Source organism: Eumetopias jubatus, unplaced genomic scaffold, assembly GCF_037043125.1.
Source record: "Eumetopias jubatus isolate StellerSeaLion01/CBP00866 unplaced genomic scaffold, mEumJub1_p1.0 scaffold_14, whole genome shotgun sequence".
Taxonomy (NCBI): domain Eukaryota; kingdom Metazoa; phylum Chordata; class Mammalia; order Carnivora; family Otariidae; genus Eumetopias; species Eumetopias jubatus.
Genome location: NW_028274820.1, coordinates 59,972,769 through 60,040,222, shown reverse-complemented (window position 1 = coordinate 60,040,222; position 67,454 = coordinate 59,972,769). Strand labels below are relative to the sequence as shown.

Genomic DNA, 67,454 nt, shown 5'->3' with positions numbered 1-67,454 from the left:
GTCCCAGTGCCCAAGCTGGCACCAAGGAGAAAAGAGGGCAGCCCAGCAGCGGTGCCACATGGGGTTTGGAACCCAGAGTCTGGAGTTACTCCCTGCCCACTGCTCTGTTTCTGCCTTGGAGTGAGCAGGTGTTAAGCTGCCTATCAAGTGACAGTCCTTTCAGCTCATGCCCCTCAAATGACTGCGCTGGAAACGCCCCCAGCGTGACAACCCCCGGTGGAAAAGCCTCACGTTGCCCTGGCGTGCACTGACTGCACCAAGGCTACCCCGCCTGGGCACCGCCAGCAGGCACCCTTCGGCTACCGAAAGAAGTAGAGGCGGCAGTACTGGGCAGAGGCACCTGGACGCAATTTATTCCAGTATCTTGCCCGGGAAGGTGGGTGGAGCGCAGCACACAGGAATCATCCCCACCAGGGCCCACTCAGCCCCAGCAAGGAGGATCCAGGAGGTACTGCCGAGCCCCTCAAACTCCCTCCTCCCCCATTTAGGGCCAAATCAAACAGAGCCTTGCAAAGGCTTGGTCTGCTTTGCTGAGCAAATCGCCTCGTTAGCCGTTTCCGCTTGACAGGGCGGGCTTGGGAGCCATCCTTCTCTCCGGGTGGCCATCTCCAAACACTGCTTGGGGAGTGAAAGGGCCTGGCCCTGCAAGGGCTGCCTAGACCTTGAAGTTTGGAAAAACAACAAGAAGAGATTGAAAAGGCTCCCTCCCTTCTCCACAGACACACACGCACCGTCAGGCCGCCGCCACTTCCTGCCTTTGTTTTTCTTCCTCCAGAACATTTTTGGCCTTTTGCATTAGCTGCCGTGGGGTTCTGGGTTGAGGATAAAAGGAAAGACATGCTGGAGACTGTTTTCTGGAGATGGCCCCGCACCGTGGAGCTCCTGAGAAAGGACAGTTCACAGGCAACCAGCCGCCAAGGCCAATGTCCTAGCCTTGCCCACACAATCTCTTCAAGAAATACAACTCGGACGTGGCTTTCCAGGGTGGCCTTAGCACCCGTCAGGTCTTCCCCTGAGCCGGGCGGGCTCCCTTCAGCTGCTGGGCCTCCTGCAAAGCGGAAGAGTCAGTTAGGCTCAGAGCAAAGTCAAAACCCAGGAGCTGCAGTTCTGCCTCCCCAGCTTCCCCAGATTTGATCTGATCCTCAGATCTGTGACCACCCCCAACTACACACCCCCCATGCAAACCTTCACTCTGCCAGTGTATTCCGGGCAAGAGGGCCAGGAGCAGATAAAGCTGGGAACAGTGCAAAGCCTTGGGGATGGGAGCACCCCCTCCTGTCTCTGCTGGGGGAAGGAAAGCATTAGCCACTCCAGGCGTTTTCTCTTCTCCTGCCATCAAAAGCCTTTCCCTTCATCCATCTTCACCGCAGCACCCCCACACACCCTCTTCCAGGCTGCGTGCCCCTCCTGGCACCCCGCATTGGTACAGCCTTCTGAACTACCCTGCTGATCGCTTTGGGACAGACTTCCTCCACCCTAGCCTTTCCTCAGAAATTTGTCTTTGTCTCCTGCAGACACCCATGGGATTCAGTCTTGCTGGCACCCCCTCGGCTTGGCTTTCAAGGACATGGGAGGCATTGATCATGCAGAACAGCATATACCCCCATACTGACCTTTCTGCCGGGACCCCCTCTCCCTGGCACCTAGGGGGAAACCGATCTAATTAGGAGAGGGGCTGCGTGCAGCTGGGGGAGGCAGCCTGGCGTCCCCCGCGGGCGGGCCACCGCAGCCGGTCTGCTCAGGCACAAGCTGAAGTTGACTGCCAAAACTGCTATAAAACCCCAGGTCTGTCTAGAACTGTTTTCGGTTCTCCTAGACGCCCCCGGGTTCAATTATAGTCTTAAAAGCCCTAATACAAGTGCAAGAATTTGTTTGCCTTCACCCAGGGGAGGGGCAAGCCCCGAAATGGTGGCGCCTTTGTTATGGCAAAGTCACTGAAACCCCTCAAGCATTCCTTTTGTTCGAGGGTCGGGGTGGCGGGGACTGGGTGGGCTGCCCGGAGATAGTTTGGGAGAGCCAAAATCAAGCCAGGAAACAGCTCAGATACTACTGTTCGCAAACCTCTCCTTCTCCCTTTTATATTCTGTCTGCAAGAAAGAGATGCTGTGGAGAAATAAATATTTTGCCTTGTTGGTCACTGCTGGAAATCGAAGTTTTTTCGCTGCAGGGCAATCCCGTAACTGTGATTCCCACCTTTAGGAGGTCTCAGGCTGCCCTTCCCCAGCAGCCTTCCTTCCCACCAGACCTTCTCACCCACACCGCTGATGCCCTCTGCACAAGCCACGGTGGACAAATAGGTCAAGCTGAAGATGCACAAATAATTTCAAGTTCAACTCTCAGGGATTCGAGGGGTATGAAAATTCTTGAAGCAAATCCTGAATAAAAAGTTCATTAAACCAATGTGCTCAAGTAGTTTGATTTGTGATAAGCAACCCTTGTAAAGGAAGGGGGTAGGAGACACATAAACATTAATGCTAATAAATTAGTTTACTCCACTGCAGAGTAATTACTTGATATTATTGATATTTACAGCAGGTATTCAAACACAATGGTGGGCCATCATTTGGAGAAAATACATAATGAGAATAGTTCTTTTCCAGTGCAATACATGATTAGATTTGTTATTGAGTCAGTTACAGTCAGCTCAGCAATAAATAAATAAATCGATGTTGACACTTAAATACCAAAGATCTTAGAGTTTATACTCTAAATCTCCCCAAGATATATAAATACCTTCAGCTATTTCCTGGATGGGGAAAGGGAAAAGGTTATCCTTTTTCATTTTCCGACTTTCCTTCAGCGACATCCAGCTCCTTCCAAGAAGATAGGTGTGGGGAGGCCTCTGGGCCGCCCCCCGCCCCCAGTCCCCGGTCCTGCCTAGCTGCTCTATGCACTCTTCTTTCACTTCTCCCCAACGTTGATCATTCAGTCCTGCAGGATGGCAAGCACTTTTCACCCTCGTAATTTTTTTCTTTCCTTTTCCCAAGAAAGCTAGACTCCTACTAGCAGCTATGACCCCTGCTTCTGTCTTTGGCTCAAACCTAGCCTTTTCAGGGCGTTCTCGTCACCCACGGTGCCAGGAGTTTGGGAAGCATGGCTCTTTTCTTTAGCATTGTGTTCCTTCTGTGGGATGCGTAGCAGAAAAGGCGCCGAGCCTTCTGAGTTTCTTTCTGCTTGCACATCACTGGCTCTCACGCTTTGCAAGGAAGGAGAGGAGGCGTGTTACCCCTTTCTCAGCCACAGCTCCCTGGCCCTCGTCTCCTTCCTCCTGACTGCCCTCACTCTCCTTCAGCTCTGCAGCTCTGCGGGCAGCCTGGTGGGCCCCCGGAAGGTGCAGCATACCCAGGAAGGGCTCCTCGGATGTCAGCGCCTCTAAGCAGCCCAAGGCTCGCCTCAACTGCGTGGTTTCCCGAGTCCTCAGCTCCAGAAGACCAGGCGGGCGTGCACAGTGGCGCAGCCCCCACGCGTCTGGCTCCGCCGAGTGACTCCGACCCCCGGCAGGCAGCGAGGAGGAAGGGGTTTCTTCAAGGGCAAGGGGTGGAGTGAGGAGGCCGGCGGGGAGGATGAAGTGGAGGTGGATCCCGGGTAAGACGAAGGCCCTTCCGGGACCTGCAGATGCCTGACAAACCGCGGGGGAAGCCGCCCTGGTTGTTGGCGGTTTAGGGACGGAAGGCACTAAAGCGCTTCGGAAGTGACCATGAATGCGAGCGTGTAATCAAGTCACCGTGCAAATCGGGCAAGCCACGAGGCAGGCACATCCACGGCTGCGAACCCTGGCCCCGAAGGGGTCCGGCCAGAGTCGGAGACAGAGGTGGTTCCCAGAGCAAGCCTGTGGGAGGGGGATAGCGAAGGAGGTGCGAACGCGAGCCTCCAGGAGAATAGATTCCAGGACCGCGCACCGGCCACGCAGCGACGAGCTCCCACCCGGCCACCCCCAGTCTGGGGCATCCCTCACCCGGGGAGTGATGGGTGGCAGGAGTTGAGCTCTCTCACCGCCCTCGGCGCACTTGAGGGCCAGGACCGTGCCGCTGAGCACAAGCGAGTGGCATGGGGCGCACCTCAGCCTCGCCGCGCGCCGGGAGGCCCCCCAGCCAACATGAGTTACACCGGCGATTACGTGCTTTCGGTGAGAACACCGAGTGACGATCTGTTGCTTCCCCTGAGGTGGCTACAAAGAAAGGAAGCCGGGGGGGGGGGGGGGGAGGAAAGGGAAAAAAAAAAAGGCCCAGAACAGCTTGCAGCTTGTCAATTTCAACATCGGGTCACATGACCAGCACCTCCCTGCTAAGGATGGGGATAGATTTCCACGTCAGCTTACGTCTCCAAATTTCTACTTCACGGATCCGCTTCAAAGAGGCAGCTGCAGTGGAGAATCATGTTAAGCTCGGCTACTGCGGAGAGCCCAACGTAGCCCAATGATGGATTTTGATGAGCGTGGTCCCTGCTCCTCTAACATGTATTTGCCAAGTTGTACTTACTACGTCTCGGGTCCAGATTTCTCCAGCCTCCCTTCTTTTCTGCCCCAGACCCCGTCTTCGCGCCCAATGACATACTCCTACTCTTCCAACCTGCCCCAGGTCCAACCCGTACGCGAAGTGACCTTCAGAGAGTACGCCATTGAGCCCGCCACTAAATGGCACCCCCGCGGCAATCTGGCTCACTGCTACTCCGCGGAGGAGCTCGTGCACAGAGACTGCCTGCAGGCGCCCAGCGCGGCCGGCGTGCCTGGCGACGTGCTGGCCAAGAGCTCGGCCAACGTCTACCACCACCCCACCCCCGCCGTCTCGTCCAATTTCTATAGCACCGTGGGCAGGAACGGCGTCCTGCCACAGGCTTTCGACCAGTTTTTCGAGACGGCCTACGGCACCCCGGAAAACCTCGCCTCCTCCGACTACCCCGGGGACAAGAGCGCCGAGAAGGGGCCCCCAGCGGCCGCAGCGACCTCCGCGGCGGCGGCGGCGGCGGCGGCGGCGGCAGCGGCCACGGGCACGGGCACGCCCGCAACTTCAAGTTCGGACGGTGGCGGCGGCGGCTGCCGGGAGGCGGCGGCGGCGGAGGAGAAGGAGCGGCGACGGCGCCCTGAGAGCAGCAGCAGCCCTGAGTCGTCTTCCGGCCACACTGAGGACAAGGCCGGCGGCTCCAGTACGTATAAAGGCAGCGCCCTGCGCTTTATGAAAGGGGAGTTGGAAATCTAGCGCAGCACCGCTGTTAAATTTTTATATGCTGTTTTATAAGCATATAAGGTTTATGAAGGGCCTTTAGGTTTCCCCCAACAAAACTTTGTTATAAAAGGCGGGATCACGTGGCGAGTGCTGAAATTGGCCGTGAAATACCCACCGGCCAAGGCATGCCTGCAAAAAAAAAAAAAAAAAAAAAAAAAAAAATCAAAAAAAAAAAACCACACACACAACTCCCTTTTTCCCTTTTTTCCCTTCTCAGTCCCAAGCCCAGCAGCTCGACCCCGCTCGGGGCCAGCTCGGGCTGGGGAGCCGGAGGTGGGCGCCTGTAAATTCCCCCTGCAAGGGCTCCGGGAGCCTTTGATAGCGAGGTAATCCGGAGATTTTTATAAAAGCCATGTGTTGCGCCGGGACTCCAGTCCCGGCCGGGATTCAAAGGCGTCGCTGTTTAACGATGGCGCTAGGAGCGTGTTTAACAGATAAAATAGCCCGCTTAGCTCGAGCAATATATTAAAAGAAACAAATTAAGCCAAAGTTGGCCTTTTTATCCAAAGGAAGCCATTTTCCTCTGGCGCGGTCGCAATTATGTGCCGCCTTCTGTCCCACTGCATGTTACTCACAATTGTTATTCATTCTGTCAAAAGCGGGTTTTTTTTTTCCTCTCCGTCCTGTGAAGTTTTATTGAAAAGGGGGGCAAGTCGAGCCTGCCCGTAGCTTTAGGAAACCCCTCTTCCCTCCACGCTATCTAAAACAGCACCCCTGGCCAGCGGGGGGAGGAGGGGGCAGGATGGCTGTGTGGCCTTGGTGCTCAGGGAAGGCCCGTGGTAGGGGGCTTCCGCTGCCACCTCCTCAGCTCGCGGAAGCCAGGAGGCTGGTCAAGGAGGCAGGAGCTGGTGGCCAGGAATCAGGCTGACAAAGACCCGGCAGCGGCCGCAGATGCTAACGAGGGCCGAGTCACGGTCGCAGCCGGGAAAGGCTGGGACTGGGGTCGACTTTACTGCCTCGGGAACCGGGAACCGGCCGCCCAGGTGCTGGAAGGTGAAATGTCCGCGGGCGGCTGTTTGTTTAGTCTGGCCGGGCTGGAGGCAGCTGCGACCCCCTCTCGGCGGCTTTAAAAGCCGCTTCTGCGGCCCCAGCCCGCCCGCCTGTTGCTGAAGGAGCCCTCCTTTCTGCTCTGGGGGGCAGCGTGAGCAGCTTCCCTGGGGGCCTATCTAGGGAGCTGGCTTTTATCTGGGGCTGAGTCTCCGCCTGCAGCCTGTCCCCAGCGGGCAGTAGGAGCCTGAAGGCAGGGGACTGAGGAGACCTTGATGGGGCTAGGACAGGGCCTCCAGTCCCATGGGCCAGCCCTTTTCCTCCACTGGGGTTCTGGGATGGATTACAGCCCCCACACCTGGCTCACTCCCTGCTTCTTTCTCCCTCCACAGGTGGCCAACGCACCAGAAAAAAGCGTTGCCCCTACACCAAGTACCAGATCCGGGAGTTGGAGCGGGAGTTCTTCTTCAGTGTGTACATCAACAAAGAGAAGCGCCTGCAGTTGTCTCGAATGCTCAACCTCACTGACCGTCAAGTCAAAATCTGGTTTCAGAACAGGAGAATGAAGGAAAAAAAAATTAACAGAGACCGTTTACAGTACTACTCGGCCAACCCGCTCCTCTAAGGCTCCAGCCAGCTGGAATTGGGTGGGGGGCTTCATACACGTGAGATTATATGCAGATTTTGCCCTTGACAAGGTCAAGGCACGTGGTGACTTTTGAAGAAAAGAGATGTGCAAAAGAGGGGAGGCTACACGGAGACAGCCTCTAAGAAGGCGGCCCGGGACTCTCTTGGGCATCTGTGGTTAAGATTCCTAACAAAAATTGGATTTGAAGAGTTGTGCATCAACTAGAATGAATGGTTTGGGACCCCTGGTGGTTCATTCTTGGAGACTGTGGAGCTTTGGGCTGGGTGTGGTCTCCATCAAGACTGGGCCTCCTGCCAAGCGCCCTGGAGACCGACCTGGGCCCAGGACCCTCCACATGGAGCCTGCCCATCCCCAGGACCCCTGCGCCAAGAAGCTATTCAATCTTTAAACCCAGTTCAGCTTGGGGACAGGAGCAGGAGGAAGGGGGGAGGATTCCTAGATGTCTGGAGTGGGGCTGCTTTCCAAAGCCAGTGTGAAAGACGGCTGGACTAAGAGGTGGCTATGAGGTGGGAGAGGGCTGCTGATCCTTGAGGGGGAAAAAATCAATTCCAGGTGGCATTAGGGGCTCTCCACCCCTCCTAGCCACTCACCACACTGTCCGAGGCCGGAGCTTCTAGCAATCGCCTCCTGCAGTCCACCTGATTTTTCCTACTGATGAGGGCCTTCTTCCTGGACTGCCACTCAGGCCTAAAGCCTGGTCGCGAAGCAGACCTTTCCCGCTAGCCCCAAGATCTTTGCAGGAAATGCCTATGGAGTGCGGCAGCCTAGCTAAGTCTCCACCACACTTAACTGAAGCTTGGGTTTGCTCAGCAGAACAGTGGGCCTGGCCAGCGGTCCCCAGCTATGAGGGGCTTGAGTCCCCAAAACACCCAGTCTGGCACCGCACTCTGCCCTTTGCGCCCCAGAACTGAGCTTGGAAGCTTCCGGCAACCTTCCAAGAACTCAAGAGTGTTTGGAATTATTTTAAAAAAATAAATATTATATTATATTATATATATTTCCCTGCAGGAACCAAAGCGAATTTTAAAAAGATGCAACGTAAAGAGGGAAAAAGATGATGAAGAGAATATTTAAAGTCTCTATCTGTTTACAGTGTTCCACGGTTAAACTCACTCACTGCTAAAGAATATTTGAATGTACGCTTCATACAGGGATGGTGTTCGAAAGACTTGTAAATAAAAGAACCACAACCTATTTTGTTTGAATACTTTCTAAATTTTGCCATTAGTTGATTTCCTTGGGGTGTTGGAGGGGCGGGAAGGGTGTTAGGAATGATCTTTTTAATTTCTTGCAATGTCTGGAAAACATTAGGGGGATGTTCTGAAGTAGTTTGGCCCTCCAGGGTCTGGAGACCTCAGCTGAGAAAGCCAGGCACCCTCCCATTGAATCTCCTCTGCCTCCCTGTTTTAAGAAGTGTCTGGTGACTCTGTTTGTAACGGGAGTGTTGGCCTGTCCTCCGTTCTCACCCACCACGTATGTCGCAGCATGTACACAGGCGACAGGGCACAAGGAAAATAAAGACTGGAAACTTGAGTACTGGGTTCTGGTGTGACTTTCCTCTTCCTGTTTGCCTTTTACTGCCAAATGTCTGCCCCCCCCCATCACTCTCCCCAGGGGGCAAGTTACCAGGCCCCAGAGGGGGTGGCGAGGTGTCTTAGTCAGGATTTTAATTCCACTAGAAACCAAGCTTGGGAAGCCAAGGTGACTGGCCAGGTCCTTTGCAGAAGTGGGGGTCCCATGAATGGGGTATTTCAGGACCTGGAATTGGGGGTTTCATCCTTTCAGACTGGAGAGAGGCCTGGGAGAAAGCCCTGGGGCTTGAGGTGGTCAATGAGTTTGATCCCAGGCTGGGCTTGCTCACCTCAGGATTAGGAGGCCTGAAGTGGAACCACTCTAGGGTGCTCTAGGGATCCCCTTAGGAAGACAGAGACCAGTCTGGGTACAAAGAGCAGACTCTCAGGAGCCTCTATGGACACTTTATCCCAAGCTCCCAGCTGAGGTTGCCTTTTCCCTTTGGGGAAAGAAAGATGCCTGTTTACTCTTTGTTTCCTGCCTTTGAACTTCTGCCTTAAATTGGACATCACCCATAACCTTGAGGGGCAGGGTGGAAAGGCCAGAGCCTTTTGTTGCCCACCCCCCACCTCTACCCCCACCCTCTCCCCAGCCACCCAGGCAGGGCCAGAGTTGCAGGGAAGATCGAATTTGGAGAGAGGCCCCAGACCTCAGACCCTGCTTTGTTTATTTGTTTGTGTGTTTGTCTAACTGGCACGACTGGGGAAATCGAGCTCAAAGGGGAATGGGACAGACCCCCCTAGATGAATGTCTAGGTTGATGAACAGACACACGGAGGTGAACAACGACTCTCCTGGGGGGCAGGGAGGGGTGGGCAGGGAAGCCGAGGGTTTAAGGAAAGACTTCCTTTGGGACGGTTAAAGATTAACCAAAGTCTTGCAAGTTGCTCGAGAGAGTCTAGCCAGGAGGACTGTTCGCCGGCGGGCGGCGAGCGGGAGCGGGTTTGATTTCTGAGCCCTATAAAAGCCCATCCTCCGATGGCTGTGACAATGTGGTCGTAAACCCGTCCGGGGCCGGCCAATTTGCATATTTGGAATGCGCCACTATAAACCCGGCTGGGGTTTTGCAGCAATTTCTTAGATGTAAAAATGAGATCTGTTTAGCAGTGAGCTGGGCACATTCTTTCCCTCTGTCTATGCCTAGAGCCTGCTTCCCTCTCCCGGCTCGGGGCTGAAGTTCGGGCCGGGCCTAGTCACTCAGCCGCCACGAGATGGCGCACGTCCGATCAATGTCAAAGCCACCGGGGAGCCGGGAACCCCAGCGCGATTCTTGGCCTTTGTTCGCTTCTGATACTAAGAGCAGCACGTTACATTATTTCACTTGTCCCGATCCCCTTAGTATCAAAATAAGGGGGGGGCTCACCTTCAAGAAGTAATCGGTGTTGTAATTTAAAGCAACGCGCCTTCTCTAGGCCTCGCAGGCGTCGCGCCGCGGAGAAGTCGGCTTGCTGTCCCTTGGCAGTGATTTCGGAAATGTGTCAAGGTAAGAGGCCACAAGTTTAGCAATTTCAGTCTGGCTGAGTCGGGAGTGGGGAGGTGGCCCATGTCAGAGCAGGACTGGGATAAGTGGCTGGGTTTGTGAGCTCAGGGTGACGCTATAGGCGCTCAGCCCACCCCCTCCTTTCTCCTATCGCTCCCTAAGGTTGGAAAGCAGAGGGAGGCCTAAGTGGAAAAGTTGACGATTTTAGCTCCTTGCGCCAGCAATGCACCCAAGGCGATCTTTCAATTTTGTAGAAATATTCAGAATGGGATGAGTCAGGGAGGGGGGGGGCATCCAAGTGAAGGGGTTCTGGCAGTGCCGGGGTGGGGGTTGTGGTGGCAACAAAAAGAGAAAGAGAGAGAGAGAGAAGGGAAAAGAGAGTGAGAGAGATGGCGGTACTGGGGAAAACAAAGTTTCTACTCTAAACAATGAGGTGGTGAGGAACCGTGGCCGCTGAGGCCGGCTTACTCCGCTGAGGCCGGCTTACTCTCTGGGGCAGACATCCGGGAGGGCTCTGGTTTTCTACTAGGTGCAGTCTCTAGGTCTGCCCAGCAACCTGGGGAAACCTTTGTTCTGAAAAAGGCCAATTCCAGAAAGTCGCATATGATTTCTGAGGCTTCCAGAGAAGTTGTATTTGCTTATTTGGGATGCACTGCTATAAACCTAGCTGGGGTTTTGCAGTGATTTCTTAGATGTAAATATGAGATATTTTGCAAATATGTGAAAATTGTATTGGTATATACCTATACATTTTCAAAAGCTAGCACCGAGGATAAACTCTGGTCACAATCTCTCCATCAGGGTTGTCACAAAACAAGTTTTAAATACTCATTTCACTTAACGTTTCAGAGGCTAGATTCAAATTTCCTCTTTTGTTATATTTAAGTTTTTATTCCAATATGTTTTCATTAGTTTCTTGAAATTGCTATTTTCCCAAATATATAGTGCATGGGTGAATGGGGGGAGGGAATCTCAGAGAAAATAGGAGTTCCGTGTGTGTGTGTGTGTGTGTGTGTGTGTAAATCTTGCCTATCAAAAGTCACTAGTCTTTGTTGAGCGTGGGCTCCCAAACTCTGCCAAAATAAGGCAACCACAGGAACTACACCGAGTGGGCACCCACACCATGCTTTCTGCAGCCTGAGCCTTCCCTAAAATCCCAGAGCCACCTCTGGTTTCAAAGCCAGAGGCAGTTTATTATGGACAAAATTAAGCATATTGTAATTTGGGGAGTGTGTGAAAAGACCCCAACACTCCCCCATGAGGAGAGAAGGGACAGTTTAGTGGTTGGATTTAGAGAAAAATTTAAAGCGGGTTGTTTAGGGATAGATTGCACCTGATTAATTCAAAACAGACACAACAAATTTCCTTGGAAATGTTGACATTCTTAAAGATGAACGAGAAAGAACGTCATGGCTTACAAAAAATTTTCTAACCACACAGTAAGTGTGAGAATCAGAGAAGTCCAGAATTTTTGTTAAAGTGGATATATGAAAGGAGCATTTATTTTCCTTCTGTGGGGCCACAGCCCAACTCCACAACCGGTCAGATGATTCTGAGCCTGGAAAACACTGAGAACGACTTCCAGATACAAACTGTTTACTGGCTATCCCCATCTCTGTACCTAGTATTTTTAAAAGGAAGTGGGGGTTTGGGGTAGTAACAGTTTGTTATTTCTCATCGTTTGCAAGGGCCTACTCAGAAGGAGGAATCCGCTATCCCGTGAAATGCACCGTGACCCTCGCCAAAGGGCTTATTCCACTTGCCTGGCCCTTACTTGGGCTCCATAGCCATGGGGAGGGTGAGCGTTGTTACCCTGGTAGAAATGGATGATATTTACTCCGAAATAAAACGTGGGCCTTGGGGGCTGCACATAACCTCTACACAGGCCTGGTTGAAGGAAGCATGCACCGAGAGTTTTAGGTCAAAGGCATCCTGAGGGGGACAGAGAAATTCAGCCACTGGGAGGGAGGGTGAAAGGGAGAGAAGGAAAGACCGAAAGGGGCTAGAGGGAAGACCGTATCCAGGAGCCAACCCATGCTGCAACTGAATCACTTTTCTTAATCTCTGGGGATGGGGAACCTTGAGAAAGCCCTGGTGATCGATAAACCGAATATTCTTTTGAGGAAGTTAACACCTTGGTGTTACAGTCTGGGGAGTGCAGAGCCTGGGGGGGGGGGCGGTCAGGGATGCTGGGAGCTCCAAGACCAGTTGAAAGGGCAGCAGCATCTAACTTGAGCTTCTGCTGCATGGATATCTTCTCCTGCGAACGAGCGGCAGCAGGCAGGTCTGCATCCCAGGCCCTGCGGCAGGCTGTCGGTTCACTCACGGCTCGGCCAGCCCCGGTGGGGGTGGGGCAGCGGTCCGGGGCCAGAGAGGAACTCTTACCCGGGCTTACACACTCTTCATCATCGTCATCTTTTTTTTTTTTTTTTTAAGCAAGAAACAGCACAAACTCAACATCCCATTTGGTTTATTGCAAGGGGGAGAAAGGAGGTTGGAGGAAAACATTCAGCTTTCCCAAAGGTCAGTGAAGACCCAAGTGCCAATGCCATGGTCTGCAAGGCAGCAGCGGGCTTTCTACCTCCTCTAAGTCCGCAGTCAAGGGGGCCTTCTTAAAGCAGATGCAGTACCAAGCTGGCTTTTGTCACCTTGGTTTGCACCTGTGTGTTCTTGGATCCCATCCTGCCTAGAAGCCCATTTGGTCACCCTACAGGGCGCTGACCAGTCTGAGCCTGAGATGCCTACAGCCAGGCACCCGGCTTGTCTTACCAGTCAAACTGGCAGGGTTGCTGAATTCCTGAGAGTACTGGAACATTCTGGAGGGCCCAAGGAGAAGGCTGTAAGGGGTCTGTGAACTCCTTGAAAATGTTGGGTCAAATTGTGGGGCTGTCCAGATGTGCGTTTTTCACAGGATAAGAATCAGAGCTTGGCCTTAGCTTTTCCAAGGGGGTCTTAACTTTCAAAAAGAAAGATAGGTTTAGATCATTGACTTTCATTTTATTTTCTTAGCTTCTGCCATCTCAAGCATTCTCTCCTATAGCCACTGGCTCTTCCATTCCCAACCTACAGCCTTGGGAAAGCTGCTTTCTGCTTTTAGTGTGGAGAGGAACCAAATCCTGGCCCAAACGGCCTGCAGGACTCATTCTCCTCAAGGACTCCTCTTCTGTTCTTGGGCCTTATTACTTCACAGTCTGCAGAGCTTTCTTGATTGGCATGCACAGTGCTTTGGGGCAAAGCCCCCTTCTCAGGCAGTCCTCAGTTCTGTGGCATTTCCCAGTAGCACTGCTGAGTGCAACAGTCCCAATGCGTTCCACCCTCCTGGAGAGCTGGATAAAGACCAAGCCCATCCAGACAGGGGTCCTAGGATGCCCTGCTCTGAAGCTCTTCCCTATTCAAGTTTGTTGGCCTCTGGGCCTAGCCAGGTTAGAATTTGCCTTGGCCTTGCTCGCGGGAAGGAGGTGGGGAGTGAAGGACAGTTCCTGATCTCTCCACACAGACTTGATTCGGCCGCTGCTGCTACTTCGGCCTCAGGACCTCGCTGGATTGGAGAGAATTGGTTCTCAGACTCTCTCCCCTTTTCTCCCCCCCTTTCCTTTCTCTCCCTCAGCCCTTCTCTCCTTCTGTCTCTCTCCATCTCCCTCCTCTCTACCCCAGACGCTCGGTCCGCGGAGCCAGTCACCGTGAGGCAGAGGCCAGCCGGGTGGAAGTGGCTGGGGCGCCGCGCAAGCCGTGGTGCGCAAGCTCTGCAGAGTGTGAAGCGGGGGTGCGGCGGGCCGCGCTGCGCGCGGAGCAGCCACAACAGGCGCAGACCGCAACCGCTTGCATCTCAGAAGCCCGCGTCAGGGCTCTTCCACCAGCCTTCCCGGGTACACTCCCTGGGTCTTCTCGGGCTCGGCTTCCTTCTCCGACTGGGTTCACAATGGGAGGAACAAGGCCAAGTGCCTGGCACATCACCCGGGATGCAAGGGTCTTTCCCCGCTGTACGCAGAGGCCTGACCGCTCTGCTTCGGGGGATCCCGGCGATCAGCAGCGCCAGTCAAGGCCTCTGCAGGGGCTGGAGCTGGTGCGGCGGGCAGGCCTGGGGCATCCTGGAGAGCTGTGGCCCACAGGCCTGGGGCAAGGCAGCGAGCTCCTGGGCTCCACTGGCTCCGGCCGGAAAAGGTATCATTTCCTGAGATACGTATGAGGCCCACACCGGGGCTAGCGCCCTGGGCCAGCAGTTTCCAGTTGACTAAGAGCGCGTCCCTACGGCCAGGGACGAAGGAGGCCCTGGAGTCTGCTGAGCAAAGGGCCTGGCCTCCGAACGCTGCTATAAATGGGCCACGAGCCCAGCCCGGCTTTGCCGGGAACGGATTTCCTCACCGCGGGCCTCGTTAAAATGCGCACACCGCAGGAGTGAGGGCTGCCCCAGCCGCGGGTTTGGAGGGGAGGGGGGGAAGAGGGGAGGAGACGGAGAGGCAGGAGTGTGGTGACACTGGTTCCTGTCATAACCTCCGAGAGCGTGCGAATGCCAAGGCAAAAGGGAGAGCTTGAGGCTGAGGCGTCCATCCGCCGCCCCCTCCTCCAAGTTTCCCCCTCAAGGTCTTGTCTCCGGTCAAACCGAAGACCCTGAAGAGCAATGTTTCTTTCACTTCCCTGAAGCGGCATATGAGCTTGGAAGCTACCCGGGTGATGGGGCTGGGGGGTGCCTGGATCTGGCTCTGACCTCCAAATAGGGGTAGGGCAGTCTTTCAGCCAAAGTTACCAGTTGCTTTTACCACTCCCCCCCCCCCCAACTTGTTTCGGCTCACCAGGGTTCACCGACAGGAGCTGCAGAGAAAGCAAGCCAGGTGAGCACGCCAGAAGCAAAGATCCTAACTGGATCAACGACTGGCCGAGGGAAGTGTAGAGAGCTGAGAAGCCAGGGCATTAACATTTTGGGGAAAATTCTGTGTGGGGTGCAAGAAAGAAGTGGCAATAGCCAGCTGCCTGTGAGCGCTGGATCTCGGACACTCTAAGGGTCTTCTTGGTGGCCTTAGGGTCAGGTCTGCCACTCTGGGGAGACAGCTCCAGGTCCCGAGCTGAAAAGGAAGAGCCTGAGGCCCCGACAGGTCCCCTTAGTGGTTAGAGTGCCTGGAGGGCTAGTGGCTGATTCCGTAACAAGAATGGGGAGCACCCAAGGCGGGCTGGGGTGCGCACCATAAACACCCCACTTGTTAACTGCGCGGGGGCCCAAGGGCCCTTCAAACAGACCGGGCATGAGGGCTCACGTCCGAGCGTGGGCGGGGCTAGCACAGGGGCCAGGCCCCCCACTAGCCACGTTGAGGCAGCCCCCACAGCTCCTGGCCTTTGGGCTGAGGTATCGGGTGTTCGTCTTCGGGCCCATCAATACAGATTACATATTTATATCAATCGTGGGCTCAGAGGGCGCCCTCAGAGAGCGGCCCCGCGCCTACGAAACCAAACTGGGAGTGGTCGCGCGGAAACTCTGGCTCAGGATTGGCTGCGGGCACCCGCCGCGGTGCGGGGGGATTGCTAATCGTATTCAGTATGTTTTGCACAAGAAATGTCAGCCAGAAAGGGCTATCTGCTCCCTTCGCCAAATTATCCCACAACAATGTCATGCTCGGAGAGCCCCGCCGCGAACTCTTTTTTGGTCGACTCGCTCATCAGCTCGGGCAGAGGCGAGGCTGGCGGTGGTGGCAGCGGCGCGGGGGGCGGTGGCGGCGGCGGCGGCTACTACGCCCACGGCGGGGTATACCTGCCTCCGGCCGCCGACCTGCCCTACGGGCTGCAGAGCTGCGGGCTCTTCCCGGCTCTGGGAGGCAAGCGCAATGAGGCGGCGTCGCCGGGCGGCGGCGGCAGCAGCGGGGGCCTGGGTCCCGGGGCGCACGGCTACGCGCCCGCGCCTATAGACCTGTGGCTGGACGCGCCCCGGTCGTGTCGGATGGAGCCGCCCGAGGGGCCGCCGCCACCGCCCCAGCAGCAGCCACCGCCCCCGCCGCAACCACCCCAACCCCCGCCGCAGGCCACCTCGTGCTCTTTCGCGCAGAACATCAAAGAGGAGAGCTCCTACTGCCTCTACGACTCGGCAGACAAATGCCCCAAAGGCTCCACCGCCACAGCCGAGCTGGCTCCCTTCCCGCGGGGCCCGCCGCCCGACGGCTGCGCCCTGAGCACCTCCAGCGGGGTGCCAGTGCCTGGCTACTTCCGCCTCTCCCAGGCCTATGGCACCGCCAAAGGTTACGGCAGCAGCGGCGGCGCGCAACAGCTCGGCGCCGGCCCGTTCCCCGCTCAGCCCCCCGGGCGCGGCTTCGACCCGCCACCCGCCCTCGCCTCCGGCTCAGCGGATGCAGCCCGGAAAGAGCGAGCCCTCGATTCACCGCCGCCCCCTACGCTGACTTGCGGTGGTGGCGGCGGCGGCGGGGGCTCACAGGGCGACGAGGAGGCGCACGCGTCGTCCTCGGCCGCAGAGGAGCTCTCCCCGGCCCCTTCCGAGAGCAGCAAAGCCTCGCCCGAGAAGGACTCCCTGGGTAAGCCGGGCGCGCCGAAGGGCCGCAATCAGGCGGGCAGACAGGCCGACCCAGAGAAGGGAAAGAGCAGAGAGCCAGGAGTGCGCGCAGCAGCCGGCCGGCCTTGGCCCAAGCTGCAGGCAGGCTGACCTTGTGAACTTGCTTTTTAATATTTGGGCGTGGGGACGCAGTAAAAATTCATGTCCGGCTTAGCGCCCCACACCAAGACGTCCGCCGCGCTGGCCTCAGCTCACCCCCCATTGGGGACGAGGGCATGGACGAGCAGCCCCTCTCTTGTGCATGCCCTTCTCCGTGGCCCGGAGCACCCTAAGCCGTGGTCTGGGCCCAGCCTGCGAGGCGCGGCCCACGCGGGGGGAGGGGGAGGGAGGAAAGTGGCTCGCCCGCAGATAGCGCGTATGTTTGTAAGGCATCCAAAATAAGCAGCCGCCAGCACCAATAAATAAGCCCATTAACCGGCGAAGTTCGAGTTTACGATCCCTCATGCTTTTTTCAAAGTTGCTGGAGGGGCGGGAATCCTCCTTGCGGGGAGAAGAAAAGGCAAATCCGGCCGGGTCGCGGGAGCCCTGAGCTTAGAGTCAGAAAAGGGCCATTTCGCTTCTCCTGGAACTCGGAATCGCCCAGACTGCCCGTCCCTGGCTCCTGGAAAGACGTGAGGGACGGCCCTTGACCCCGACTCAGTTTTTCGTGCCTTCCCCGTGGCCCAACGGTGTCCTCGTTCCTCTCCTCATTGGGCCTTAGGCAATCAGGGGACGGGAATGGGACGAAGCCATGCTGCCCGCCTCCCTTCCAAGTGAGCACCCATGCCTCCCGCCTGGGGGCGGCAGGAAATCCTTGTCTGCCTTGGGGCAAGAAGCAAAGAAAGGCGTTAAGTTCAAGATACACAGCCTGCCCTCCCAGGCCGTTCTGTCTGTGAGCACCCGACAGCTTTGTGCTAAAACAGGTGTTTGGGGAAAAGTGGAGGAAAATGTAAATCAGGAAGGTAGGTGTAGATTGGAGGCCCTCTCCATTTTGCACATGCCCTTTGGAGGAACTGCTCTTCCTGAGCAAGCTAAAGGGGGTGTGTGTGTAAAACTCTCTGTGTGACTTAGGGCATCCCTCTTATTGCAGAGAAGTCCCAAATTCACCCCTGCGCACAGCCTAGTGTGGCCCCTATTTAACCTTCCCTTCTTTATTCTCTTAAATGCTAGGCAATTCCAAAGGCGAAAACGCAGCCAACTGGCTCACGGCAAAGAGCGGCAGGAAGAAGCGCTGCCCCTACACCAAGCACCAGACGCTGGAGCTGGAGAAGGAGTTTCTGTTCAACATGTACCTTACTCGAGAGCGGCGCCTAGAGATCAGCCGCAGCGTCCACCTCACGGACAGACAAGTTAAAATCTGGTTTCAGAATCGCAGGATGAAACTGAAGAAAATGAACCGAGAAAACCGAATCCGGGAGCTCACAGCCAATTTTAATTTTTCCTGATGAAGCTCCAGGCAATGCCGTTTTTTCGCTGCCAGAGAGCCGTCCTCCTCCCTCAGTCTTCGGCCTCTGCCCAGGAACTCGCACCTGTGCCGGAGCCCCATTCCTCCCTCCCACACTCGCCATCTCGCTGGCCGTTACATCTGTGCAGGGCTGGTTTGTTCTGACTTTTTGTTTCTTTGTCTGTTTGCTTGGTGCTGGTTTACTTGTTTTCTGGGGGAAAAAGCCATATCTTGCTAAATTTCTATAGAGATAAATATTATCCTCAAGTGTTGAGTGGTGACTGGGCTGGTTTGCTGTCTCGGGGTTCCTCTGCTGGAAATGGCTCCTGTCCTCCCGGTGGAGCTGGTTTCCTGCGGGGGGTGGGCAAACCTAGCCGGAAGGCCGAGGTCCCATTGTAGGCGCTGAGGTGTCTGGCCTGAGGTCAATGGTGCAAGGAGCCGCCACTGGGCTCGCCTGCCTGTAGTGCTGGGCTGTGTTTAATCAGGGGACACAGGCCCCTGGGTTTCTTTTTTCTTTCTTTCTTTCTTCCTTGGCAAAGAGAAGGGCTTACAAGCATGGACATGCAGGCTGGCGAAAGGGCTTGGCTTTGGCTGATTAGAAAATTGAGAGTCAGAAAGATTAATCTTTCCTTCCTCTGTAAGATATCCCAGCTTTAAAAGGGGGAAAAAAAAAAAAAGAATGACAAGGAGAAGGAAACTTCTCTTCCAGTTTGTGTGAGGTCTTGCATTGTGGGACTAAATTATTTCACTTACCTCTGAATTTCCATATCCTTCTGGCTGTAGATAAATAATCTAATATAGTTTTGTTTATGCGTGCGGATTTAGTGGGGGTTTTTGGTCATCAAATAATTGTTACCACTGGTAACGTGACAAGCACACAATTCTCCCTATCTTGTGGAGAGTTTTCTTTCTCATTTTCTTTTTTCTTCTTCCTCTTTTCTTTTTTCTTTTCTAAAATTCACAGAATCCGAGGAGGGCTGGGCAAGCAGAATAGACTAGAGAAGGGAGACATTGTTTGGGTTTCCTTTATACTGTGAAGTTACATGCATAAAAGGGTCAAACCTGTAGGTGCAGAAAAAGAAAAATTATAAATACAAATCTGTATAAATGTTTATTATTATGAAAAATTGCCAATCTTGTTTTATGCAAATGCATTCTATCGTTATTATAAATGTTAGTTCTAGCTCTATTTACTTCTAATCTTAAATCAGAATAAATTAATATTGTAATGCTGCTGTGCGTGGAAAAAAGACGATGTTTATGTTCTTATAGAAGAATAAAAGCTGTGGAATGAAGCTTTTTAATTTTACCTCTTTTTTTGACTTCTTATCTTCACCTTCCACTTTATCCCGTTCACCACTTTTACAACAGGAGGACTAGCCCGCGCCCCCTGCAATTACTTTAGGCATCTATTTAAATATTACCTAGACGGTCGTAATTTGTCTGGGCCCTATAGCCCTGGTGCCGTAAGGTTTGTCGGCTTTTGTTCAGTTTTATGACTTGCTAGTATATCTGGATTGTGGCTGTCCTGGACCAGTGGTTTCAGTTGAGAGGGGAGCTGCGTAGACAGAGGAAGCCAAACAGGATTTCTTTCGGGAGCCCCAGGGAGGCTCGCAGACGCCGGTTGTTTTGTGGGTCCCCTGGTCTTAGATGACCCCCAGCCTAGGAATCCGGGGAGCAGGCTGGGCCTAGAGCGCGCCCCTAGCATCCGCAGCAGCAGCTAGGTAGCCTGCTGCCGGCTGCAAGCCCCCCCTCCCCCGGCACGGCCTCCCCCACCTGGTCGCCCTCCGCGGGGCCACGCGTTTCCTGCTCGCGGGAGGTGTGGGGGGGCCGACGGCAGGGGGAGGGGGCGCGGGAGCGCGCGCCCCGGCTGGCTGGCTGTCTGGGAGGGAGAGAGGGGGAGAGCGAGCCGTGGGGAGCGAGCGCCGGAGGCCGAGACCAGGCAGGGAGCCGGGCTCGGTGACGTCCCTGGCGCTTTCGAGTCGCCCAGGGCTGCCGCCGCTTGGCGCCAGCTCGCTGAGAAGCAAGATTTGGGAACCAGCACGCACACTGCTCGCTCTCCTTTCTTCTCGCTTCTCCTTCTCCTTCCATTTTCCTCTCTCTCCTTTACCTTCCTCCCCCCTCTCTCCCAGGTTTAGCTTACCGGGGCCAGTGCTTCTCCCTCGGTGAGGTCTTAGCGGCAGCGCGGGACACACAGTGGCAGCGCGGGCGCAGGTTGGCAAGGGGCCGGGCCGGGCGCGGTCGCAGGGTTCTCCCTTGGCTGCGGCGGCGGCGGCGGCGGCGGCGGCGGCGGCGGCGGCGGCGGCGGCGGGCGAGGCAGCCCCGCGCGGGCAGCACCAGAACTGGTCGGTGATTTAGGTAGTTTCCTGTTGTTGGGATCCACCTTTCTCTCGACAGCACGACACTGCCTTCATTACTTCAGTTGAAATCGTCTCCAGGTACCTGTGCGCGCGGGGGCCGGGCCAGGTGGGGCATCCGGGCCCTGGTCGTGCCAGGCCTGCGGCGGCAACCTCGGCTTTTCCCACTTAGGAGCCTCGTCCCTGCCTCCTTCCCAGCGCTTAGCCAGGCTGTTGGCCTCAATTCCCATCCCCACCTGGCCCCGAGCAGGTATGGTCAGGTTAGCTGCTCCTTGGCGGACGCCGGGGGCGTGGTAGGAATTCTGGGCCCTGAGCCATTCAAGGTCAGGGGCGCACGCTTCCATCCTGGGCCTCCCCCCACTCCAGGCCATTCTCCTGCAAGGCTGGAACGCTACCAGCCCCAATCCAGGGTAGGAGACCAGGAAAGATCCCTCTGAGAGAGACTCAGGCCAAACTAGGAGGGACAGGGCGGAAAGGGGCTAGGATCCTGGCCTTGTCACTTACCCTTCTCTCTGTAAGCCGCCGTCTGCTCCCAGGAGTCGCCTTTGACTCTTTTCTTCCCTCCTTTCTTCCTCTTTTTTCTTCTTTCTCTTTCTCTTTACTTCTTCCTTCTTTCTTTCCTTCCCTTCATTTCTTTCATCTTCAGTCTCTCTGTGCCCAGTTTTCTATCTCCACTTCCTGTCCTCCCATCTCTTCCTCTGGGAGGCAGGGCTAGCTTGGGGAGAGCCTGGGGCGGGGGTCTTATTTTTTGATGCGTGCTCAAGTTGTGGTCGGAATCTGCCAAGGAAGGGCTCGCGTGGGACAGCTGTCGAGGGCTGTGGATCTGGGCCTGGTGTGCCGCTGCACAGACAAGGCCTCGGTTATGATCACGACCGGATGGCGGCGGCCTTGCGTTCTTACTCCGCGGGTCGGCAACCACAGCCTAAGAGATCCGATTAGGGGGCATTCCCGGCGTTTTTGTGTGCCCACACCGAGGGCAAGGAGGCCTTCGCTGGCCTCACTGGGCACCTGAGGCTGGGACCTGGGCTGAGGCCCAGCCAGGCTCTGTGGAGCCTGGCCACGCAGGGAACCGTGCCTGGAAGCTTCCTCCGCTTTCCCGGGCCTGCCGGTCCCAACTCAGGCTTTAACCGCCGTAAGGGAGCCCGGCTAGGGCAAAGACTGGTTGCTTGACTGCCCGTAGCTTCTATCAGGTTCAGAGTCTTTTAGAAATGGCATCCTTGTACGGATGGGTGCTGGAGAAAGAGACCCTTCCAGCTACAGTCTGTTTCAAATAATAGGGGAAAGGAATCTTAAATTCCACAACCATTATATTACAAACTTGAGCCCTTGTTGCAAGTTGTAGTCCACCATTGGAAGCCAGTCGAATGATTCTTGCTACCGAACTGAAAACAACTTTCATCCCCTCCCTGCCCCCCAAACACACACACACACACACACACACACACGCGCACACACACACACACACACACACACACACGGGCCTTCAGACTCATGCCCACCCAGCTGTGTTTCCCTTCCCAGCTCTGGCTGTGGGCCCTGGAACTGTTTCCATTGCTCTGTCTGCGGTCCTGTTATCTGAAAGGCCAGCACACCGCTCTCCCCTCAACTCCTCCGTACCATTTTCCAGACCAGAGTATTGGATTTGTTCTGGAGTCCAAGGCTTTAGAACTCTCAGGCAAAAAGAGGCGGTTTGTAATTACCTTCATTTATTATTATTTTTTAAATTTACACATGCAGTCCCTTTCATTTCCAAAATAAAAGCTGACTCAAAAGCCTGAATATTTTCTCCCCAAATCTCTGGGCAGAAGAGGGGTCATATTAGGTTTTTCTGAGTTTTCTCCCCTTTTAGGCATCAGTAAGGCCTGCTTAATGCTCAGCGCCTGCTAATTATGTGGTAACTGTCCTATTTTGGGGGCTAGGGCTATTTAAACAGCCTTTTTATTTAAAAAAATACTAATAATAATTCAAGGCTTCTCTGGGCAAAAAAGTCAAAAAGCAACTAGGCGAGTCCAGCTTGTTGGCAGACAATTAGTTAGGAGCGAGGTTTCCTCCAGGGTTAATATTTCTTAATGAAAATCTCAGAGGCACCGCAAACTGCCCAATATTTGGGACACACCGAGATGCGGCGGGGTGGGGATGGGGATAAGGTAGAGGAATTTACAGGAAAAGGACAATATTACGGGGGAGGAGGCTAAGGCGACCAGGACCAGCCACATCGGAGTTCGCTGTGTCGGCCACTTCCCTCTTCCGGCGAGAGCAGATAACGGGGCACCCGGTTGGTCTCCACCAGGCTTCGGAGCCTCGCTCTGGGGGAGAGCCCGGCATTTGAGGGTTCCCGTCCGGGATAGGGATGTGCCAGGGTTTGGGGGAGGATTACTGGAACTGTTCGGGAGGATGGAGGCAGAAAAGGTGATGGAAGCGCCCTCGCCGCTAGGGAAGTGGGCTAATGAGAAACACACTCTTGCAGGCACAGTGTTCACACGTGAATTTAATTACCCCGTTTTTAGGAGTCGCTTTCCGTTCGGATTTGGGGTGGGTTTTTTCTTCCAACTAACAGAGGCCGCGAGGCCTCTTAATTTAACCCTGAAAAACTCTTAAGGGGTGAGAAATACCCTCCTCAATGTGGCCAAGCCAAGGAATGGGATTAAAGTCAATGCCCCGTGCCCCTCCCCGTTTTAATTTCTAGCCCTGGACTTGAGCTGCGGTCGCCTAGCTTTGGGCCTTGTAACCCTGTTGAGCCGTCCGGCCTGGTGAAAACCGAGGCGGGGCCCGGGGCGGGAGCCAGAAAGGAAGGAAGGAGCCCTGAAGAACTCAAACAGGGCCCTGAGGCCAGCCGCTCCGGTGCGGGCCTCCCAGCTACCCGAGCCGCGCGGTCTCTTCGGCTGGACTGCGTTCTCGCAAGCGGATCTCGCCTTCCACTGAGGCTGCTTCGTGTTTTTTTTCGCAGTTCGGGTTTGGGGAGTGCGACAACGCTTGCAGAGCTCAGCGTGAGGGCCTTTGAGGTCGGGGCACAGTGTTGGGTCGCCTGCTGCGTTCGCCTGGGTGTAGTGATTCCCCGCTGAGGACTCGTAGGGCGCGGGGGCCGCGTGTGCGCGGGGTCGGGACCGAACCCGCCGCACAACCTGGCCCTCAAACCCTTTGGCTCAGGGACAGCCGGCCGCTCCTCGGTGGGGCGCTCGCTGTTGGCGCAGCGGCGAAGCTGGGAGCTAGCTGCCCGGGTGCCCTGGGATCCAGGAGGGCAGATTTCCGGGCCCCACAATAGGCGGTGTCCTCTCGGAGGCCTGTCCCTGCCCAGCGCGCTCGGGCAGGGGCGGTGGTGGCTCAGTTTGGGACGGATACTGCGTTGAATTTGACTTTTCGCGGCCGGCCCGGGGTAAACTCGCATCTCCGGGGACTGCAGGAATTATTTACAGGGAGCTCGCCAACCAAACACAACAGTCTAATTTAACCTTTCCAAGTCCTCGTAAATTTTTACAGCTGGGAGCCATGGCGAAGCAAACGAATCTGCTGGTCGTTCCCAACTTCCCACCAGCCTGTGTGGCTTCTGAAACAATAACTCCTTATGAAATATCATAAATATAGATTTAAATACAGTAGAGCGAGAATGCGATTTGGCTGCTTTTTTTATGGCTTCAATTATTGTCTAATTTTATGTGAGGGGCTCCACTGGCCGCACTTGCACGCGGGACCCGCGCCTTGCTGATGGCGTGATTAATTGTGATATAAAATAGTCCGCTTAAGTGTGCGTCTGGTGGTGGCGGTGGGAGGGGAGGGAGTACAGAGGCAAGGCCAGATTTGATCTTTTAATCTTCGTTGGCCACAATTAAAACAAACCCGATCGTGGAGCGCCGCGATCCCTTTGCATAAAAACATATGGCTTTTGCTATAAAAATTATGACTGCAAAACACCGGGCCATTAATAGCGTGCGGAGTGATTTACGCGTTATTGTTCTGCCGGGCGGGCACGTGACGCGCGCGGCCAATGGGGGCGCGGGCGCCGGCAACTTATTAGGTGACTGTACTTCCCCCCCTGGTGCCACCAAGTTGTTACATGAAATCTGCAGTTTCATAATTTCCGCGGGTCGGGCCGACCGGCCAGGCACGGGGCACAGAGATGGCCACCACCGGGGCCCTGGGCAACTACTACGTGGACTCGTTCCTGCTGGGCGCCGACGCTGCGGACGAGCTGGGCGCGGGCCGCTACGCGCCCGGGGCCCTGGGTCAGCCTCCCCGGCAGGCCACCGCGCTGGCGGAACACCCCGACTTCAGCCCGTGCAGCTTTCAGTCCAAGGCGGCGGTGTTCGGCGCCTCGTGGAACCCGGTGCACGCGGCGGGCGCCAATGCGGTGCCCGCCGCAGTGTATCACCACCATCACCACCACCCTTACGTGCACCCCCAGGCGCCCGTGGCTGCGGCGGCCCCGGACGGCAGGTACATGCGCTCCTGGCTGGAGCCCACGCCCGGCGCGCTCTCCTTCGCGGGCTTGCCCTCCAGCCGGCCTTACGGCATTAAACCTGAACCACTGTCCGCCAGAAGGGGTGACTGTCCCACGCTTGACACTCACACTTTGTCCCTGACTGACTATGCTTGTGGTTCTCCTCCAGTTGATAGAGAAAAACAGCCCAGTGAAGGCGCCTTCTCCGAAAACAATGCTGAGAATGAGAGCGGCGGAGACAAGCCCCCCATCGATCCCAGTAAGTGTCTCCTCCCTTCAGACCGGCCGCCGCCTCCACGCCGGCCACCAGGATCTGCCAGCCCTTCAGCTTTCTCTCGAGCCTGCCTTCGCCTGCGCTGGGAGCCTCTTGAGCAGGGGCCGGGAACCAGAAGTTGCTGTTTAGGATGCCTCAGATGGGGCCCCAATTCCAGAGAGCAGTGACAAGCTGGCTGCCGCGTTCGGGGGGAGGGGAGGCGGCTGCTGCCGAGAGGGGGGGGGGCGGGGCGGGCGCTGCCGGCCAAGCCACGACCAGCAGCCCCTCTCCCTGGCTGGTCGGTACCAGGACAGCACTTTGGGCCGTTCTTCGAAAGCAGCTCGGCAGAGAGAATCTTTTGTGCGGCTAGATTGTCCTGGAGCGGCGGCAGCAACTGTAGCCTAGACCCTGGAGAAGACAGCCGATCCCCTCCACTTCTTGCCTTCAGCCAGTGGCGGCGTAAATCCTGCCCAGGATGAGGCTGTAGGCGACCGGGCCACGGTGGTCCCCATGCCAGATTATTCAAATAAACTGGAGACGTGATCGACGCCCCGGGGTTGCTCAGGGGCGCCTAGCCGGCTGCCCGGCTCCCACGGCCTTCCAGGGAGGTCAAAGACGGAATGGGGAAAGTAAAAGGAAAGGTGGGGAAGGGAGGATAGAGAGAGAGAGGGAGAGAATATTAACGTTGCAGGAACACAGGGCAGCGTGCTTTCCCGCTGCCTGGCAAGAAGAGGATCTATTTCCAAATTTCACTCCTCGCACAGTGTACAAAGGGCGGGAGGAAGGAGAGGAAAAGGACCGGAGGACAGAAGAGGAGAAAGGAGGGTCTGGGAAGGGAGGGTGAAGCCGAGGTTTTCCTGTGTGCGATTGTAAGTGACTGTTCCTCTGTCTGTCTGCTGGGATGCCTTTGTGTACGGTTCGCAGCGCTTTCCCAACCAGTTCAGCAGCGCCCTGCACTTTGGCGGAAGACCCCAGGAGATTCCCTGGCCGCAGTGGAGGGGGGAGGTAGGTGCTTCTCCTCTTGCTAAATCCCCCGTCTGTCTCCCTCGCAGGCAACCCAGCTGCCAACTGGCTCCACGCGCGCTCCACCAGGAAGAAGCGCTGCCCCTACACAAAACACCAAACGCTGGAACTGGAGAAGGAGTTTCTGTTCAACATGTACCTCACCAGGGACCGCAGGTATGAGGTGGCCCGGCTGCTCAACCTCACCGAGAGGCAGGTCAAGATCTGGTTCCAGAACCGCAGGATGAAAATGAAGAAAATCAACAAGGACCGAGCAAAAGACGAGTGATTCAACTGGAGTTCATTTAGAAAAGAGAGAGCGAGCTAGAGAGAAAGAGAAAGGACTGCCTGATCCCTCTCCCACCCCTATTCCCACCCCAGCCTCCACCACCCCGCACAAAGCGGCTCTAAACTCCGGGCCTCATCTCCCCCCCACCCCAGCAAGCCCTGCTCAGGCTGGTTCCCCCCACCACCCCATCCCCAGCCTGCCGCTTTGATGGAGGAGGTATTGTAAGCTTTCCATTTTCTATAAGATGAAAAAAAAAAAAAAGGTGGGGGGACATTTTCGCTGATGGCTGTGTGTGCTAGCTTGTATATATTTTTTAAAAAAAATTTACCTGTTCCTGACTTCAAACAAACAAACAAACAAAAAAAAACTACCTTTTTATAATGCACAACTGTTGATGGCGGACTGTATAGTTTTTAGTCTGTGTAGTTAATTTAATTTGCTCTTTGTGCGGCAGAGCGATCTGCCCAGATACTTGAACACTGTGTTTTATTGTGGTAATTATGTTTTGTGACTCAAACTTCTGTGCTGGGTGACGCACCCGTTGTGATTGTGAGAGCTTAGAATTCAATTTCAACTCAGGTTGTTGATGAGGGAGAAAAACAGTTGCCTAGAGTATAGCTCTGTAGTAGAATCTGTCTTCTGTATGACTAGGCTGTTTGCCTTTGACTGTAAACTAGCTGTAAGGATTTCCCAGTGAAATAAAATTTTAAAAGAAAGAAAGTGTTCTCCTGGATGCATAGATTCATGGTTTTTTCATCTTTTGAAATGCGGGCATTTTAGTTTCTACATGCTCTATAGACCTGTCTTGTTCATTGTATATATAGTCCACATATTAAAGAAAAAGTAATCAGACAAGCTTGAATATTGTTTTTGCACCGGATGAACATTGAGGAAATTCGGAGCTATACATATATGCAGAAGGTTACTACCTATGGTTTACATTGAATTTTAATGGGGGGGGAAATGAATGCTTATTGTAATGGAGTTAATTTTATTGATAATAAATTATACACTATGAAACCGCCATTGGGCTACTGTAGATTTGTATCCTTGATGAATCTGGGGTTTCCATCGGGCTGAACATACACTGTATATTTTGCAATAGTTACCTCAAGGCCTACTGACCAAATCGTTGTGTTGAGATGATATTTAACTTTTTGCCAAATAAAATATATTGATTCTTTTCTATTTATTGCGGGTCAGCTCTTTGCACCTTTTTCTCTGGGATAGGGGAGCATGGGTAGAGTCTCTGGGTGGGGGCCGGGCCGGGGTGCAGGAGGACAGAATCTGTTTCAGCTCCGGCGGCGGGCTTTTGGAGCGGGAACCTGCCGCACCCAGCTGCGCTCCCGCTGGCGGCGCAAGCACCAGAGGAAGGCTGCACAGCGAGGGCGGCGAGGCCTAGCTCCCAGCTCCGACCTGCCCAACTTGCGGGTAGGCCCAGAGGCCTCTGAGGAGCAGGGCTGGGGTCTCGGGTCTCGTTGGCCAGTAGCAGTGAAAGGCCACCCTTCCATCTTGGCGCCCCAAGAAATTTCCCTAACCCGGGTGCACTGAGACTCCCGAGGTCTTCCCCTGGCACGGGGCGAGGAGTGTGAGGGCAGCACCGCGGGCTGAAGGGCCTGCCTCCTGAAGAGTCTCCAGGGAGGGAAAGAGGAGCCCGGCTGCCCCGACGCGGCCTCCAGGACAGACATTTGCGGACTCTCAGGGGACGGAAGTCTTGCGCGCCCCCCTCCCCCCCGCCTTCCCGCACCTCAGCGTCCTGTCCGGCTGGCCCGGGGGATTCGGGGTTCTGTACAGCACTCCCCTCCGGAGCACAAGTCCTGGCAGAGGCAGGGCCTAGGCAGCCGGCGAGCGGGACGCGCCATAAAAGCAAATGAGGGCTGTTGCCGTTTATGGGGTGTAAAGGGCTGCGGGGGGAACAGCCACAACATCGGAGGCCCAAGCGCCTTAGAGATGTGGCCAGAGGGTTCAGCATAATCTCCCCCCTTTTCTTTTCTCGCTCTTCCCGCCCTCCCCCCCACTACCCCGAAACTGCTGGAAAGTTATCTGAGTTCCGACGCCTAAAGGGGGAACGGGGACGCCGGGGGGGGGGATGGGTCTTCCCCTCACACCCCCACCCCCACTCCGCCGCCAGGTTGGGACGCCCTCTGTTGTTGCAGACAGAAGGAACTTCAAAGAATGGGCAGTAAGGGTGTGCCATAAAGGCCGGGTCTGCGAACTGTCTGGAATTCGGCCCTTAATGAGTTTACAACTGTCCAGCCCCAATTAAGATTTTCGACCAAAGCCCTTTCATTTGTTTGCTCTGTCTGCACCGATAAAGCGGCTGCGGAAACAACTCTTTTATGGGCACTGCGCTCTCGGCAGCGTAGATTCCGGGCTCCACGCACACCCCCCCGCCAGGGACTGGGTCCTCGCCCAGCTTTGGGAGCGGGTTGCCCGGCCCGCCCGCTCGCGGCAAACGAAGTTCAGGCCGGGCTGCCGGGACTGCAGTGCAGGGATTCTGCCAGCAGATGGCAGTATGGCTCCACGCATGAGGCGCCCGCGCCGCCATCTCCCGCCGCCGCAACCCTGGGAAGTTCCTAAGATGTCGACTTGACGCTAGCCTTTCTCGAATGGGAGCCCCAGATTTGAAAGAACTGCGGTCGTATATTTTCTTTGCTGCTCACGCTGGCCCGGAAACCTCGCCGGGAAACAAGCTAGCGGTGGGACTCGCCCGACCTGCACCGCTCCCGCCCCCTTTCCTCTCCCTGATTCCGGAGGCCTAGCGCTGCGTGGCTGCAGCCGTCCGGCGGCTGCGGGGAGGCAGCTCCAGGCGCGGGGGTGGCTCTAGGGTCACCGTCCCCAGGCCGGGACAAGCCTTGGGGCAGCGCGACGCTCGGAGAACTCGGTTTGACCCAGCGGACAAACCAGGACTAAGGCCTACAGCCCCGGGACTTGGTGACCCCCCCCCCCAGAGGGTATGCAGAGGGCGCATACCTTGGCCAAGGCTCCTGCGGCAGCCGGGGAGGCTCCCTAACGCTGCGCCCCGGTAGGAGGCCCAGTGAGCCAGCACCCGCAGGAGAGCCGGGACCCCAGCACCCGGCCGCCTCGAATAAGTGGCAATAAAATTAGGCGGCAGAAAATCGGAGGAAAAGACATTCTTGGTGACTTTCTAGTGTGGGTTTGGCGGCTGAATTGCCCGGGATGGGGAATCCCTGGGAGCTCACCAGGGACTGCTTTGATTGTTCCAAAATAAATGCGATGTTTAAAATAATTATAATAACATCCTAGCTCCAGGATAGGAGTTCACGTCGTGAAAGCTGCCCTTGCTTTCTCTCGCCACCGAATTTCCTTGGCAGTGGAGCTGCTCAGGCTGCTCTGGTTTCCCGTGTTCAGGAGGCGAGGAGGAGGGAGGGGACCCCAATCTAGGCCCAGCCTATCCTGGACCCTGGGCGGGGAACACGCCCCGGAACCTTCCAGGAGGCGGCCACGAGTGCGGGTGCGAGGATCAACCCCTGGTGCAGAATGGTTTCAGAGGGAAAACGCAAAGCAAACAGAACCCTTCGAAGCACCCCGGAGCCTTGTGAACACGCCACGCAGTGTATTTATTTGGGTTGTAATAGTGTCTGCCAAGCCCACAAAATGTTTACAACCTGCGTCTCTGCGCTGTACACGCTGTAAAACTGGGAACTGGATCTTGGCTGACAGATCTCCTGAGTGTTTCTCTCTCTCTCTCTCTCTTTCTCCTCCCTCCCTTTCCTTCCCTCTCCTCCCTCTTTCTCCGTTTATATACACATGTTGGTATTGCAGACACACGTCTTCATTATATTTCCTTAAATAACACAGTATTTCACAGCATCTGATTGTAAGAAGGGTTTTATAGCTTCCCCGAGAGCCGCCCGTGGTCATGTATCCAAGCTGCAGATAGCTCAATTTATGTAACTACAAATAAATGGCGCGGGAGCAGATCGGTGGCGACCGCTTCTCTCCACCGATTACGGAGGTTCCAGGTAGGTGCCGGCTGGTTGGGAATCTCAGAGGCCTCCTGGACTGACTGCCACGCCGGGCCTCCCTTGCCCTTGGCCGGCGATGGCTGGGAGACGGCTCTCCTGGCTCGGCTGCCTGGGAAGCGCTTCCCTGTTAGATGCGCAGACAACCCCCCCTACCCCGCGTCAGCCCCAGCTCCTTTGCACTCGTCGGGCACGGATGTGTCCCCGCGCCGCGACCGACCGGGGACTGCGGACTGCTCAGTGACTGAAGAACCGAACCGTGCGCAGCCCGTGCGAGGGGCGCGGGTGGAAACCTTTAGAGAAGCAAATCGCCAGCCGTCAGACTCGAGGCAGGCTCCCTTCGTTTGCCCAGAGCTGGGCTTATGTTCTTAGCTGGGTTTAAATATTGAGCACTATTTGGTAACAAGAAGCAAGGGAAACACATTCTGCTTGGTAGGTAGGAACCCAGCTCCAGGAGAGCAGTGAGAAAAATGTCTTTATGTAAAGACAGCTGGCTGATTAGAAACCCGCCTGCACGTGCCTGCTCCAGGCTGATCGTCAACGAGTATTTCTGTGAATATTATCACATATAACCCAGTGCATTTGTGTCTTTTCAGCCAAATAAGTAGGAAACCAATGGCTCAAGAACACGCGATTAAGGAGGCCTTACTGAAAGCCTGACTCTGTCTGGCCTTTTCGTTTTAAAACCCCGCCACCGAAGGCAGGAGGAAAGAGAGAAGCCCAGAAACGAAAGAAAGGATTCGGCACCCGCGGGACTCGGCCCAGTTGGCTGACGTGGGCCCAGAAAGGCTGAGGCCTTGCCGGCAGTATCTGGATTCTCCTTGGCCCAAGCGGAGGGGCAGCGCGCCCTGCCAGGACCGTGTGGACCTGCGCTGGACAAAACCCAAGCAGGGATGAGCCTGTGGCGTTCCTTCCCGCCCTCCCCTGCTCCCTGAACTCTGTCCCTACTTGGTCTGGGTCGTCTCACTTCGGGGCAGGTTTTACTTTAAACGCCATAGCTGTTGGCCGCTCCAGCCGCCCGAGTCTAGACAGACGGCGGCAGCGGCGGGGCCGGGTCTTTCTCTTTGCATCTTGCTCTGTGTCACCCGGGGAACAATTTATTGGTCTAAAGCTGTCTAATTCCGCCTCTTTGATCTCCTAGCTTTCTTGCTTGCTTCGTCTTCCTTTAACATTTTTAGGTTTTTATTTCCTGCAAGAAAGCGATGCTATTTGGAATATTTAGTTTTTCTTCCCTTCCCATGTTACAGCCTCCATTCCCCAACTAAGACATACTATCATCCCGATCCTCCATAAAGAGCATCCCCGGATATTCCCCCGCCCCCACAGCCCCTGTACCCCCAGGGGAAACCAGCAGGCGCCCACCTGCCCGGACAGCCCCCTCTCTCCACCCACGCCCCTGGGCAGTCCACTAGACAGGAACTGGGGCTCCGTTGCATCCGGGTCTGAACCCTCTTGCTGCCTTTTGTGCTCCTGGGACCCCCTGAGAGGGTGCAGTGAACGGGGGCGGCCTGGACTCTCTGAAAGTGATGGGAAGTGCTTTGTACACAAGGAACCAAACTCTATAATTTAGAGGAGAATTTCCGGGGCAATTCCATTGTGAGGTCGGGTTTATGGTGTGCAATCGAGCTGAGCAGTAAAAGGCATACTGACCCGGCGCCTGGGCTTCCAGCGCGGCCTGAGCAGTTTATGAGGCGTTTAGGGGAAGGGTTCGCCCCACCACACTCCACCGATCGGTGGGCGGCAGGGGCTTGGGCTGGTCCAACCCTGCGCAGGGGTTGGAGGCTTGCAAAGGTAAGCTCCACGCGCTTGGGGCCTGAATGGGAAGGAGGGAGACTATAATGTGTTCTGCTCTCTGTGAGCCAATCTTGGAAATGTGAAGCTGCCAGAACTGGGTCGTCTTTCTAGAGGGGTCCCCCTATTTGTTTGGGGGGTCTCCAAAAGAAATGGAGATCCATAGCTGGCTGAAGCCCCCAGGCACCTGGGTCCCTTTCTCTCCTCTCAAACTGTCTCTAAAGTATGTGTTGCTTGCTCCCAGGCACTCAAGTCCATGAAGAGCTGGCAGAGGCCCGTGGGTGGCCCCGGTGAAGGCTCCCAGAAAAGTCCCAGCGCTAGGGGTACCTGGAAAGGCGTGGGGTCTGAGGTTCCCCCAACCTTGGGGGAAAGAGACTTGGTTCCCCTTGAGCGAGGGGGAACCAGAGGTTGCAGGGAGGACAAAAGAGTGTCCAGCTATTTCGTAGGCTGCCAGAGGCCAGCCAGGTGCCCAGGAGCGAATGCACAGAGCCTGCCAGGACAGCGGGGTCCTGGAGGAGGGAGGGAAGCCCCACGTTAATAAATCTGTTGGCAAATGAGGCTCATTAATAGATAAATATTTCACTGCTTCCTTTAAGGCGGATAAACAGTGTGCCGCCGATTAAGGAAAGGAAGCTGGGAGACGTTGACTTTATTCGAACCACATGGTTCCAGTTTGCGGTCGCGTTCTCGCTGCAGCTGGAAGCGACGCTGCGCCGGCCCCATCTGGATCATAGTCTAAGTGGGCCTATCGCCCAGTGGACCTGGGTGGGGGGCGGGGGGAGAAGCGGGCAAAGAACAGATTTGCCCGGAGCTGAGACTTGCCCATGGGCTGCCGCGGGGCGGGCGGGTGCGCAGAGTGTAGAGACCCTCCCTAGGCTGGGTCAGTAGACTAGACAGGGGTCGGGAGGGCCTGCAGGCTTGGTCCAGAGTTCGGTCATAGGCTAAAGGAGGCTGTGCCCGGCCGACCCCGGGCAGCTTCTGCAGGCCAGGCGTCCACGCAGCGGTGGGCTGAGCGCTCGCGCGGAGCCTCGGGGTCCTCTTCCCGCGGGACGCGCCAGGCCGGCCGGGCGCGGGCAGATTCGTTGGCCACATATTTGAGCCTCTTCCCCTTCCATTCTAGGCTGCCGCGGGCCCCGCGGAGCAAGACCACCTGTGAGGGCTGCTGAGATTGGCGGAGGCGGTCATGTGGGCGGTCACGTGCTGCGGCGAGCTCCGTCCAAAAGAAAATGGGGTTTGGTGTAAATCTGGGGGTGTAATGTTATCATATATCACGCTACCTCGTAAAACCGACACTGAAAGCTGCCGGACAACAAATCACAGGTCAAAATTATGAGTTCTTCGTATTATGTGAATGCGCTTTTTAGCAAATATACGGCGGGGGCTTCTCTGTTCCAAAATGCCGAGCCGACTTCTTGCTCCTTTGCGCCCAACTCGCAGAGAAGCGGCTACGGGGCGGGAGCCGGCGCCTTCGCTTCCACCGTACCGGGCTTGTACAATGTCAACAGCCCCCTCTATCAGAGCCCCTTCGCGTCCGGGTACGGCCTGGGCGCCGACGCCTACAGCAACCTGCCCTGCGCCTCCTACGACCAAAACATCCCCGGGCTCTGCAGTGACCTCACCAAAGGCGCTTGCGACAAGGCGGACGAAGGCGCGCTGCACGGCCCGGCCGAGGCCAATTTCCGCATCTACCCCTGGATGCGGTCTTCAGGTAGGCGAAGCTGCTAGGCTGGCTGGGTGGACGGGCGGGCGGACAGGCAGCGCGGAGCGCCGGGCTGGGGAGCGCGGAGCGCGGAGAGAGGCGACTGTGAGCCGGCGGCCCCGTGACTCCTGGCGGCGCTGCCTTTCTGGTTTTAATTAGAGTCAAGGCGCCATAGCGTGGAGAGCCCGTAGCATTGTATGTAAATGAGGCTCATAAAACTTTTTATGACCCAATTAATGGGTTCGATCCTCGTAAATTTATTTAACTCCATTTGCCTTGGAATTTTAACATTTTGTTCGCTATTCTCTCTTTCTCTCTCTTTCTCTCTCCCTTTCTTCTCTCCCTCCCTCCTTTCCTTTCGGCCCGGCTTTTCTGTTTCAAAAGCAGGAAGAGCCAAACCCTTCATCAGGGCCCCTCTTACGCCCCTGTGCCAGGGGCCAGTTAAAGGAGGGGTGGGGAACGAGAGCGGGGACAGGGGGTCGGAGTGCCCACAGAAGGTCTGGGGATGGGGGCGCGGTCTTCTAGGGAGGAAAGGCGCCCCTGGAGTGCGGACCGCCCGAGGGTCACCCACTTGCCTAGCAAAGGGCGGGGGAAGCGGCCCAGCTCGCCTTTGAATGGCAAAAGCGCAGCGTCTCCCACTTGCCCACACTCTATATTTACAATTTCCCTTTGTCAGGGGGAAGCAGGACATTGTGGAAGCCTAGCCGGCTGGAAAGGGCGGTTGTAAAGTTGGGATTCTGCGCCTTTCCTCCTCACAGAGCTGCCTGCCCCTCTGGCACCGCAGTTGGGGTCTTCCGCTAACACTCCCGCTCCTCCCCCAGCGCCGGCCGAGGGGGGGGACGCGCGCCCGGGTCAGCGCTGGGAGAAAGGTGCGGGCTCTGGGACGGCGGCCTGGCTAATGCACTGTCCCGTCTGTGTCTCTGTTGGTTTGTCTGTCCATGTGTCCATGTGTCCGCGTGTCTGCTCCCAGGGCCCGACAGGAAGCGGGGCCGCCAGACCTACACGCGCTACCAGACGCTGGAGCTGGAGAAGGAGTTCCACTTCAACCGCTACCTGACGCGGCGCCGCCGCATCGAGATCGCCCATGCGCTCTGCCTCACCGAGCGCCAGATCAAGATCTGGTTCCAGAACCGCCGCATGAAGTGGAAGAAAGAGCATAAGGATGAGGGTCCGGCTGCAGCCCCCGAGGGCGCCGTGCCCGCTGCTGCCGCCGCCGCCGCCGCTGCCGCCGCCGCCGCCGCCAAGGCCGACAAGGCCGATGATGAGGACGAAGACGAAGAAGATGACGACGAAGAGGAGGAGGAATGAGGGGCCAAGTCGGGGCCCTAGCTGCACCAGACAGTCGGGAAAAGCGTCTTTAGAGACTCATTGATTTTATTTACAAAAGTGGAAAAAATAAAAAGAAAACGTAAAAACAAAAACAAAAAACAACCCAGTCCCCAACCTGCACCCATCTGCCCCATTACCCACTCCAGCTCCCATCTTTTCTGGACCGAGCAGCCGCCTAGACTGGGTCCCCTTGGGGATCTCTCTGCCCCCAAGGATCCCCAGCAGACACCCTCCCTAACCCCAGTCCGACCGGCTCTGCGCTGGCACGGCTAAAATACTACCTAGCACAGGCCTCGGCCAGAGGCACCCCAAACTACCTATGGGCCCAGCCCCGGTAGGCCTCCACTCCCAGGAAGCCCAGATGTGTCCCAACACTGGCAGACACCCAGCACCTCCTCCATACCGGCAAGGACCTGATTTTCTCAGTACTACCTACTCCTCCCAAACTACCTATTTTGTGCTCACTGGCTCGCCTGCTACCTAGTGCCGGCCCCTTCCCCCGTCAGGCCCCTCCTGCTTCTGCCTGGCAGCCTTTGGGGTCCCTGAGGCTGCATGGAGAAGGTGGTGGGGTCCGGGGACCAGGGTATTGGCTTCTATTTAAATTGAAAAATAATATATTTATTCCAAAGCATTCTAAGTGCTGCAACCTAGAATCCCTCCTTCTCTGGCCTGGGCACCCCAAGTTCAGGCCCATTACCCCCACTTCTGGAGGGGAGCATTCCCAAGCTAGCTGCAGATCTCTGGGTTAGCTTCTGCTTAGTAGGACTGCAGAGATGCTCCCAGCCTCCCTGCACCTCCCCTGGCCCCTATGTCCTACTGTCCAGCCATGTTGAATATGTACACCCTGACTTTTCCTACAATAGTAAATACTGTATATTTGAACAAGACTTTTTTTTGTCATTTATATAGTCTTGGAGCTCATTTGTAAGGCAATGTCTTGACTTGGGAAGGATGTGTTAATGGGATGACTTTGTAGCATGGTGTGTTGTCTTGAGCTAACTTTATAGCTGGTGGGGAGGGCCGATGCCCTTCCCAATACCCTTCATCTCTTGTGTTGTCCTGCGTCCCCCTTGTCCCTGTAGGCTCTAGCTTGGGGTTCCAGGAATGGGAAGGCACACTTCCTGTCTTGCCCAGCTAACCGTGTTTTATGTAACAGAAAAATAAAGATGCTTGGTGACAAAAAAAAATGTGGACTGCTTTATACAGGGGGGCCTGGGAAAGAGAGGGAAACCTGGCTGGGGTTAGCTCAGCCCGGGTTTGCTATGTCTGGATGCCCACAGGGGCTTTGGGGAAGCAAAAGTGGAAGGACAAATAGGGTCCAAGTGTTGAGTGTCTATGTATTGGTGTATATGTGTGTCGAGTCCCTTTTTGTGTGGATTCTAAGGTGTGGATTTGTATAGGTATGTGTGTACCTCTTTTGTATGTGTATTTTATATATGTCTGTGTGTATTACTACACAGGTCAGTAATTTTATGTAATTCTGTGTCTAAAATTGAGTGCATGTGTTTCTGTGTCCATAATTGAGTATGTGCATTTCTGTGTCCATAATTATATATGTGCATTTCTCTGGAGATTTTCATCTTGGTTTTGTGTGTGTGCACAAACATCTTCCAGATCTCTTGAAAATGGACTCTTCAATGGATACATTCTATGAATCTCCCTTAAAAAAAAACCCTCACAAATTCCATGAGCAAATCCAAAATCCACCCTTTCCTGTAAGACTGTGGGGTGGGCTTGGAAAGGGGTATTACCCTGCCAATGATCCCGAATTTTCCATGAGTCCTGAACACGGCCCCGTGCTAGGAGGTGGGATCAGGACCTCTGACGCAGCCCCCCTCCCACCCTGCATTCAGGCAAAGCAAGGGCGCCCAGGCACAGCACTGCAAATGAGGGACATGGGAAGGGGCAGGGACCCAGCAGACCCGGGCTGCGGAGCCTTGGCGGGGGCGTCCGGGTGCGGGGAAGGTGGAGAGTCTGGGTAGGGGCGAGGGGCGATGCGGACAGCGCAGAATAGCCTGAGCTCAGCAGGCGAAGACCTCGACTCCAGCCTCCTGCCTAGGTTGGGCCCGCTTCTTATTGCTCTTTTAATAAAACCCAGCCCAACTGGGTTTGTTAAACCTGCGGCCCCAAGTCGGGGCGGCCTCGGTGGTAAGATGGCGCCGGTGTAAGAGCTGCCTCCTCTTAGTGATGGGGAAAGGGTCATAAATCCGTTGTTGTTTATGAAAATTTACAACTTTGCAATACAACTTTATGAGTTGTTCGGCCCTTCCATTGGCCGCTGTCGGTCATGTGGATGGGAACCGTGAACATGAACTTTTTTATAATTTCCCTTGCGAGAATAGAGCCGCATTCTTTTGCTCCGCTCCGTCCTGCCTGCTTCGGAGCTCTGCCTTCCAGCCGGGCTTGGCTGCGCTTTGTCCGGCGATGGCGAGCGAGACGAGGCCCTGGCCCGGCCCGACCCGGCCGCTCCCGCTGGAGGTGGGGCGCGTCCAGTTCCCCGCGCCGCGGCGGCCGCTTTGCAACTCGCAACCTGGCTAATTTCCTGCGTCCTCTGGCACCAGGAAGGAGGACGATTCGTCTCCCCGGCTGCCCAAGCGACAGCTGTCAGAGGGGCAGGAGCTTCTGGGAGCCGCCATCTGAAGGTGAGACATGTGGGGAGACAGGAGCAAAGGTGGTGAGATGGCAGCCGGCGGCGGCGGCGATGGGAGAGGGCACCCAGGATGGCTTTGAAGAGGGGCATATTCACCCTCGCCCACACTCACCGTTCACACTTGTCCCCCATCACGCGCGCCTGCACACGCGCGCGCGCGCGCGCACACACACACACACACACACACACACACACACTCCCTTTCTCTCTCCTCTCCCTGGCTCACCATGGCAGTAAATGCCAGCCTTCCTTTCGTGGCACAGCGTCCTGGCATGGGGCAGGAGCACTGTGGTCTTCTCTCTCCTCTTCCCCAGCGACCTTGCCGAGCCCCAAAAGAAGTGGCCCGGCACTCAGCGTTCCCAACCAGCCTCTCCGGTTTGGATTTTTTTTTTTTTTTTCCATTCATGACCCAATTGGCTCGACTGAATTCCCCAACAACTGGGGACAGTTCCCGACCTGGGGAGGTGGGAAGAGGTGAGGGCAGAGTGAATTAATTGACATGCGTTTTGTTAGTATCAACACAGCACCTTCTGTTCTGAGGGAATCGGTTTCTGGAGAGAAAGGTAGAATGAGGAAAAACAAACAAAAACTTACTAATTCAGCCAGGTTCCTCTGCTGATTGCCTCCTTCCCTTCACGCGGTTTTCCGATGACAGAGGTGTCTGAAGCGCGGGGAGAGGGACTAGGTGCGTGGGTGGTACTCTGCGTTGGAGGAGAGGATGGGGTTAATTGGCTGGGTGTTGCTTGGCGGGAAGTTTCGGTGCAGAGAATGTAGTGGTGTTACTGAGTGTGGCAGGGGCCGCAGCTAAGGTTGAAGGAAGGACGCAAACCGAGTCTGGGCGATAGGGGGACCCCCCACCCACCTCGGCGCAGCCGGCTGGCGACCGCACGCCCCACTTTGCGCGAGCGGGGAGAGGACTGTGGAGCCGCCGGGGAGGAGGCACGGAGGGTGCCGGGGGCGTCGGCTTTATGTGGCGCGGTGGCACAGACTGGGTGCGCCTCGGCCAGATTTGCCCCAGTAGCTTCCTGGGACTGCGACCAGAAACGATCCTGAGGTTCTGGGCTCGAGTTCTTTTTGTTGGTTTTGTGGCTTTGGTTGTTGTTTTCCCACCTTAAGATAATACCTTGGTATGCATTCGAAAATTAAGAAGGGGCTGTGGATGTTTGGGACGGCCACGCGAGCTGTGGGTGCGCTCAGGGCGGATAAAGCGGCGCATTTGCGTCGCAGGGCCGCGGGCTGCCTGACTGCGGCTGCCGCGGGCAGATTATTTATTGCGACCGCGCCGGGCGCTCGCTGCTGCCACGCTGTGGCCGTCGCCGGGACCGACGCCAGCCGCAGCCCCGCGTCGTGCAGCCTGGCGCGACTGCTGCGCGGGCCCCTCAGAGATTCCCAAGCAGGCCGAGGAGAGCCGGGCAAGGGAGGACCCGAGGGGCGGCCTCCCAGGGCCTGTCGGGAACCTCCCCCGCCTTGGCCACCCCTGACAAGAGCTGGACGCCCGACTAGACTCGGGTCCTCCCCCCACCCCCAGCGCCATGGAGACTGGTTGCACAGGCGGCCTGGCACGTCATGGCTGCTTCTGTCCAAACTGCGCGTCCCAAGGCTCCCCCGGGGCGCACGCTGGTGCGGGGAAGGCGCCCGCTTCGGGATTTCGAAATCGGAGAGACCACTCCTGGTCCCGAGGCCTGCAGGCCTGGCTGGTCTTGAGGATGATTGACTATGGCAAGAAAGGCGGGCTTTGGCGCCAGGCGAGGGCCTGTGACAGGCAGAGGCCGCACCTGTATGCTATGGGCTCTGGCCTGGGCTACAGATCGAGGCGGCCCGGGGGGGCCCTCAAGGTCCCCCTCCCCCCCACGGCAGGCCGCCCTCCAGGCTGGCGGACGTCGAGTGGGCAGCCCAGGTAAAGGGCCGACTGTGGGGCCCTGCCCGCCATCCAGTCCCCTTTGAAGAGCGGCTGAAAGGTAAGTGGACTTTCTCTGTGGCTTTGACCTAGAAGAGAGAGTCCTGGTAGCCATTCTCACTATCCCAGGAGAGGCTCCCTCCGGCGTCTGGGGCTCCTATTCTTGCCTGAGTGTGTGTGTGTGTGTGTGTGTGTCTCTCGCTCTGTTTCTCTCTCTCTCTCTCCATATATATATAGGCACCTAATGCTGGTTGGAGAAATAAATTGGGCCATTGCCAGCATAAGATGTACCAGACTTGGCTAACACGTAGAGATTTCAATTTATGTTTTTCTATCTCAGCGCCTGTAGAAGCTAGAAATACAATGTTTTTTGGCTCTTAGCTGAGAAATCAAATTCTGTCATTGTCTGGGGGTAATTATTAGATCAAGAATCCAAGTCAAAACATAACAAATAATAACAATAGTAGTATATAGAGTAGACTGCCATCAGTCCCAATACTGTGTGAGACCTGGAGGTATGACACAGAAATTATAAAGGTAAACATTTATCAACATCTCCCAACAGTTATTTTTGTCTTACACAATAATAATTTGTTTGAAATCACTGTCTACTGATGGTCTTGTTTAAGAAACAATAACTCAAACATGATTTTCTTTGGACATAGCTTTTAAAAAATAGTTCCCTTTAGAATTTTTAGCTTGAGTTTTCATTTTCAGCTATTGTGTCCATTCTCTGAGGAAATTCGAGGGAAATGTTACATTCTATCCTCTCCTGCCCGGCCCTTCCTTATATATGCAAAGGAGAAACTTTCCCAGCTTGGATTGGTTGGGGCACAGGCAGAAAGCTTCTGGGTGCAGCCCCCATTGCGTGGGGAGAAGCCACTTTCAAGCGAGCTCGCTAGGTTCTGTGGAGGCCACCCGTAGCCCCGTCCTTTCCCAGTTTTCCCCCTTTGAGGGAAGTGAGGGCAGGGGGGAGAAAATCGAAAAGCAAGGAAGAGGTTAAGGAAGTCGTTGGCAGATTCCTAGGAGAGCATAGCCAGCCCCCCCCCAAGTCCTGAACCCCATGAGCCTGCATTCACCAGAGTTTTACAGATCTTACAAACATCCTCTGGAAATTCAACCAAATTGTATAAATAGTCTTTCTTCAGCCTCTGCAGAACTGAGGATTTTAAAGCTAATTCAAGGGTTTTACAAGCCCAACAAATACAGTTGTAAAAATGCCATTGGAAAGATATCACATTTTACAAAATGAGATTGATCCATGTGCTGTAAAAGTCAGCTATCTCGAAGGCACACCTATCAAGCAAGGGAAAGCAACCCAGGACATGCTTTTCACGTCCTGTCTGGGCAAGGCCAGGCCTGGGACCAAGGTAAAAAGCAATGCAGACGGTTCCTGGAGCCAGTGAAGCAGCTATTCCCAGTTTTAGAGCAGCTGCAGGTGGCAGGCCCCCAAAGTCCCAGGAAAGGCATGGAAGAGGGGTACACCCCAGGAAAGTGCCGGCTGGGGTGCCCCGCAAACCAAGCACACCAATGATCTCACAGCCTTGGGACATCCCAGCTGCCCTCTCTCCCTGGCTTGGCAGGGACCTTGGGTCGCTGGGCCTCCGGAATGAGGACAGAGATTCCACATCTGGATCTGTCTCAGCTCTGAGCAGTCCAGGTGTCGGTGTCGGTAGGGCGAGTCCCAAGTGCTGGGTGAGGGGAGCAGGTCCCACGGCCGGCTTCGGAGCTCGGTCTCAAGGCCATTCCTCTGTAGGTCCCTTTCTTGTTGAAGCCAGTGGTTTCTGGTCTCTCAGTTCCTGGGTTCAAAGGTGGGACGGGGACGCACAGCTTGTGGGGTGCTTTGAGGCCTCACAGTCGCTGGCCATTGGAGGGGGGAGCCCGTAGGGACTCAAAGGAGAGGTGTTGTATGTGGGATGATGGGGCCCGCGGGGGAAGACGTTTGGCCGCATCCTGGTCAGCTCGAGGTGAGCCTTCCGCGGCAGCGAGGCCCAGGCCCTGGCTGGAGGTGGGGAAGGAGAGCAGGAAGGGATGCCCCGATTCCTAAGGTGCAGGAGTGAGGAGCAGGGCGCGAAGGCCTGGGTTCTCAGACCCCCTTCTCCAGCTCTGGAACCCGCACCCACCGGTAGGGGACTGCAGAGGGTGGGGCAAACTCAGGGCCCTGCCGGGAGGGCAGGCCGATGGGTAGCAAAGCCTTCGTTGTCACCGCCCCTCCGGGCGCGGGGCTGTCAGTTTTCCTGTTTGGAAAGAAACCCCAGCAAAATCCGACCAGGCAGAAAGGGCAGGAGGAAGGAGCGGGCCTGGCGGGCCCTTTGCCGCGGCCGGACTCTAGTGCCCCTACCCCGGCCTGATTCGCACGCCTCTACCCGGGCCGTGCCCGCCGCTGGCGTTCGGGAAGAGAGCCGGGCCGGCTGGCTGTGCGCGCCCATTAATCTGCCGGGCGGGCGGCGGGCGGGCGGGCTGGGGGCTGTTTGTAACTTTGCTGCCTCGGTCGCCGCGGTCCCCGGGGAGCGGGCTCCGGCGCTCGCTCCCATTGGCCGCCGCCGCGTCAGCTGGTGCGATTTGCGGCTGTCGCTTTTGGCGTTCGGCCATCCAGAAACAAACCAGTTCGATGACTACTAATAGTTATAGCCAGATGTACTAATACACAACAAATCACAGTCCTGCAGAGGGGCGCGCAAATGAGTTCCTATTTTGTGAATCCCACTTTCCCCGGGAGCCTGCCCAGCGGCCAGGACTCCTTCTTGGGCCAGCTGCCCCTCTACCCGGCCGGCTATGACGCGCTGAGGCCCTTCCCGGCCTCGTACGGGGCGTCGAGCCTCCCGGACAAGACGTACACCTCACCTTGTTTCTACCAACAGTCCAACTCGGTCCTGGCCTGCAACCGGGCGTCCTACGAGTACGGGGCCTCGTGTTTCTATTCTGATAAGGACCTCAGTGGCGCCTCGCCCTCGGGCAGTGGCAAGCAGAGGGGCCCCGGGGACTACCTGCACTTTTCTCCCGAGCAGCAGTACAAACCCGACAGCAGCAGCGTGCCGGGCAAAGCCCTCCATGACGAAGGCACCGACCGGAAGTACACGAGCCCTGTTTACCCCTGGATGCAGCGGATGAACTCCTGCGCGGGTAAGGCATTTCCCTGCAGCCCCCCCCCCCCCAAGCGAGTAGAGGGAGAAGGGGAAAGGGGCAGGGAAAGGAGGAAGGAAGGAGGAGACAGAGAAAGTAGAAAGAGGAAATAGAAAGCAAGGAGGAGAGAATGAACAAAGTTTCTTTGGCTTTTTTAAGAGATTAAAAAACAAAAACAAAAACCAACCATTCCCAGTGAGGCAATCAAGCTGTGGCAGAGTGAAGGCACTAGTATCCATGTAAGGTGACACCTTAGGGGATCGAGAGGGGTCACTGCCACTCTGTGTGAGACTCTGTGACAGGGGCCACCTGAACAGACAGCTAGGCTGGATGGGAGGGAGTGCCTGCCCACACTTCCCTCTGGTAACACCCTGCTCAGATCCCCAAGCAGAGATGGCCTTCTGCAACCATCACTGGTAACTCCCCTTCACTCCCCAACTTCTCTCCTTTCTGTCTTTCAGAAACCTATATAGATAGAGGCTCTCATTTGGCCTCTCCTAGTGTCTCCCTAAAGCCTTGGAGGGCCACATCCTCAGCCTCAGGATTTTTTCTTTCTCCTCCCTTCCCTCCTCCCCCTTCCACTCAACTGCTCACTCTTAGTCAACTTCTGCCTCCTTTTGAGGCCCTGCCTGGGTCTCACACACCCAGCTTGGGGGGAGCCCCCCACCCATGGGCTCCTTTTGTACTAGAACAGATAGCCCATCACAGTCCTACATTTCCAGAAACCCCAGATGGCCCATAGCTCCATCCCTTTGCCTCTGGTTTCCAAAAATTTGACAGAGAATCCTTGGAGCAGGGCAGAACCTAATGCAGATTTTTAAACTGATAGTGTTTTGCTTTAAGATCCACTTGTTTTTTCAAGGGAGCTCTGCTTTTCTCAGGAGGACCATACAATGGGGGGGGGGGGGAGTTTGCAAAGATTTGAGAGGGCTAACCATTTTTCATCTTCAAAAGAAAAAAGAAAACCATGTTGAGTCCTGTCATGTCTGGCCACAGTAACACCTTCACAGAGATCCGTGTGTGAATTCCAAGTGTCCACCTTACTCACAGGGTTCCACACCCATCACTTCCAGACGCACACCCTACACTCCCACAAAAACACGACTCAGGTACCCCGAATTAAGAATGCTCATTCTATTCTTTGGCTTGTAATGGTTTTCTTACAGAGCAGATTTTTCAAAAACAGTAATTTCTCACTCCAAGTTGTTTTAGGTGGAAAACATCTCGCTTGGTATGAAATAATCTCCCATCCTGCCGGCTTTTGGCCTTAGACATAGCGAAAGAGGCTGGAGTGGAGGCGGGTGGTTTCCAGTTTAGAGGCCAGGGAATCCCGGCGCGGGTCTGACTGGTTTGGCTGCCGGGATCCTGGCTCACCGGCGCCCGGCCATTTCTACCCGCAGGTGCTGTGTATGGGAGTCACGGGCGCCGAGGCCGCCAGACCTACACGCGCTACCAGACGCTGGAGCTGGAGAAGGAGTTCCACTTCAACCGCTACCTGACGCGGCGCCGCCGCATCGAGATCGCCAACGCGCTCTGCCTCACCGAGCGCCAGATCAAGATCTGGTTCCAGAACCGCCGCATGAAGTGGAAAAAGGAAAATAAACTCATCAATTCCACACAGCCCAGCGGGGAGGAGGCTGAGGCAAAGGCGGGCGAGTAGACGCCTGGGCAGGGACCAGGCCAGCGCTGCAACCTCCCTCGGCTTTGCCCCCTTGCCTTCGCCTGCTCCCCAACTTTTCTCCCCCGCCTGCTCCCATCCGGGGGGCCTCTGCAGCTTCAGGGGAGCCGGGAGCTTTGCAAACGCCTGAGCATTTATTTCTTACCAAAAAAAAAAAAAAAAAAAAACCACCCTACACACAGCCAATCCCAGCGGTGGAGCGGGGCGCACTGCACATACAGTCCTGCTCTCCAAGGCTGCCCTAGCCAGCTCCGGATCCCAGGGCGCGCCCCAAATTCGTCCCCGGCTCTTGTGCTAGCGCCTTTGCATGCCCCTGAGCTCGGGACGCGGGGGTGCTGGAGAGGAAAGAACCTGGGCCGAGCCCCTTTTGGTGTCTGGGCGTTTTCGCCTCCGTCCCTCGCCACCAAGTCCCGGACGTCACCACCAAATCGACTCAGGCCACTGGAAAGAGGGGGCCTAAAGGCTGGGGCCCCAGCACTGCGGTGGCATCCCAGGCCGCTCCTAGACAGGAAGAAGCGTGAGGAACAAAGGGGGCCCTGAGACAGCCTAGTCTGTCGGCCCCGCGCGCAACCGTCCGTGGAAGAGAAGCAGCCTCAGCCGAGCCGACCCAACCTGGGCGCGGGTGGAACTTCACAGCCCCCGGAGAGACTGGGCTCCCGAAGACTCCAGCTCCGGATCCCGGATCCTGGATCCCGGATCCCGGATCCCCGCCTCCGATAATGCCTGCACTGCTACCAGAGTAGCTTTCAAGACCTAAGGAGGGGGCTCAGGGCCATGGGAACGGCAAGAGTCCTGGTTTCCAAATGTGCCAGGGGTGCCTGCAACGCTCAGCCTCCAGCGGGAAGTACCCCTCATGCCTTTCGGCTATATTTGTGATTGACTTTCGTCTTTCAGGACCCAGGAAAATAACTACAGAAGATACTAGGCACTGCCACGAAATGCTTCCATTAGCACCCTCATTTTGCTCCTGGAGGTCTAAGCAAGACCCTGATAATTCGGCCCAAGGATTCCCAGCCTCCAAGCAGTTTCTGTGGCTGCGGGGAGTCTGGGCCCACTCGCTGGGTTCACGGAGAACCCTCCGACTTGGGGCCCGGCTGCCTTGAGGAAAGGGACCGGGTGGTGAAGATTCTCCAGATTGGATACTTAAAGCAAATCAAATAGCGAACTAATGACACGAAAACCATATTTACACGTAAGAAAAATCGACTCCGGTTATAAAAGTGTATGGAATTTGACCTCGCCTCGGAGAAACACTACACAAAAGCTATCTTTAATAGACGCCTGTCATTTAAGAGCGGCAGGGACACTGTCCCTCATGCACTCACAGAAAAACAGAGCCGTAATTGTAGCGGCTGCTGCGGGCAGGATTTATTTCTCCAATTGGCTAAACGGCCTCCCCCCTTCCCCGAAGGTGATATCTGTATTTTCAAATTTCAGAGCTTCTGGCACGACGGGCAGAACCGACCCCAACCTCGACACAAAAATAAGAGGGGCTGCACAGCGGGGAAATAAAGTTATTGTAAATAAAATCCAAGTCACCATCTCCCCCCAATCCTCTGCATCCTCGCCGGGCGCGCGATCGGCAGCTGACGGCCTCACAATTGGTACATCCTAATGGAACTGAGAGGGAAATGCAATAATTTTGCCATAATGGGCTGTAACCTCAATTCGACCCCGGCCCTTGCAGCCCTGGGTCGGAAGCGGAGCGATGCGCCCTGCCTCCAGCGGGTGGCGCTCGAGTCCGACTGAACGGCGGCGGCGGGTGGCGGGCACGCGCCTAGGGCGCGCGCGCCACCCCTCTCGCCTCCACCCAACTCCCCCATTAGTGCACGAGTTTACCTCTAGAGGTCATCAGGCAGGATTTACGACTGGACAACAAAAGCACGTGATTCGAAGTCGTACCCCATATTTGGGTGCCTACGTAGGAGGGAACCAAGTACATGTCCCAGTCATTTCCATAATTCATCATAAATTGTGCAAGGGTGCTATAGACGCACAAACGACCGCGAGCCACAAATCAAGCACACATATCAAAAAACAAATGAGCTCTTATTTTGTAAACTCATTTTGCGGTCGCTATCCAAATGGCCCGGACTACCAGTTGCATAATTATGGAGATCATAGTTCCGTGAGCGAGCAATTCAGGGACTCGGCGAGCATGCACTCCGGCAGGTACGGCTACGGCTACAATGGCATGGATCTCAGCGTCGGCCGCTCAGGCTCCGGCCACTTTGGGTCCGGGGAGCGCGCCCGCAGCTACGCGGCCGGCGCCAGCGCGGCGCCTGCTGAGCCCAGGTACAGCCAGCCGGCCACGTCCACGCACTCGCCTCCGCCCGACCCGCTGCCCTGCTCCGCCGTGGCCCCCTCGCCCGGCAGCGACAGCCACCACGGCGGGAAAAACTCCCTGGGCAACTCCAGCGGCGCCTCGGCCAACGCCGGCAGCACCCACATCAGCAGCAGAGAGGGGGTTGGCACGGCGTCCGGAGCCGAGGAGGACGCCCCCGCCAGCAGCGAGCAGGCGAGCGCGCAGAGCGAGCCGAGCCCGGCGCCGCCCGCCCAACCCCAGATCTACCCCTGGATGCGCAAGCTGCACATAAGTCATGGTAAAGCCAGCCTTTCTCTAAATCCACGCGGCTGCGGGGGGCGCGGCTCTCGGTCCCCCTTCTCTTCTTTACCGCCCTCTCTCCCCATCTCTGTCCTGGTCTCGCCTCTCCCAGCCCTGTGGAGTCTCTCCCCGCCGTTCTCCTTCCCCTGCCTTCCTCCTTTCACCTTCTGGTCTCTGCAGTGCCCAACGCTCGCAAATGGGAGGAGGAGGGAGGAGAAGGGCCGCTGGCCAGGCAAGTTTAGATGTTGAAACCGGGGGAAAAGGAAAAATCCCATATCGAACCCCAGCGCCTCGGAACGCGCTCCCGGGTCAGGCCAGCCGAGCAGGGCGCAGAGAGGTAGAGGATGGCAGTAGGGGCCGTGAATCGGGCTTGTCAGGGCGGATAATTTATGAGGAGGGCTACGCTGGGGAAACAGCGTTACTAATTAGAGTCCCCGAAAAGGGGCTTGGGGGGGAATAATCGAGGCGAGAGCCGGCGGGATTCTGAAGTTTGGGAGCAGAAGGGACAGCAGGAAAGGGAAGAAAAAGAAAGCAGGCGCCCCAAGCGTGCAGGCTGGAACAGAAGGCGGCTCGCGGGGCTGGAACTTTAAGGGAGGGTGACCTGGAGGCCACTTGGGCGCTCAGGAAAGGGCCTTGCTTCCGTGGGTTTCTGAGAGGTGGGCTGCTTGGGAGGGCTGTGCCCCGCCTCAGGACGCCAGGGGCAGGGCCAGAGGGCAGGAGAGGGGTGAAGGAAAGCCGGGCGATCCTCCGGGACGCGGCTCCAGCCTCAGATGGGCCGATTGTTCCCAGAGTCCAAATTGTATTGTTTTCTCTCTAGAAAGGAAGAGGGAAGGAAATTCTGGAGGGGTGGGCGGGCGAGGAGAGAGGACTTGTTGAGCTTTTCTCCCCTGTTCCCTGCTCAGGACCCTAGCTCGACTTGGGTAACCAGGGACTGAGGAGTTGGTGGCTAAATCGCCGACTTTTCTGTTGCAGACAACATAGGCGGCCCGGAAGGCAAAAGGGCCCGGACGGCCTACACGCGCTACCAGACCCTGGAGCTGGAGAAGGAGTTCCACTTCAACCGCTACCTGACCCGCCGAAGAAGGATTGAAATAGCACATGCTCTTTGCCTCTCCGAGAGACAAATTAAAATCTGGTTCCAAAACCGGAGAATGAAGTGGAAAAAAGATAATAAGCTGAAAAGCATGAGCATGGCGGCGGCGGGAGGGGCCTTCCGCCCCTGAGTATTTGAGCGTTTAAAGTACTGAGCAGTATTAGCGGATCCCGCGTAGTGTCAGTACTAAGGTGACTTTCTGAAACTCCCTTGTGTTCCTTCTGTGAAGAAGCCCTGTTCTCATTGCCCTAATTCATCTTTTAATCATGAGCCTGTTTATTGCCATTATAGCGCCTGTATAAGTAGATCTGCTTTCTGTTCATCTCTTTGTCCTGAATGGCTTTGTCTTGAAAAAAAAAATAGATGTTTTAACTTATTTATATGAAGCAAGCTGTGTTACTTGAAGTAACTATAACAAAAAAGAGAAAAAAAAAACACACAAAAAGTCCCCCTTCAACCTCGTTTAGTGCCAATGTTGTGTGTTGCACTCCAGTTGTTTAACTGTGCATGTGAGTGGAAGTGTTCCTGTCTGAATAGCTCCAAGCTGTTAAAGATATTTTTATTCAAACTACCTATATTCCTTGTGTAATTAATGCTGTTGTAGAGGTGACTTGATGAGACACAACTTAACTTGTTTGACGTGTAGTGACTAGTGGCTCTGTGACGAAAACTGTGACTCCGAGCGGTGTGTCCCTGCGTGCCTTTGTAGGACCCTTTGCACGAACTCTGGAAGTGGCTCTCATAAGCGCAGCTTCAGTGATGTATGTTTTTGTGAACAAAGTTACAAATATTGTCCAAGTCTGGCTGTTTAAGCAAACTGTGATCAGCTTTTTTTTTTTTTTTTTTGTATTTGTTTTTAAGGAAAAAATACTGACTGGAAACAAAAAAATAAACTTTCTATTGTAAGTTCTCTTGGTCTGGTTTGTGCCAAAATAGCAAGCGGCTCTTTCTGCTCTTCTGTCTGTCCAGTGCTGGAAGGCAGTGAATCTGAGGCTACCTGAGCAGCCTGCCTGTGCAAGGAGACCTCAGACCAACAACACCCTGACCCGCGACCTCCCTAACTCTGACCCATTAGAGTTCAGGGCAGAAGGTGGAAAAGCTGTAGGTGGTTCCAAAGCCTGAGTCCAACCTGCCCATCTCTGAGGAAACCAAGATAACTTGCTGGGTACAAAAAAAAGAGGAAGAGAGAGAAAGGAGCAAAAGCACAGGGCTTTGTTACCAGCCCTCAGGGCCCACACAGATGCTGCCTCTTTCCTAAGGTCATCCTAGGCCTCCACTTGCTGAAGAGGCTGCTGCACCAGGTTGTGGCTCCCAAACCCTCTGCCCCTAACCCACCCAGGCATCCCTTCCCATTCCTCACCCTGAGCCCAGTTGGCTTCTTTTGCTACAATTAATTTGCTACAAATGGAAGGTACTTACCCCATCCTAGCTCGATTGGGAAACTCCTCAGAGCAGCTAAAGCGCAACTAGAGATTTGCACATTTACCGACTGCTTACACTGATGCCGTCTTTCCTTTTAAAAGTTATAAAACAGTAAACTTTATAAGCCCCAGTTCCGGCTATATGACATTTGGGTGCCAAATGAATAGGGTTTTGTCTATGAATTAGATCGTAAAATCATCCATAGCACAGACAGATCGGCTCACTGGCTATAAAACGTCACGTGGGGCCATTAAAGTAAGTTTTATGGTTTTGGGGAGTTGACATCCAACATTATATACCACATAACATATAATCTCACTGACGCTGGACTCCATTTGACTCTTTTGCAGGCTATGTGTGCCGCCTGGTCATTCAAATGGTCAATTTTAGGTCCAGAAGTGTCCAAACCACAAGTTCTCAAAACTCTCTGAAAAATGGCTCCCTCCGAGTTAAGGTAAGCTCGCCTCCTGAGCGCTTTCAAGTTTATTTGTACTCTGAAAACTTTCTTCCTCGATCTCTCTCTCTCTCTCTCTCTCTCTGGTTCAATAACTCTGAGGTTGCCTCTGAATTCAAAAAGGCAGAGCCAACTTTTCCTCTGCCCACATTAGCAGCGCCAGGAGCCAGCTCTGCGGAGGCACCCCGGTGAAAAGCGCCTGTGGTCGCCGCGTCCCCAGGCCTAACTTTAATTGCTGCACAACCGCGAATGTTAATGACTTCCGCTGCTCTCGCCGGCGTGCAAAAGATGATTTTTGTGTTCGAATGGGCCTGTGTGCGGAGACTTGGCAAGGCCGCTCCCCATTCCGGGGCTGGCGGGGCTGGCTTGTCGAGGGGTAGCGGAGCCCTAGGGTGGGGGCTGGGAGACTGTGGGGCGCCGGCCGCGGGCGCCGAGGGCCGCGCTGCGCTGAGGAGTGCTTGGAGTTTGAAAGAAAGGCCCAGGCAGGGCCGAGGCGGACTCTGGCGGGATTCCTTACCGGGCTGTGGCAATATGTCTTCGCGGGCCGGGGTCATTTGGCAGCACTGAATTGAGACGGCTGCCTTCGGGGCCGAGTTTCAGGCCGGCTCGTGAGAGAGCCGGAGGGGGCAGAAGCCGGCGAGGCGCGGGCCGCACCTCCAGGCTGGGTCCCTGGGTTGCCAGGCCGAGCCCAGGACTGTGGGGACTGCGGGTCCCCACCTGGGGGGAGGGCTCACCATCCCCTCCCCCCGCACCGGGGACCAGGCCCTGAACCTTGTTTGCCTGCGCGTTCTTTTTATTTCGGTGGGACTGTTCTCACCCGCCTGTGAGTCTGAAGCAATAAACTTTATGGCCGGATTTAACTTTAGTCTTTGAATCCCCAGGCTAAATGAAAGGAGTTAAAGCGCTTTCTTTTCTTCCGCCTTCCCTTTCTTCTCCCTCTCTTCTTTCCTTTTCCTCTCCTCCTTTGTAGAATTAAGACTTGCAGGCACAGGACGCTCAAAAGGCAACTTAGGGATCCCCTTAGGTAACACTAAAGATTAGAGAAATTTATTCCCCCTCAACATACAGGCAAATTCTGTCTTCCAAACTGTGCCCTAAAGTTTGGGGGGAAGTCGAGGTGTCTTCAATGCCCAACTTAAAAGTCCCCAGAGCCATTAGGTTGTTTTTCCTGACACGTCATAAAGGATAGTTTAGGGAAGAAATTGGTCGTTTGTCAGTAGGAGATTTCCGCCTTTCTTTTGTTAGCTGCTCTTTCTGTTTGATCCCAGGAAATTTACATAATCTATGATTTCCAAAACAGTTCCCAATATTGCACCTACAGTGAAGTAAGGTGAAATAAATTTTTCCTGGGTACAGTTCCAACTTGGCCTCAGCCACCACCCCCTCTGGCCCCAAACCTTCACATTCTTCAGTGGCAAAGTGACTGGGGATGCTGTGGCCTGTCCAGGGGTCTTTTTCTGGATGGGTGCCCACAAGGGACCTAGCAGATTTCCCACCACTCCCTCTGAACAATTAGACCAAATTCTCTAGCTCAGAAATGAAATAAAAAAAAAAATAGGACCTTCTGTCTCCAAATGCTTTTCTCCTTAGGAGCTAGATAGTATTCTGCAAGTGCTAATTGGTAAAGATATTTACTGAGTGCTTAAAGTGGAAAAAAAATTAAGGTATAGTTTTGGAATTTCAACAAACTTTGTTGTGCAGAGGCCACTTAAACTCAGCATAGGTCCAACAGTTGTCCCCAAAGTCAGAGGTCCAAAAAACAAACCTGGGAAGTTTTTTGAAAAATCAAAACCCTCCCACAAGTCCCACTTCTCTGAAATACTGGCAAGGCAAATCCCTGAAGTCATCCTGCGTGACCTATTAAAGTACTGATATTTCAGCACTCAGGAAGATGTGTCTGCATCTTAGTGGGAACCAGAATATAAACTCTATTTGGGTTCTCTTTTGTCATTTTGTGTGTCTGTGAGAATTCTGGAGTCTTTGTTTTGCTCCTCTGACTTTTGAGTTCTTTACTGGAAAATATTGGGTTAAGGTTTTATTTTAGTTACGCATTTGGTGATCTTGCTTGAGTGATTTCTTGGTGACTAAAATTAGTAGCAGGGAAAAAAAGAGCGATAGGGCTTCTGGCAGGTTCACTTGAATAACTTGCCCGGAGGAACCGTCCACACCACCTCCGTGGCCACATCCCAATCTGGGTGTGGGAATGGGCAGAAAGGTTGTTGGGCCGATATCCAGCATTACCCAATGTAGAGAATCTTTTCCATGAACTAAAAAAAAAAAAAAAAAAAAAAAATACTGGCTATATATATTATCAGCTTGCTTATTTCTGTCTGTTGTAATCTTCATAAAAGTTCAGAGTTCCTAAGAGAGCAGGTTAACTCACAAGGAGTTAAATGACTTTTTATAAAAATACAGCATCCAGTCAGACCTATGTGAGTGTTATTGGAGACATTTTTTTCTTCCTATTTTCATAGTAAGCATAGTAAAGAGGATGGCTGGTTATCTGCTCATTTTGTAGATAAGTTATTTCTTCTTGTGCATTCTTTGGTGGTGTTTTTGCAGAGGAACTTACTTAGAAAAAAATCTCTGTCATTAAGGGCTTTATGAAGACATCCAGCCTCAGCCGGTGGCAGGAGTGTCTGTCTGTGCTCCTCATGTTGTAAAAGGAGAAGGTGTCCAGTATGTGCAGGGCCTCGTTTGTTTCTACAAGCTGAAGAGACAATATTTCCTGAACTATAAATATAATAGGAAGCTTCTGGTCACAATTACTTAGGGGTTTGTTAGGGTTTCCATGGTCTAATTTCACAACATTATGCCGAGATTCCTTTTCTCCTGCTCTTTCCCCTGCTTCATTGTTGGCGGCCCAGGGAGAGCAGGACAGAATTTTCTACCAGAAACAGAGTCATGTTCGTTTGTTGAGATGTGAAGAGTATTATATCCAAGCAATTAGTGAGGGGAGAGCAAATTACATCCTGAAAGATGGGCTATTAAAGAGGAAAACAATCCTTTTAGCTTAAAAGATGCCCTTCGAAGCCTCTCTCCTGCCTTAGCTCGGGAGTCTGTCTGAGGTTTGCCCACCATGGAGAGTGCAGAATGTTGTGGGCTCCATCCCTTTGGCTTCTAAGGCAGAATTTCTTTCTAGCCAATGACAAACCTATAAACGGGGCTTCCGGACAAGGCTGAGGGGGTCAGCCGAGGTTCCCACCCACATAGGAGAGGGGAAGCACAGTCCTGGCCATTGTAAACCCCAGAACTGGAAGGTCTGCCTAGGTCTGTTTTGTTTGGTGGTTTTCACAAAGAAAGCTGTCCTTCTTCCACCAGGTCCCCTCCCCACAAACCGGTCTTTTCAATAATAATATTTGTTATGAAGGTTATTGGGTAATTATTGCGATTTTGTGAAGCAGCCCTTGCTGGAGGTGAAGTCTGTCATCGCCTAACAAATGACGCCAGTGCAGTTCACTGCCGGGTTAAGTAAATGCAGAGAAGATAAATCTGCACACCCTAGGAATCGCCAGCAGAGCACGCTTTAGTACAAGTTCACAGTCAACTCGCCTGCCTGGGCCAGCTCTCCCAACAATTAGGGCTGCATCTTTATTTTTAAATAAAGAAAAAAAAAAAGTGTCTCCAACTCCCACTGCCTGCTTTCTCCCTGTCTTCTTTTTTCTTTCACTTTTTTTTTTGAGATTCTACCCTCCTATTCCAGATTTTCCCTGTGAATGTGATGATGAGTGATTTAAAAAATAATCTCCCTCCTATTTCAGTGCTGACAAAAAGAGGTAGGAGGCTGGTTTGACAGGAAATACCGTCACAAACACCCAAGAATATCCAATGCACCCTCTTAATCCAAAAGGCAGTGGCAGAAGCAGGGTGTCCCTGAGATCCTGGGGGGCCCCTTCCCCCTGAAGGAAGAGGCACAGCTTTGTGTATCTTTGTGGCTAGTGCGTTGCAACTGCGGGTCAAAAAGTTGAGGGTCAAAAGTTTATGTTGTGCAGCACTCTTAGTCATCTGCCCAGACAGAGTTTGATGTCAATGTTAGAGCTGCGATCTTGACTATCAGCACAAAAGATAAAATGGCTCGGAGTGACGCGTGTATCATGGTATGGACTCCAGGTGAACCCTAGTGGTTGAATGACCTCAATTACGGAGGAAAGGATAGAAAATTCCTCTTTTCAAGAGTAATACATGCTGTATTTCATCTTGAATTATCGCTCCCATTCTGAGGGAATAGCAGCAGGTAAATAGGCATAGATTACTGAAACAACAACACCTTAGATGTTGGAGAACCAGGAGTCTGTGGGTTTGTCACAAAATTAAGAAGCTCAAAACTCATCAGTGGACCTTTAAGAAATAATGTAGCAAGTTTTCAAGGTTTCATCATATCTTCAGAGGCAAGAGAACTGGGCAGGACACTTCCTTTAGTTGAAAATTGTTATTTTGATTGGACAGTTTCTTTTTCTTTTTCACACATAGAATGATCCCTCGAGTGTGTGAGAACAGGGCAGGCACAGGCACTTCTCGCAAAATGTATTCTTTGCAATTTTCAAACACAGAATGGTTTTTCTGCAACCTCCACCCACTAAATGGAAAGAGTTCTCAGAGCTGGGAAGGGAAGGAAGGAAGTGGAAATGCTCCCGCAAGGGCAGGATTCTTCCACGCTCCACCAGGGACAAAATGCTTATTGGTACCATGAAAATGTTCCTGTTGTTGGAAAATTTTCATTATGTTTGTTGTTAACCCTAAACCGAATGTAAGAGAAATGCTACAATCTGTAAGTGGATAACTAAACTGAAAAGAATATGCCATTTGAACTGGAAAATGGAATCCACAAATGCCAGACCATTTCGTTAAGACCACCGTGAGGAACTTCTCTTCTCCAGAAAATACTCTTTAAGAATACATTTGGAAAAAAAGCTAAGGAGAGGGGAAGCAAGCTCAGGAGGAAGGGTGGGAGAGTAGAAAAGAAAGGGAATAGTGTGTTGAGGAAGTCAACTGGAACCATGCCTCATGTGTGAGTTGCAACTGGAGAACTAAACAATATTTTATTTTTCATGTACCCATATTAGCTGTAAATGTTGGTACCATTAGAATCTGTTTTCTGTTTTCTATTGTCCTCTTCTATGTATTGATCTTCAAGTAATCAGAGTAGGAAAACAGAAGAGAAAAATGAATTTTTTTTCTATGTTTTCCCTTTTAACTTTAGAGATGAGTTAATTCAACTACTCAGAAGGTGGACTCTTGCAGGGATATTTAAGATCATCCCAATATACTCTGGTTGATTGGATTTGCTGGTGCCAGGTACGTTTAGTGGTAAAGTAAATATTTCCTAAGCACCGCCTTCATGGAAGTAATCAGATTGCTTCCACTGTGCAATGTGTAAAGTTTTCACTCTGGCCAAGAGCTTGAAGCCAAATGGGGGTGTGCCAGATGAAAATAGACGAAAGGAAACAACCGTGGTGATTGCTGTTATAGCAATGAACACTTCACCACATCTGGACTAGCGAAATGAAGAAAACTGAAACCCCCTCCATTACTCACCAAGACAATTATGTGTCTCTTCAAGAAAACCTTGTTATCGTATTATTGGTTAAAAGCGTGCCACACCTTAGAAGCATGTCAACTTCAATAAGCATAGACACCCCTGAGCCAGTTTTAAAGTTAAAAGAAAAAAAAAAGTACCTGCAGAAGTTACTGCTTTTAGAGTACCTACTTTTTTATTTGGAGGATTTTTATCTTTAGGCCTGTCACACAATTCAGGTTAAAATTCATGTTTAATCCAGATACACATTTCAATCCTTATGTGTGGGTTGTGTGCACTATTATAAACTACTACAAGAAAACTTGTAGTTCCTTGGCCGAATGGCTGAAATGGTATTGCTTCTCTAAAATCATATGCCTTGTGTAGGTATCAGGGAAGTCCTCAAATGCCACCATCAGGCATTTTGAAATTCAACTATTCCCGTGTGCGCTCCAGAGACTTGCTTCAGACAGAGAACAGTCTGGAGAACTCTCTCGCTCTAAAGAACAAAGGACAAATACAGTCAATACATTCCATAACGTTTACATTTCCTTTGCTTTTCCCCTTGGTTTTCCCTGAGAAGGAGTGACCTGGGCAAAGCACCCTGCTCTCTAAAAGACACTGTATAGACCTTTTAGAAGCGCAAAGTCCAAGGCCGAGGTGAACTTCAGGTCAGCGCGTCTAACAAATATGAAAATGTCGGCTAGTGAAGGGCGCGCCTTGTGATTTAACAAAGACTGTCAATGTGTAAGATTAATAAGAAACAAAATGCGCACGGTGTCACTGTTCGGTCACTTTGAAACTTGGGACAGGGTTGCATTCAAGAGGGGAGCCTGTTCCAAATATATTCAAAATGATTCAAATCAGATTCAAACGAGGCTGCAAACACTGCCTCTCTCTCACCCTCCCTCTCCCTTAGACTCCCTTCGCTCTCCTTTTCCATCTGGGATTCGAGGACATGATGAAAAGTTATTTCACTTAATGGGATTTTAAGAAAGCTTTTGTTGGGAATATATGTTATCTCTGCACGTGGAAATGAGCAAATGCGCTCACCAGTTTCCCAAGAAAAGGATAACGCTTTCACCCTGCTAGGGACTGGAGCCAGTTGGTGTGCGAAGATTAGCACGCTCCTTCTCTGCTCGATTTCAGGGCATCCCATCTTTTCTCGGGCGAGATGCTGCTGGTAAACTTCAGTTTATTTATTAATTGAGTTAGTCTCTTCCTGGCTTTACTTTGGTGTGTTGGATCTTATGTAAAGGCAAGAGGTTTTGGGTTTTTTTTTTTTTTTTAAGCATTTTTCAAAAGATTATTTGATTCAATGGAATGATGCTATGGCTTGCAAAGAGAGATTGTGGAAGGATCAGAAAAGGTACTGAGATTGTTTATTACAGCCATAAATCTTGCAGTAAAATGTCAAAATGTCGGTGTGTGAGATAACACTTGGTGGTCCTGGCTCCATTTGTGTTTATGATAGGAACCACAAAGACAAGTTACAGGCCTTGGGGGATTCTGTGTAAGCCCATCTTCCTAAAGTAATAGAACCACATGAAACACAGGCACAGTTAACTCGTTTAGGTTAACCATATACAAAACAGTGCCTGTGCCTCGTTAATACTTTAAAATAGAAACTAGGTAGAAGGTTCTGAGGCTAAACAACATGAATTTTGTGTTTTAGTGTCTGTAAATAATATTAAACAGATGTAGTTAAGACCCTAGTACTTAAGGCTGATGACATGAGGAGGGCAAAATTTCCTTGTCATGTTTTTTTCTCCCCCTGAAGCTTAGAAAGCCACGTTTTGTAAATTACATTATGTATGTATATATTGTTCATATAAAATAGTATATAAAATATGTATATATTATTTTTTCTTGCTGTAGAGAAATACTGGTTTAGGTAGCTATATAACAGGCTAGATTTCCCCCCAACTCTAGAGAGGATGTCTAAAGATTACACTCAGCGTTGATTTCTGTCTGTGGATCAGATTTCATTAAAAAAAAAATTCAGGGTGCCCCGTGTCGATGGACAGCACTCTTCAGAGACACACTTCCAATGTGGAAAGCCTCTTTGTACTACTTCAGGGTGATTCCAGTTGGAAAGCTAACATGATCCCTTTTTTAACCTCTTTTCCTAAATTAGTTTAAAGATTAGTCCCATATAATAGGCTTTATGTGGCTAAGCATTAAATGACTATCCATCAAATGGATATATTCCAGCATTTAGTAACTCATATGAGTAAGCGATATAAATGAAGATAGAATTGACATTCCTTTTGAAGTGTCTCCAGGCTTAGGCTATAACTTTCCTTGTCTGCAGTCCAGACTTAAGTTGTGAGAAGGCTGTTTATACTGCTCTTTGAAAATTCAACTAAGGTGCACCAGCTGAAAAATCCTTGCTTTGCATGCCAATATGAAAGTATTTTTAGCATGGTGACTATGCTAGTTTGCTCTGCTTTCATCTAGGCTGAAAAGTATAGAGGATCCAGGTGTGTCTGTTACTCAGAAAATGAAAGGGAAAGTACACACTACTACGAGTAAAGCATCAGTATTTACTTCAAAGATCAACATTAGGTGGAATTAATATGTAATTTATTTGTTAATAATGGCGTAATTAGTTTACCCATCAAATTTCAATTACCAAATGGCAGGCAACAGTCCTCTCTCCCCGCTTTCCAGAGCTGCTGATATCGTTAATATGCTAATTTTCAGCAATTCAGAAATTATAGACTATCCTGTAAATATAACTTTAGCCTCAAATACAGCTTGAGAAAGCAACATCCAAAGGACAAAATATAGAACTCTTAGCGCGAAAAGACCCGTCAAAGATCAGACTGGGCACAGTGCCTATTCCGTCCTTAGCTTGTTTTGGTTTGGGGATTGTTTTGAAATAGGAAGTTGTTGGTTTCAAAGCTCGATTTTGTGGAGGCGTCGCTGCTACCTATTCCCACCCTTGAGCTACCTTTTCTCTCACAGTCGCACCTAGTAAACGCAAGCGTGTTTAACTCTCACATCGACACCTCCATCAAACGAGATGCTATTAGAAAGGTTTTCATTTTTCGTAGGTAAAAATCAAATAGATTCTGTCTCTAAAAGGAAGGAAAAAAATGAAAAGTGCCCATCCGGCTATATTGGAATGGCCTTGCTTTACATACTCGGGCCAATTTCTCTCAGCTATTCACCCACCCACGCTTTGCGGCTCCTGCCGGGCTTCTCAAAGCAAGGTAATCTGGCGCACGATGTGGGGAAGAGGACCAGCTGGTGAAAAAAATGGGTCTGTTGGCCTTATTCGTTTTATTCCGGGACCAGGATTAAAACCAGGATACCTCCAAGGTCTCGGCGCCATTCCCTTCCCCCGCCGGCCTCGAACCCTGAAAGACGCCAGGCCAGGCTAGGCTGGGCCCGAGGTCAGCTTTGGGCCGCTGTCACCCGGCTGCCCCGAGGCCTACGCCAGGAGTATGGCACGAAAAGGGCCCGGCCTGGGCATCCAAGAGGATCAGAAGCACTGACGAGCCCCGAATTCCCAGCAGGACTCAAAGTTGGGGGGTTGGGGGGACCAAAGCTCCAGCTCCCTCCCTCCATCGGAGGCCGGACAGCGGCATCCATCACCCATCCGCGCGCTTCCTGATCCGGGTCCGCGCGCGCGGCGCGCCCATTGGCGCCGGGCTGGTCACGTGGTGGGTACTGGGCGGGGGCGCGCGCGGGACCGAGACGAGCGCGCGCGCGCGAGCGGCCGGGGGAGGGCGGAGGAGCGGCGCGAACTTTGGTGGCGTCGGCGGCGGCGGGAGGGGGAGGGGGAGGGGTGGGCGCTTGACAGCGGGGGAGGGGAAGGGAGCAGAGGAAAGGGGGGATGGGAAGCGAGGCAGGAGGGGGAGGGGCCTCGGCGAGCCCAGAAAAACGACAACGCGAGAAAAATTAGTATTTTTGCACTTCACAAATTAATGACCATGAGCTCGTTTTTGATAAACTCCAACTACATCGAGCCCAAGTTCCCTCCCTTTGAGGAGTACGCGCAGCACAGCGGCCCGGGCGGCGGAGACGGCGGCCCAGGCGGGGGCCCCAGCTACCAGCAGCCCCCAGCGCCCGCGGCCCAGCACCTGCCGGCGCAGCAGCCCCAGCTCCCCCACGCGGGCAACAGCCGCGAGCCCCCCGACTCCTACTACGCGCCACGGGCCGTCCGCGAGCCCTCCTACCCTGCGGCCGCGCTCTTCCCCGCGCACGGTGCCGCCGACGCCGCCTACCCCTATGGCTACCGCGGTGGCGCCAGCCCGGGGCGGCAGCCACAGCCCGAGCAACCCCCGGCGCGAGCCAAGGGTCCCGTGCACGGCCTGCACGCGAGCCACGTCCTGCCGCCCGGGCGGCAGCCCCCGCCGCCGCCTCCCCCGCAGCATCGCGCGGCGCCCCCGGCACCCCCGCGGCGTTGCGAGGCGGCTCCAGCCACCCCGGGCGTCCCGGCAGGGGGCAGCGCCCCCGCGTGCCCGCTGCTCCTGGCCGACAAGAGCCCGCCGGGCCTGAAGGGCAAAGAGCCTGTGGTGTACCCCTGGATGAAGAAGATCCATGTCAGCGCCGGTACGTGGCGCCGCTGGGGAGGCGCGGGAGGGTGGGCTGGGCCGGGCCGGGGTTCGGGGGGTCGGGCCGAGGGGTCAGAAGAAGAGGCTGAGGGGAAGGGGGCCTCTGGAGGGGAGCCCCCATCTGGTCTGAGCTACAGTGGGATGTGGGTGTGTGCGCGCCAGCCAGCCGCCTGATCCTAACGTGAGAACCCTTTTGTACCCGGGGTCCCTTTATCGAGAGATTTACGAGACGCCAAACTGTTAGGGCAGTAATTATAGCCCCCATAAATTTAATTGCCCTGGCAGAGGCTTCAGGCCATGTGTCTTTGAAGCTTTTCTTCAGCCCCAATGCCCAGCACCATTCTTTATGGCTCTCGGGTGTTTCCCGTTGTCAATAGCCTGTGAAACATTTTCTTTGCCGTTTTATGTATCTTGCGTGAACTTGGTGTCAGGTTATTATATAATGATGATGTCCAATTGCTCTTCCCCACCCCACCTTCTCTCTCCTCCTCCTTTCCCTCTCTTCCACTCCCTCCTCCTTGGCCTTCTCCTTCGGGGTTATGGGCGTTCAGTCAACCCCAGTTATAACGGAGGGGAGCCCAAGCGCTCTCGAACCGCATACACCCGACAGCAGGTCTTGGAGCTGGAGAAGGAGTTCCACTTTAACCGCTACCTGACCCGGCGGCGCCGCATCGAGATCGCCCACACGCTCTGCTTGTCCGAGCGCCAGGTCAAGATCTGGTTTCAGAACCGGAGGATGAAGTGGAAGAAAGATCACAAATTGCCCAACACTAAGATGCGATCCTCCAACTCGGCCTCGGCCTCAGCAGGCCCGCCAGGGAAAGCACAAACTCAGAGCCCGCACCTGCATCCCCACCCCCACCAGGGTGCCTCCACACCCATTCCCTCCTCCATATAATCTTCTAGAGATCCAGACCAGTTTCATTCCCCCACCTGCTTTCCCCCCTTCTTCTGCCCTTTTCCCCATACTCCTACCTGTCTGGACCATAACAGCCCCCAAAACAAAACCCAACTTGGTGAAAAGGATAATAAAAAAGAAGACATTATCCCGGTAAGAGTGTGTGCTGGTTGCCACCAAAGAGAGGACAATAGCCAGGATGCTGGCTGATGGAACAACCTGCTGGCCTGAATAAGGCTGCCAGGTTTGGGTACCTGAGAAGGACCACTTGGCAACAAATACTTTTGAGATGGCTAAAGTCAGCTGGACAGCCCATGCTGACTGGGGACATATACATGTATATTTGTTGCAAGCAGAAGAAAACAAACCCTTTTCCCACCTTCCTTGCCTCCCCCTTCCACTTTAAGGCAGCTCATACAAGCTTGTATTGAACTGAATGAATGAGTAGACATTGTGGACCTCACAAGATTATTTAATTCTCAAAATGTATAGACCTTGATGGTAGATGTGACACATGTTAGTTTCCTTTCCTTGCATTTATTTAAAATATTGTTGTAGAGTTGTTGTTGTCTTATTCTGAGGCACAGTCTCGGGGGAGAGGGGAGTCCATTTAGACCCATGTGCAACTGTACAAATTGTGGTGTGGCTACATAAAAAAGCCATGTGCTAAGAATAAACTCTGTTTAAAAAACCATTAAAGTTCTAAGACACATTTGTGTGTTTCCTACTTTTAATTAAAAAAAAAAAAAAACAAACCCAAGTTCTCTGGATCGAGATATTTGACCTTGCATGTAAAAATCCTGTAGATGGCTCGAGTTATGTTCACTTGGATTCTGACTGCTCACGTAATTTGTGTGAGTGTGTTCAACTTGAGCTGAACTTTTGTCAAGTTTGACCCACTGTGGGAAAAGTTCCAAAGAGCAGGGAGGCTCTTGAGCCCTGAGAGGGCTCCTCTTCTTCCCAAACTTGGCCAGGCTTTCAGGCTTCAAGTCTCTGTAAGGCATAGAAACGTGTCCTTCCCTGAAATGAAAGGTGAAACCGCGCAATGCTGAGGGCCCAGGGGTTTCTGCAGCTGTTCTACACACTGAACTCTGAGCACACTTGGAAAGAAGTGGTCCCTTTGGTATTTATTGCACCTTCACACTTAATCTGCCTGTTTCCCTGGAGATAAAAAAATAGTTTGTGCAGAGAGTTGAGATTGCTTTTTGTTTCTTGGCTATTTTTAAGGTTCTCTTCACTAACTACAGCTTGGGGAGTTTTGTTTCTTTCTCTCTTTCTTTCTTTCTCTCTTTCAGAAGCAAGAGCTTTCAAAATAAACTGAATTTTCCCAGTAGACCCTCCAAAGTTTCTCTGAGGAAAGAAAAAGCATAATGACACTCTCAAAATGTACCCCAAGCAAGGTAGACCTGGGAGTATTCAGTGCTGGAAAAAAGCCAAATTCTGAGCTAGGGTCACTTTCCTCAAATGCTCCTGGATCTTTCTGCCCAACCTAAAGAGCTAGATTCAAAGGTTGAAAATCAAAGCCCACATCTTAATCTCTGTAACTCTAGTATTTATTTACTGATTTACAAAGCAGTAAAGAGGATTTAGACTTGGTTGTCACTGAAGGGAGGATTCTGCAACACGATGCAGAAAACCAACACACAGCAGCCCCAGAATATAATTGTCACCTGGCCATGAAGGGGTCCAGTGTTTAATTCATGTTAGAATTTTAGCAGAGATGGGAGGGGGCGCTCACCTACCTTTGGTATACCAGAGGAATTTTAAACACATTTTCCCATCAGGGGCAAACCCTTAGCCAGCGGCCAGTGCTGTTCCTCCTTTTGCCGCTATTGCCCTATGTGTGATACGGGCAAGGGTGATCAGTTCCCTACCTATGAACAAACCACATCTAGGAGGAGAGTGATGGACACCAGCCTCTGAGGGGCTTCCACCTCTCCCCAAGAAAATTCAGGGGCAAACAAATACACGCCTTCCCAAGTCAGGCCAAAACTGGCATAAAGTGCATTTTATCCGGTGTGAACGGGTGCCAGGGATTTCTGGAAGCACTGCAACTGCTGCTGAAACTTACTGACCCTCCCCCTACAACACGCACTTGTAAAACGAAATTAAATCATGCTGAAAATAGCAATTTTCCCAGGAATCATTAATCACCTCATACAATAAATACTTCTTTGTAATTCAACAGCAATTCAGAAAGGCATTCTCTGGGAAAAGTCTGTGGAGAAGCAAGGGATCTTCTTGCAAATAATATGGTCTCGGGCAAAGATGCAGCATCTTGGCTGTCTGCTCAAAAAATGCCTAGACTCTTGGTGGAAATTGAGTGTCGAGCTGCAAAACCTCAAATGGCAGATTATCATCATTTAAGGTAAATTCTTATATTTCTCCTTTGTAGGGAAGGAGGGGTATAAGGGCATTCATTAGCTTCCTACTGGAGGCAGTTGTATGGGGATTAAAGGGATAACTTTCTTTCACTTACTCTTATAGTCTGTCCAGGAAAGGAAGAGAAGGGATCGAAAGATTGTTTTTCTAATTTACCAGGAGAAAATGGCATTTTTGTCCAAACTGTCTTGATTATGAAGGTATTGGTAAGTTTTGCAAAGCCAAAATTATCCAAAATGACCCAAACAATTGTATCATTTCTTTACAGTGTTTTGCCTGTTTTAGATTTGCTCTTTAAGGAAACTTGTTATAACAGCTTAGAAAATCCCACTTTGGGCTTTAAAATCATGCATTGTCTTCCCTTTGCTAGGGCAACCATAAGAGTTCACCCAGAGGACAAATTTTCTATCTCATTAATTGTTTTTTTTTTTTAAGCGAACCCTAGTGGCCCCTCAAACCCTTGACCTTTAAAGACAGTATTTTGTGTAAGCTCTATAATTCTCCTACCAAAATGACCCTTACACATGCTCTCCTCTTCTTTTTCTCTTTCTCCCTCCTTCCCTCTAACACATACTCCCTTGCTTTAGTCACAGAGCCAAGCTGTGCATGACTCTGGAGATAAAAGTTTTTCAACATCTGAAATCAACCTAAATCGGATAGGAGACACTTTAATGGTCACAGTTTGAATTAAGTACTTAACACTCTCCCCCCTGAAGAAAAATGGCACTTTGCAGGCTCTCTTTCCTAGTTTTGCTGAAATCTACGATATACCCGGTGTTTTATTACAGCGGGAATTCAACTGTGACAGGCATAGTAGAGTACTTAATACCCAGGATGGAGCTCATGGGAAGATTACCTAGATATATGGGGAGTGGGCCCTCTGCACAGCATCTCTGACTCTATACCCAGCTATCCCCGGGTGCCCACATTCCCCCCACCTCTCAGCTTCCTCCCCATAGGGTGGGGATCACCATCTCTACTCTATCTCCCTGCTCTCCAAAGCATCCAAACTGTGCTGCTCTTCTCACCACTGCCTTCCCTCCAGCAGTTTCAACATAGAAACTGATCAAGGACGCTTTAGAATGAAAGGAAAGAAAGACCCCAAAGAATCAATGAAGGAAACAGAAACCTGGGGCTTCCCATCTGAATGGATGGGACTTCTGTGCAAGCAGTGCGGCTGTTCGTCTGCATCCCTAGCCTGGGTTGTGTATTGAAGAACATAGGCTCACCCTTCCCAAGGGCTGTTCTTGTTGCTCCTTCTCTATATTGTACACCATGGGCCCAAGAATAACTCTGCTTCCTCTCTCAAAAGGCTATGGGCTGGGAAAAATAGGAGGAAGAAAGGATGTGGGTTCTAACTTCTTGATAGCATCAAGGAGGCTGCTGGGGCTGTTAAGAAACATTCTAGCCTGAACCTTCTGTCTTGGAATTCTGGCTGTCTTCTTCTCAAGGCCCCAAACTGATGGAGTAACTCCCCCCACCCCCTCAGGCCAGCTCCCCTCTCTCTGGACTTGATTTCTGGGGCTAAAAGAGTTCCCTGTTTGAAAGAATGTTTGAAAGATTTGGAGGCCATTTTGGTTTCAGTCTTCTCAGTTTACCCATGAGGAAACTAAGGCAGCTCAAATTCCCCCCCATGTTCATGTTGATGAATGTGTAGGTTGGATAGAGCCTTTGGTCTCACCTTGGAGAGGGGTAAGTGCACAGCCATCTTTCCTCTGCAGAAGCCTATTCTGCCTGGAATGGACGTGGGCATCTGGGCTTACGCTTGACATGGATGGCCACAGGTATGCGGCGGCCAGGGAAGAAGGCTGGGTTCTTGCCTGATGCACCGGCAAAGCGCCCCAGGAGATTATGTAACCAAAGCCCCTTAGCCAAGGCGCTGAGACAAGTGGGCTCTCCTCTGGGCTCAGGAGGGAATAGACGCCATGGTGCCTGGGAGAGGGGTGGGTACCCCACTGTCCACAATGCTTACAGTTCCAGAATGACTACTTCTACTCTGGGGCCCTGGGATTTTCATGGCAGTCGCTGGCCCCTGAGTGGAGCAAGGAGCAAGGGGTCTGTTTCCGGAGGCCTGGGAACTAAAGGAGCCAAACAAGGACGGTGATTGCTGCAGATAAAGGTGTTAGCGCCAGTTCGAGGGAGATATTGAAATTGTAATCTTTTGAGGTCACGTGACTCATTAAATAATTAATGCGGATCGTCAGGAATGGATCGGAGTCGTCAGGGCCTCACTAGGAATGAATCTCTCAGAAGTGAGACCCCCCAACTTCCTATTTGATTTTTAAAAACACACACCCTCAGATTTATCTCCAAAGGCCTTTAACTCCTTCAAGGGGGCTGGAGAGAGCCCTTCAGCGGGGAGGACCGGAGCTGGCGGGCCCACGCTGGGTCTTGGGGCTTTTTCTTCAGGGTTTCTGCAAGTCCGGGGAGCGCAACGTGTCCGGGGAAACGTGAGTTTGGACTGGGTTTTCTGCGGTCACATCCTGGCTTTAGTGATGAAGTGGGACGGATGCGCAGACAGTTGGTAATGTTCTGATTCACACTGGGGAAGGCTGCAGAGATACCACAGGACCCGCGCGCGGCTTTGTTCAATTTTCCCGGTGTTCATAAATCACCCGCGCCGGGCGAGCGAGGGAGCAAGCGAGCGCCAAAAACGCCGAGAGAGAGGCCACGCGGCGGCGGCGGTGGCCATTGCAGAGGGAGAGACCTGGGCAGCATCTCTTTGTGACTCATTAGTCTCAACGATTTATGGGGAACAGCAGCCATGAATATTTGACTTGGGGATAAGGAAATAGCAACAACAATAATAACCATAATAATTACAATACTCCTAAGCGTCGTTGGGGGTGGGGGAGGGGGTGGTGTTTGGTGGCATAGCGGATCTTTCTGGAGAGAAGTTGAATGGCACCGAGAAGGGTAGCTAAGCCCCACCTTGCTCAGAGTCACTCCAGGAACTCCAAGGCTGGGGGCACTCCCTTTGGGGATAAAGAGGGCGAGTTTGAACAAGAAAAGGGGCCCAGCATGGACTCTGAGTCCCAAGTGCCTGATGGAAGGGTGGGGGCTGCAGGTCGAGGTGGTGGCAGAGGGCAACTAGTTGCAGGTTTGTGGCCACTTGTTCAATGTGCTGGGGGGCCCTGAAGCCTGAGGGTCAGGGGGCTTGTCAGCTATTTGGTAGCCTCTCAGGCTCTCAGCGGGATTGCATGGGCTGGAGACAGACGTGGAGGGCTGGTTTGGGGCAGGCTGGCGTGTGGGGAGGCTACCCGGGCTTGGGTGAAAGGACAGTGGGGAGTAGGGTTGTGGGAGCAACCCGCCCAACAGAGTCCCAGCCAGCGGAGAACTTCTCCAAGCCCGAGTTCAGCACGGAGGATGATGATTCTTTCCTCCCTTCCCCAACGTCTTCTCTCCATCCCCGGGAAGTTGACTGACCATTTGCTAGAGAGCAAGAGAGGGTTGCAAATATCTTGAGGGATGAGTTGGCAGCGGAAATAGGGCATCGATTGGCTTGTCGCTGCTGCGTCAGGCCAGGCTGGATAGGGGCCCCAGACCGGGTATTGTCCGATGTCTGCGTCCTTGCCATTTCCCCCCTATTTCCAACAGCCATGGTTGGCCTGTTCTGAGGGACCGGGCTCTGCGGTAGTCCCGCCGAACCACTGCGACCGAGAAGTGGCGCACCCAGGGCTTGAATGAACCAGAAGACAAAACCTCTCAAGACTGCCCCCCCCCCCCGGCCCAAGGACTGAGCCGGGGTCTAATTTCGCGCCACACAGAAATGAACACTATTTGTGAGGTTTCAAGAGAGTCCGTGATTGAATGCTCCCAGACAGGGCTTCCCTTTGTTAGCGAAAGAAAATAAAGCGTGCATTCACATTTCCCAAGTTGAGGTGCGTGAGGAGCTCTCGGAGCAGAGCTGGCCCCAACGGCAAAGCGTCTTCCACCTTCCCATCCTCCTCCGCCTGCCCCCGACCCCCTTCCATCACCCTACCCCCCCGTAAAAAGAAAGAGGAGAATGTGGGTGCGGAGATGGAGTATGTATTTATTTTACAAAAATAAATCACCATCTTCGGGCCATTCTTAGACTGGACCCTTACAAGCAACGAGTGCGCCTCATGGACGAGTGCCCTGGCGACTCCTCCGCGTCCGCGTCACCCC

At 53.6% G+C, this 67,454-nt stretch overlaps 7 protein-coding genes across 8 annotated transcripts; all 7 read left to right on the top strand.

The window, feature by feature from the left end:
- Positions 1 to 4,415: 4,415 nt before the first annotated feature.
- Positions 4,416 to 6,834, top strand: HOXA11 (homeobox A11). Its single transcript, XM_028119251.1, has 2 exons — positions 4,416 to 5,142; positions 6,602 to 6,834. Exons 1-2 carry the CDS (start codon positions 4,416 to 4,418, stop codon positions 6,832 to 6,834), a joined length of 960 nt encoding a protein of 319 aa, XP_027975052.1.
- Positions 6,835 to 15,454: 8,620 nt separating this feature from the next.
- On the top strand, positions 15,455 to 17,883 carry HOXA10 (homeobox A10). Its single transcript, XM_028119338.1, has 2 exons — positions 15,455 to 16,421; positions 17,609 to 17,883. The coding sequence occupies exons 1-2, from the start codon at positions 15,455 to 15,457 to the stop codon at positions 17,881 to 17,883; spliced, it is 1,242 nt and encodes a 413-aa protein (XP_027975139.1).
- A 6,470-nt stretch (positions 17,884 to 24,353) lies between these two features.
- On the top strand, positions 24,354 to 26,298 carry HOXA9 (homeobox A9). The gene is made up of 2 exons (XM_028119333.1): positions 24,354 to 24,933; positions 25,980 to 26,298. Exons 1-2 carry the CDS (start codon positions 24,354 to 24,356, stop codon positions 26,216 to 26,218), a joined length of 819 nt encoding a protein of 272 aa, XP_027975134.1. The 3' UTR covers positions 26,219 to 26,298.
- Positions 26,299 to 33,324: 7,026 nt separating this feature from the next.
- On the top strand, positions 33,325 to 35,002 carry HOXA7 (homeobox A7). Of its 2 annotated transcripts, XM_088018465.1 has the most exons (3): positions 33,325 to 33,703; positions 34,665 to 34,883; positions 34,968 to 35,002. In XM_088018465.1, the coding sequence occupies exons 1-3, from the start codon at positions 33,325 to 33,327 to the stop codon at positions 35,000 to 35,002; spliced, it is 633 nt and encodes a 210-aa protein (XP_087874591.1). The 2 variants fall into 2 exon arrangements, with proteins under 2 accessions (XP_087874591.1, XP_027975127.1); XM_028119326.2 differs by having other exon boundaries at positions 34,665 to 35,002.
- Positions 35,003 to 42,251: 7,249 nt separating this feature from the next.
- On the top strand, positions 42,252 to 44,353 carry HOXA6 (homeobox A6). The gene is made up of 2 exons (XM_028119382.1): positions 42,252 to 42,693; positions 44,094 to 44,353. Exons 1-2 carry the CDS (start codon positions 42,252 to 42,254, stop codon positions 44,351 to 44,353), a joined length of 702 nt encoding a protein of 233 aa, XP_027975183.1.
- Positions 44,354 to 46,079: 1,726 nt separating this feature from the next.
- HOXA5 (homeobox A5) lies at positions 46,080 to 48,199 on the top strand. Its single transcript, XM_028119381.2, has 2 exons — positions 46,080 to 46,974; positions 47,949 to 48,199. Exons 1-2 carry the CDS (start codon positions 46,080 to 46,082, stop codon positions 48,197 to 48,199), a joined length of 1,146 nt encoding a protein of 381 aa, XP_027975182.1.
- Positions 48,200 to 59,395: 11,196 nt separating this feature from the next.
- On the top strand, positions 59,396 to 61,071 carry HOXA4 (homeobox A4). The gene is made up of 2 exons (XM_028119317.2): positions 59,396 to 60,023; positions 60,577 to 61,071. The coding sequence occupies exons 1-2, from the start codon at positions 59,396 to 59,398 to the stop codon at positions 60,921 to 60,923; spliced, it is 975 nt and encodes a 324-aa protein (XP_027975118.1). The 3' UTR covers positions 60,924 to 61,071.
- The last annotated feature ends 6,383 nt before the right edge of the window (positions 61,072 to 67,454 follow it).

Bases quoted from the DNA above. Each gene is read 5' to 3' on its own strand.
- HOXA5 (XM_028119381.2), top strand. From the start codon at position 46,080: ATGCGCCCTGCCTCCAGCGGGTGGCGCTCGAGTCCGACTGAACGGCGG. The intron at 46,975-47,948 runs GTAAAGCCAGCC...TTTCTGTTGCAG, and splicing joins CAAGCTGCACATAAGTCATG to ACAACATAGGCGGCCCGGAA.
- HOXA6 (XM_028119382.1), top strand. From the start codon at position 42,252: ATGAGTTCCTATTTTGTGAATCCCACTTTCCCCGGGAGCCTGCCCAGC. The intron at 42,694-44,093 runs GTAAGGCATTTC...TTCTACCCGCAG, and splicing joins GCGGATGAACTCCTGCGCGG to GTGCTGTGTATGGGAGTCAC.
- HOXA11 (XM_028119251.1), top strand. From the start codon at position 4,416: ATGATGGATTTTGATGAGCGTGGTCCCTGCTCCTCTAACATGTATTTG. The intron at 5,143-6,601 runs GTACGTATAAAG...CTCCCTCCACAG, and splicing joins GGACAAGGCCGGCGGCTCCA to GTGGCCAACGCACCAGAAAA.
- HOXA4 (XM_028119317.2), top strand. From the start codon at position 59,396: ATGACCATGAGCTCGTTTTTGATAAACTCCAACTACATCGAGCCCAAG. The intron at 60,024-60,576 runs GTACGTGGCGCC...ATGGGCGTTCAG, and splicing joins GAAGATCCATGTCAGCGCCG to TCAACCCCAGTTATAACGGA.
- HOXA10 (XM_028119338.1), top strand. From the start codon at position 15,455: ATGTCAGCCAGAAAGGGCTATCTGCTCCCTTCGCCAAATTATCCCACA. The intron at 16,422-17,608 runs GTAAGCCGGGCG...CTTAAATGCTAG, and splicing joins GCCCGAGAAGGACTCCCTGG to GCAATTCCAAAGGCGAAAAC.
- HOXA7 (XM_028119326.2), top strand. From the start codon at position 33,325: ATGAGTTCTTCGTATTATGTGAATGCGCTTTTTAGCAAATATACGGCG. The intron at 33,704-34,664 runs GTAGGCGAAGCT...GTCTGCTCCCAG, and splicing joins CCCCTGGATGCGGTCTTCAG to GGCCCGACAGGAAGCGGGGC.
- HOXA9 (XM_028119333.1), top strand. From the start codon at position 24,354: ATGGCCACCACCGGGGCCCTGGGCAACTACTACGTGGACTCGTTCCTG. The intron at 24,934-25,979 runs GTAAGTGTCTCC...TCTCCCTCGCAG, and splicing joins CAAGCCCCCCATCGATCCCA to GCAACCCAGCTGCCAACTGG.